The 72089-nt window shown below is 41.6% G+C and overlaps 1 protein-coding gene and 1 non-coding gene across 2 annotated transcripts; one reads left to right on the top strand and one right to left on the bottom strand.

Annotated features, from left to right (window-relative positions):
* Positions 1-19332: 19332 nt before the first annotated feature.
* LOC124777953 (putative inorganic phosphate cotransporter) lies at positions 19333-67766 on the top strand. Its single transcript, XM_047253514.1, has 6 exons — positions 19333-19410; positions 34799-34886; positions 37274-37497; positions 37582-37731; positions 58546-58678; positions 67495-67766. Exons 1-6 carry the CDS (start codon positions 19333-19335, stop codon positions 67764-67766), a joined length of 945 nt encoding a protein of 314 aa, XP_047109470.1.
* On the bottom strand, positions 28147-28221 carry Trnat-ugu. The gene has a single exon. It is a non-coding gene; the product is annotated as a tRNA-Thr (tRNA).
* Positions 67767-72089: the final 4323 nt, after the last annotated feature.

Below are 72089 nucleotides of genomic sequence, written 5' to 3'. Positions count from 1 at the left end.
GAAGAGCATTGGTCCACTGTACGAGCATCCAGGTGGCATGTTGACGGCTCCCGTCTAGACGTTTCCTTCTGTGAAGACACGTCAGAGCTACATATACGGTGGGTCTCCGACAATAAATGTCACTCTTCCGAAACCTTCTGCACACCGTTTACCTCGCTACAACACGTTCAATGGATGCTGCGAGGTCAGATGCTTGTTCCCACGCTGTATAAAAGCGGTACTGTCGTGCCCTTACAGCCAAATAAAGGTTCTTTTTTTCTGATGCTACACGTGTTCGGCCCCGCCCTGGTCTTCGGGATGCAGTTTCGGTCTCTACAAACCGTCACCACATCCGAAAAACAACAAAACGATTTACATCAAGCCATCGGGCCACATCAATTTGCAACTGTCCTGCTTCCATTCTTCCTATGGCCCTCCACCACAGAGAGCCTGGTAGGCGTCTGCCCTGAGCCATACCGCACCGTCTGTAGCTGTGTACACAGCGATTGTGCATGCGGGACTACCCGGCAAATATTATCCCGTTTGACAGGTGCGCTGACGTCTTCGCTGGCGTGGTTGGCACTTGACCACAATGCCATATTCGATGCAGGACACGGTCTTAAGGACATCTGTTTACAGTTTGTATGATTATATCGTGATATCGTGAATTACGCAGAAGACGCATAGTGATTTGCTGCTTTAATTTAGGACACCAGTGTACATACCTTTACAAGCGCCGGCGCTTATAGCTTTCAAGACCCGTAGCATCGTTGGATGACGTTTCTGAACTTGGGTTCCTACGTAAAACTTGATCTACTGAGTCCCCGCTACAACCTCTCGTAGTGCGTAATATGAGTTGTGAAACACCCTTTATATACGACCGTAATGAAAATGAAATTGAGATGGACAGTTCACGCAGCAGGGCAAGTGGATGTGATATGGAAATGGAAACCTGCGATCGACCCTAAAGTGGGTTTCAGCGTCACAGCACTTTTCTGAGCATGGCTCTACTGAAAGCGATAGGTAATTGCATTCCTCCGGTCTGCGAACTGACTTATACAGCTAATTATAAAGGAGGACGTACTGTTTAATGCGGACTCAGCAGCGTGCCGCAGCTTGACGTTTCTCACATTAAATATGAATGCCAGAGGCAAAAGAAGTGGCGAGTGACAGATAAAAGCTATGGGACTGGACCTGGATCGAACCCAAACTATTGTATTTCTAGTCTATCACTTAACGACTGAGCCACCAAATCATGAATATAGACCAAAACAGGTGTTAACTGCATTCCAATAGATAAAAGCACGAGACTACAACCTGTTAGAAGGCAATTATTTGGCATTAGAAAGGAACTACACGGGAGTAGAGTTCATAGAGGAGATAGAGAAGATCCAACGGAGAGCAGCGCGCTTCGTTACAGGATCATTTAGTAATCGTGAAAGCGTTACGGAGATGATAGATAAACTCCAGTGGAAGACTCTGCAAGAGAGACGCTCAGTAGCTCGGTGCGGATTTTTATTGAAGTTTCGAGAACATACCTCCACCGAGGAGTCAACCAGTATATTGCTCCCTCCTAAGTATATCTCGCGAAGGGGCCATGAGGATAAAATCAGAGAGATTAGAGCCCACGCAGAAGCATACCGACAATCTTTCTTTCCACGAACAATACGAGACTGGGATAGAAGGGGGAACCTATCGAGGTACTCAAGGTACCGTCCGCCACACACCGATAGGTGGCTTGCGGAGTATGGATGTAGATGTAGATGCTGATAGCTGAAGACCACAATATTGGCGGAAATCTTGAATAGCTTCCATCCAATCAATGATGTCAAATGACCGAAAGTAGAGATGACGATCTATGGTCCAATGCAGAAAGCTGGCCAAGTTAATTCGTCAACTGTGAGTGGCTAGACGTCTGTCATTTTGTCCAGAGTTGACCCGGATCGTACACAGCACTGAGTTGTAATCATCCTAATATAAACATGAATTGCTTTAAGAATATCATATGGAAAACTTCTCGTAGTTCCTACTGCTGAATATGCATTCGTGTTCTCAAGCATGGCCACATTGTAGTTTGTTGAACCAAGCTAAACAAGTTTCACGCTACACTGATTGCCATCTTTGCGCTATTGGCTCCCTGACAAGCACACTCCTACAACTATGAGGATATTTGCACACATTACAATTGAATATACCTGCCAGAGCGTACTAAGGATTTACTGATCTTCTCTAAATCCCTTTCGACACTGAACAGTGACTTTGGCGATCTCATAAACCAATTAAAGGAACTTGGCTGGGCAGAAACTAATGCAGACAGAAATCTGGACATACCTTGACCTTCTAATCAAGGGCGCACGTAGACACAACAATAGTCCATACGCTTTTGTTTTAGGACTCCCCGTGTTGGGCGTGAGGCACCTTCAGGCACTGCTGCTATGCGTCACCCACCTGCTGATCTTCAGCTTGCGCACCGACATGTCGATGGGGGTCGTTGTTATGGCCAACAACACTGGTGGAAACCCTAACATCAAGGTGGGTACCTGCTGGCCGAACTGCTGGGCCATCACAACACTCACCTAGTGCACACAATTGGTAATTCCTATAAATAGGACTGATACGTAGTTTTCGTATTACTCATGCCCTTTGTAATAAGCTTACGTAAGTTGAGTTTAGCGTTTGTGCTCAATGGTTCAACATCTTGACGGCACAGTAATGCCCCCATTCTGTATGTGGTAGGATTCTAGTCCAATTGGTTTATCATTCCACACACAACTGTATGATCTCTCTGAAAAGAGAGACTTGTCTCTGGTAACGCTTTCTATATATGTAGATTCAGTGAAACCAAATTCTGGCTCCCGACTAAACGCTGCCACATATTCACCTTATGGACCTCATTAAAAACATATGACTTAATAAACAGGCTGTAGGCCTTTCCAAGAGTCTGGCCTCAGAGTTCACTTGTGATAAGAGCTATGTGCCATGTGACTACTAATAAGTCATATCATATCTCTATATCACAATGTTTATTACATAAAGACAACTCATAATAGTACTTCACAATAATAGCAGACACTGGTCATACTTTCCCATTGTTGCCAACCTATTATTGGATGGACTACACAGCAACAAGAGTGTTGTAGGTCCATATGACCTACCACAACGTCGCTCTGAACCCACTTTTGTCGTCTCTCTAAAATCTATTTATAGACTTGCCCCTCCCTACCAGTCTACGAGAGGTGAGATCACAAAAACGAAATATAAATACATACTTTGTAGCAGAATGAAGCTGCTTGAAGGTCAGTGATATTTCAACTCATATTAGTCTTAATTCAAAGGAAATTTTCTCCTTATATTAAATTAATTGGAATGTATATTAATGTGGTGTTTGAGCCAGCTGTTCTTTAATCAAGCCATTCGGTCATATTAGCAATACTAAATGTTATATTTACGAAATTTAAAACGACTGAGAACTGATGTGTGAAATCTATCATCTTAAAGAAATTTTTTGTGCTGATTCCAAAATTAGTTTTAGATTTTGCGAGTCCACAATATTTCAGAAGTTATGGAGAATTTAATATTATGAATAATATTTTATTGAAACTAATCCAGCTGATGTCTTTCTGTAAAACATGATGTTTTGTCCTCCAGCATGAATGAACATTATTTTTGAAACAGTTGTTTAACTGAATTTTGTTATTGCACCACAACGTCCTTTGTTAATGTGTGGAGAAATTATTTTTTGTTTTGTAAAGTTATTCACTCCACTATACGCTGAACGGTACAGCAATCGTTTTCCTAGATTGTATAAAGAAATAGTCTCAGTTGGGAAGTTATTTTTATTACAAACAACATGTTTCATCTGATTAAGACTTCATCAGATTTTATTAAAACCTGCCAGGAGCATTTCAAATCACCAGCTTGGAAGATGGTGGGTCAGAACTGATAGTGAATAAACACTCTAGAAGATATTTCCGTTGGACTAGACCCACTTACAAATCGTGAACACCACCGAAAGAGCCAAACGTATGTCTTATAGACCTGAAAACTGGGTAAATAAATCTCGTGCAAGGCAACTACAATGGAACTATCCATTTCCAACGTTTTTATTTCCATTTTTCTGTTTATACGATGTATCTGTAGCTCTAGATTGCGCTTTGTTTCGGGGTTTCCATGATTTACAATTGTATCTAGTCCGACAGAAATATCCTTTAATGGTTCCTTCATCATCATTTGCTGACCAAGCGTCTTTCCAGCCGCTGACATGACATACTCTTGATAACTTTTCATAAAATCTTATCAAGACTTATCCAGGTGAAATGCGTTGTTTGTAATAAAAATAACTTTGCAACTGAAACTGTTTCTTTATAGATATTCTATTTCATACAGCACCACCAATTCACTTGATAACAGCCTAGAAGGCTGAAACTAGTTAAGTACAATTAAAATTAATGCAGCAAAAGTGGAAAACTCCAACATATTTTAATAAATACATTGTTTTGGTATCTGCTGTGAAGAAAATGTGTCTCATATTAGCACACAAAGATAAGGGTAAAATCCAATGTTATCAGCACGTCAAAATTAAACTGTTGATGACTATTGAAGCATCAGATTTAGTGAACACTTAAAAGCAATTACAAACTTCGTGAATGTTATTATTAATCTTCTAACACAAGTCGCTAAGAAAGTGAAAATGTGGAGTGATATCATCCAGATGAAATATGAAATTCATGCTAAATTTAAACAGAAGATCTCGTTCAATCGTCAATTATGTCTAGCACACCTACAACTAGGAAAAACGTTCACTCTATTGGAGTGTAATTTAATAATCAGAGTAGTTAACGAGTAAGTACATCTTGTGACTAAATAAATTAGGGAAATACATATAAACAAATTAACGATGCCATTGTTCATGCTCAGATGAAGGGAACTTGAGAATGTGAATGAGCAGCATACAATAACTTAACATTTTTTCCTACACATTGAGAGTTTGACAAATATTGAGTTTACAGAAGTAGAGTTGGATCTCCTGAATAAAGCATTAAAATTTAATCTACCTTACAAACTACAAAGTAGTATGACAAAAAATCTCATAGTTCATACAAAAATACCGTTAGATATGGCACATCTCCCAACTGTAGGCGAAAACAAAATTACTTCTAAAATCTCTGAAATGGTTTCAAAGCAAATAAAACACAGCGATGAAGACAGTTACCAGATTAGGGCTTTCGCGTTTTTTATTATCGCATATACGAAAAGATCCGCGAAATATCTGTTAATAATGCTGTGCTTTTCTTTTCTTTATCGTCATTACCCTTTAGCGGAATAAAATGTATATATGGAAGTCTTCTTGTTCTGTATCTGGCCTACAATTTAAGGAACGATTTTTCGTAACTGCAACTCATGCTAAGAATCAATATATCTTCCCTACTTCATAGTGATTAAAAGTTGAAATTACTTTGTTATGAGCACTGATGTTACAGTCCGTGTGATCGTTCAAAAACACAAGTTCGCAGTGGATTTTATTTCTCGTTAAAATGCTATTTCATACCACGACTAGCCCAAGAACATGAGACTCTCAGTAAAAAATACGTTGTCACTATAAAGTTTGCCAGATCAGAACGGAGCACAGCAAGATTCCTATCAGATTCTGAAGGTACATTAAATTATTTGCACTGTAAATTATATCCTATCAGCAGCCCGCGTCAATCTGCAACACATCATAAAATCTGCTAATCTTCACTGCCAGTCTGGGAGCTAAAAGAAATAATATTATTTTTACTATTATTTTACCGCTTCCTTGCGGTATGCTCGACTATATTGTAAGTCGTTTAAATACGCCGCGGCAGCGGCTCTTCGTTCTCCACGCAGCTCAGCACCACAGATAATATTTATATAACTGAAAAATGTCTCAACAGGATGGGATAATAGGCAAGCAAGCTTAACAATAAATAATACAAGTTATCATTTAAACACCTCTATTAAAACCTTTAAATATCTCAGTGATTACAGACCTTTGTGAATTCACACGTAATGGCGTACATTGCTTAGTCTCGACAAAAGAATGCTACACTAGCGTTCGCTACTACGACACAGGATATCTTACTCGTTCGACTCCCAGATGAAGAAGACAAAGAAATTGCTATTCGTCACGTATTATATACTAGTTACTTATTTTAATCTTTGTTCGACATTTATCGTCTGTGGCGGTTTCATTACTCGCCGACGCAGATATTCTCAAAAATAAATAATAAAAAAAATACATAATTTTATACAATAACACAATATGATACATATAATTTTCTCGTTACTACATAATATGTTGTTTTTGTTTCTTACTAGACGTTACAATGCCCCCTGGCAGCAATTGACTAACGTTAAGAATGTTCGGCAATATGCTGCCACTAACGTCTGTTTGGCTATTGTCTGTTACCTTGGTTGGAACATTCACTTTAAACTTTTTAGTTCTTTTACACTGTAGGTTTAATTACACTTTTTATACTGTTCTTACACTTTGCGAGGTGACCATAAACCTAGTCCCAGGGTCATTACATTTATTTGGCTCCCCCATTCGGGCTACGTGCGATCAGAAAACCTGGGAAAACTGCGCCGGAGCCATGGTCATCTCGTCTGGTTTGTTTTAATACCCAGTTTGATCACAAAAAGTTCAGATTCTATCCAATGTTCACATATAACAAAGGCTATTTGTGAGAGCATGTTAAACCTTTAGTCTCTTTGTTACCCATATAATATTTGTGTTTTGGATTGTAATGAAAGTCACTTATTACACATTTTTACAGTAGTATCATGAATCGTCCTTGCATTTACTCGCGACAATTGGTTTAAAATGTCTAGCATTCATGCGAGTATACTTCATTAACATGACGAAAACATATTATATCTATATATCACTGAACCAATGAATACTTTGGGTCCGTATTGAATAACTCAAGAAAAAAAACAAATGTTTGTCACATCATTTCGTGTCCACTAAACCCTATTCATGTTAGTGCATTAAACACATATTTGGTAGTTCATTTGAATGACAACACTGTTGTACGGAGCTGGCGGCGCGAAGCAATTGTTGAGTCGCGTCGTCTGGAACGCCGCGTGCCGACGGCCGCTGGGTTCGACGACCTGCTCTCAGTAACAGCGACGTCGTGCTGACGTGGCGCCCAAGCAGTCGCGAACCGCGGCGAACCATTCGCCGATGTCGGTGAGTGGCAGTGGTTTACCGCGACCGGCTGGCTGGCGGCACGGCACTCGTCTCGGCTTCTCCACATGGCTCCCCGTTGTAGCGCATGAAACAAACATTCCACAACGGTGTACTGCCTTTAAGGACACAGATTACTAGCTGTGGAAGAAGATGCAACTTGTTAAAAGCGATTATTGTTCAGTAAGCCGTCGCTTCACTGGTATGCACAGGATGGTTTGGCGTGATAACAGGTTTCTTGTGGCATTGTGACACTGGTATTCAAGGTTCGTCACACGCACATTGTACTACACATTTTCACTCACTCCACGGTTGGTACACTGCCAGAGCGTCTTTCAACACGTGAAAATGTTTCGTAACACACATACTACATGTCCCCGTCGAGCTAGGTTCGTTTAACTCGACTCCGAACGGATCAATAACTACTGTTTTTATACACTGTCTATTGTTCGTTGAGCACTGCACTAGGACAGTCTGTCACTCAACACTAGACTTATCGACGTATATATTGGTGCAGATACAACAGTCGTTTTCTGTCCCTGCTACGCACAATATTCCGTCCTTTCCTCCATTGTTTATGCACACAGTTTATTTTTTAATACCTTTTAACTGTTCTTCGCATACTCACTCTCATCTACATGGCGTCTATTTGTTTTTACCTTATCACAACACACTTTTCATATTGTTACTAGGCGTATATAGCCCTTTTGTGAAATTTTTTAATTTTCTTATCAGTGTAGCTTGCCTGGTTATCACCCATCTATCAAACAGATTTTACCATGTGCATGACAGCTTGACTTGGGCATATTGATCAATAAATACTTCATTTAGCACTAGCATTATTTTTAATGATTTTTCCTATATGACTACAGTGTAGGTTCCACATTGGTTGACTTAATTCGCGTATCGCGTAATGAATATTCAAGGGCGTGTACCAAGTACACAGGCTTCAATTGAAGCATTGTTATATACAAAGCGGATTTTCCACGGAACGGGCTTGTTTTTTGATTAGCTTATGCTCCAGTGTCGTTCTCATATCACTACTGGCAGCAAACATCACATAATTGTTGCATATTACAGAGTCCATGTTTGGCTAGTCAAGACTCTCTCTCTCAGGGTTCCTTATCCTAATACAATTACAACAGTTACCTTACTATATTAGATTGCATCATTAATTGCACTTACGTACTACACATAGAAAATGGTTCAAGAAATTAATCCTTTGTATAATGATTCAAGAAATTAATCCTCACTTTATCAACAAGAAGATTGTTCGTTGCTTAATGAGCCTATAATTTTTAAATGGCTCTAATTGCCTGTAAACAAAATCTTTCCTGTGTAAGCTATTGCCTACTTTCTGAATCCACTTCCTCCAAGTTTCATTACACACAAATTTCTTTCTTAATACTAACATACTTATATTCTAAAACACAATTAAAATCTTCTTACAACTATTACTCTTTATATGTGATATATCACTGGATAAATAACTTCACATCTTTACGTGGTTACAGTCTGGGGATGTGCTAACAAATAGCTACATTCGTGTGCCAACATCTTCCGAATCTCTTTAGCCACTACTTCCCTCCTCGACCAAGGGATGGAGTAAGTTGCGCGACAGTATGTTTTGTGGGGCATCACCTCTATGTGATAGTGGTACCCTTTGACTATTCCTGGTCGGTCGGTAAATACCATAGTGTATTCCGATAGCAGCTGCGTCAACTGTTGCTTTTGTTTATCGCTTAAACCTTCAGATTCCTGCACTTTGGTTTGAAATGCCTCAACATTTGTTTCAAAATTTCGATCCTCTAAATTCGGGTAATAGAGGTCTGTTGCATGTGACAAATCGTCAAGGTGTAGTACCCAAGGGTTCCTACCCTCGATATTGATTCGATTACAACACGGCACAAGTACCTCCTTCGATTTCATCATAGATAACTCAATCCTCCTACCCCTATTAACTATGCTTAATTTCCCCAAGGAGAGGTCGATCAATGCGTCCCTCTCACGGAGAAAATCTACTCCCAGAATGCAGGCCACCTTCAATCCTTTAACAACGAGGAACGAGCTCACTATGGCTTCGCCCTCCTTACAAATCTCCACCTGCACCTGGTACTTAACTGATTGGCTCTGTGCACCAATGGCTCCAGACACCTTACAATTATTAACCGGGAAAGTCGGAATGCTATGTCCTTTTCCCAGTGCCTTAAATAACTCCATACTCATTACACTTACTAAGGCACCTGTGTCGATGATTATATTCACTGCAACATCATTGATTTTCGCTTCGATAATAGCTTGCACATTTTCGTTATTATCTTTCTTACATTCGTGTGGTTCGTTCAGTAGATCTTTATCCATACTGACGCCATCGTTGTATCGCAGCATACGTATCCCAGGTATATTATTATTATCACTCGTGTTGCTCTCACTCCATCCCTCGGCCATCGATGGAGAGCATATCGAGGCCGATTCTAGTTTGTTGAATTAGTTACATGTGAAGTACTTGGAAGGCTATTGTCCGCGACCTCCACTATATGTACACTCTGATTTGTCGGCCGCCACGGCCGCGCAATAGGCGCGTTTTGCGGCGGTGGTCTATTGTTGTCATACCGGTCATTACCCTGTCGCTCTGGGCTTCTTCGCTGATTTTGCTGCCAATTTCGATTACTATCACTATAATTGCTCTGCCACTGACCTCGCGCATTTTTCCAGCGGTTGGTCCCTGACAATCCAGATTCGTACCGGTCGTCAAATCGACGCCTTTTGTTACAGGTTGTTTGTCCATACCCGTTCTGGCCTCTACCATTACTACCATTTTGCGAATGTTCTTGCCGCTTGTTACCACCCCCACCATTTCCATGGTTGTGGTTTTGTGCACTACTATTTCTGTCATGTTTACATCCTGACCCATTATTCCGCGAGTGATCACACGCTGATTTTGCGTCTTCCTGTATCAAGTCTATAGAATCTAGAACAGACAGGAAGTTTTCCATATCGCTTTCTGGTACGTGTATTACTTTCTCTTTGATATGAATGGGTAAATGTGATTTTAGTAGTCTTATTATGTCTCTTGGTGATATAGGCTCGTCCCAGTAGCGTGTTTTGTTTATATATTTTTCAAAATACCGTCTCAAATTCCCCAGACGAGGTGAGTACGGTTCGGGATTATATACTTCTTTTCTTAGCCGCTCTTGTATACAAGGCGACCAATATTTCGATAGAAATGCCCTTTCGAACTGTTCATATGTCATGCAGCTGTCTGCTACTTCTGTAGCCCACAACGCTGCGTCACCTTGAATGTACGACATTACGTATTGAATTTTCTGTGTTTCGTTCCACACACTGGGCAAGATATTTTTAAAGCTTTTTATGAATACTACTGGGTGTACTGATTTCCGTTCAGTAGTAAACGTTTGAAATTGTCTATTTTTGATTAAACTTTCTTCCACTAATATTTTTGAACTACATGGTTTTGCTCCTTGGACATATGCTGTGTGCTCCGAACCGAAGCTACAGCTCTTCGCATTATCGACTACAGATTCCCCATTGTTGTATCGCGTATAAGTTTGTGCGTTGCCAAAACCATGGGCTGTTGGCGACAGAGGTTCCTGTTCCAAATGTTTTCTGCTTTGTGCTAAACCCTTCTCCAGGTCGGATATCCGTTTGTTCATATTCACTTGCCACTGCGGAATATCCTCACTGAGTATTTGTTTGATGGTTTGCACGTCGTTCTGTACCTGACTATTCACTGCGGTACTGAACGATTCGGATCCTCTATTTGCTATGGCTGCTTGTACTTTGGAATTAATGTTCTTGTCAATCTCACACTCCTTCACTTCTAGCCATGAGTTGAATTCTGTTTCAATTTTAGTTGCTTGTTCGTTCCACTTCTGCTCTACAAGCTGCGTGGAATCTGTTTCTAGCTTTTCTACTCGATTGGCTAATACACCTATTTCATCTACCCTGTTAGTGTTTGCTACTTGCAGGTTGTTGACCTGTTCAGTCAGCTCCTGCACGGCCTTAGGTATCGACTCATAATTCTGTTTCATATCTGCAATCTCTTTTTTCATGTTTTCTAACGATTGCACAAGTTGCTGGTCCCGCTCAGCTTGCCGGCGATCTCGCTCAGCTTGCTGGGCAAGGAAACTTTCTGTTAACTGGCGATCTCGCTCAGCTTGCTGGGCAAGTAAATTTTCTGCTAGCCTACGATCTCGCTCAGCTTGCTGGCGGTCTCGCTCGACTTGCTGTTGCGCAAATTCTGCCTGGTAATTCAGCACGCGCTCTAATATAGCCTGAAGCGAATACCCACCAGGCAGATTACCACTCTCTGGTTCCTGCTTTTCTGGTGGTGGTACAACTTCTTTCTCTACATCCCCTTGAGGACTAATGGGCGGTGGCACCACTTCCTGTGCCCCTGCCCCCACATTCTCACATGTTATATCCTCAAAGAGAGTACTAGTACTACTTGAGGTACCCGGTTCCACATTTCCTGCACTAACTAATTGTTGTTCCTCAGTATCCATATTGCTCGGACGTTGACTACGCAACTTAACCATATTCATAAATTGCTTACTAAACCACAAAGTCTGACAGTTTTGCCCCTTGCACACAAAATACGTTAATTTATCTACACTAACTGCACACTAAAATTTACTATCTACCATCAACTTTGTCCTGTCACAAACACTAACATCAAACTACGCACAATATGCACACCACTAGCGGAATGAGATCACTTCACTGGAGCTCGACTTCTACAAACAGGACAACTACACTGTAGTCTTACCTTTAGTTTATCTTATCTCGGGGTTCGGCTGCCCCCGGATTACGTAGTCGTTACAGCTTCTCAGTACTATCAGGATCGTCTTCTCAGACTCGTTTGCAGTAGTACGGTTTGTCATGAAAGAGTATTTACACATTCATTAAAACATAGCATTGATCATGATATACATACATACATTTATCACTAAATACATATATATCTACACATACATAACAATCAACACTGAAAGAAAAATACATAAAATTTTATATTTGTGGCCACTGCAAATTCGGGCCCCGCGTTTTTGGGCGACAGTTTCGCGTTTTTTATTATCGCATATACGAAAAGATCCGCGAAATATCTGTTAATAATGCTGTGCTTTGCTTTTCTTTATCGTCATTACCCTTTAGCGGAATAAAATGTATATATGGAAGTCTTCTTGTTCTGTATCTGGCCTACAATTTAAGGAACGATTTTTCGTAACTGCAACTCATGCTAAGAATCAATATATCTTCCCTACTTCATAGTGATTAAAAGTTGAAATTACTTTGTTATGAGCACTGATGTTACAGTCCGTGTGATCGTTCAAAAACACAAGTTCGCAGTGGATTTTATTTCTCGTTAAAATGCTATTTCATACCACGACTAGCCCAAGAACATGAGACTCTCAGTAAAAAATACGTTGTCACTATAAAGTTTGCCAGATCAGAACGGAGCACAGCAAGATTCCTATCAGATTCTGAAGGTACATTAAATTATTTGCACTGTAAATTATATCCTATCAGCAGCCCGCGTCAATCTGCAACACATCATAAAATCTGCTGATCTTCACTGCCAGTCTGGGAGCTAAAAGAAATAATATTATTTTTACTATTATTTTACCGCTTCCTTGCGGTATGCTCGACTATATTGTAAGTCGTTTAAATACGCCGCGGCAGCGGCTCTTCGTTCTCCACGCAGCTCAGCACCACAGATAATATTTATATAACTGAAAAATGTCTCAACAGGATGGGATAATATGCAAGCAAGCTTAACAATAAATAATACAAGTTATCATTTAAACACCTCTATTAAAACCTTTAAATATCTCAGTGATTACAGACCTTTGTGAATTCACACGTAATGGCGTACATTGCTTAGTCTCGACAAAAGAATGCTACACTAGCGTTCGCTACTACGACACAGGATATCTTACTCGTTCGACTCCCAGATGAAGAAGACAAAGAAATTGCTATTCGTCACGTATTATATACTAGTTACTTATTTTAATCTTTGTTCGACATTTATCGTCTGTGGCGGTTTCATTACTCGCCGACGCAGATATTCTCAAAAATAAATAATAAAAAAAAATACATAATTTTATACAATAACACAATATGATACATATAATTTTCTCGTTACTACATAATATGTTGTTTTTGTTTCTTACTAGACGTTACAGGGCCAACCAAAATACAGTGTGACATATTAACAAGAAATTAAATAAACATGGTGCATTAGGCATAAAGGCAACACATTGGTAATAATATCAAAAGACGAATTTCACAATAAGGTTCATGAGTTTTTCGTAAAGAATGATATAGGTTAAAACATGAATCAACAAATTTAATGCACAAATGAAGAAAATCCTTAAACTTGCAATTATGTCTTCACAGATAAAGAGATAAAGGAATGCATAGTTCTGAACCTCTAAAATCCAACATTAAGAACACAAACAAAAATCCATAAAAAGGACATATCCATCCACCCTATTGCCAATGGTGTTGCCAGGCCCTCCCATTTTTGTGAAAAAAATTAAGTTGTTCAAACAACAAGTTATTTAAACAACATAGTTAACACTTGGTTCAAGAATCATAAAAGGAGCTTGTATACATGGAAGAAGACATTTCCAGGGGCAGATGTGGACTCTGACCACAATCTATTGGTTATGAACTGCAGATTAAAACTGAAGAAACTGCAAAAAGGTAGGAATTTGAGGAGATCGGACCTGGATAAAGTGAAAGAACCAGAGGTTTTAGAGAATTCAGGGAGAGCATTAGGGAACGAATGACAAGAACGGGGGAAATAAATGCAGTAGAAGAAGAATGGGTAGCTTTGAGAGATGAAATAGTGAAGGTAGCAGAGGATCAAGTAGGAAAAAAGACGAGGGCTAATAGAAACCCTTGGATAACAGAAGAAATATTGAATTTAATTGATCAAAGGAGGAGATATAAAACTGCAGTAAATGAACCAGGCAAAAAGGAATACAAACGTCTCAAAAATTAGATCGACAGGAAGTGCAAAATGGCTAAGCAGGGATGGCTAGAGGACAAATGTAAGGATGTAGAGGCTTATCTCACTAGGGGTAAGATAGATACTGCCTACAGGAAAATTAAAGAGACCTTGGGAGAAAAGAGAACCACTTGCATGAATATCAAGTTCTCAGCAAAGAAGGCAAAGCAGAAAGGTGGAAGGAGTATATAGAGGGTCTATACAAGGGCTATGCTCTTGAGGACAATATTATGGAAATGGAAGAGGATGTGGATGAAGATGAAATGGGATATATGATACTACGTGAAGAATTTGATAGAGCACTGAAAGACCTAGGTCGAAACAAGGCCCCAGGGGCAGACAACCTTCCCTTAGAACTATTGACAACATTGGGAGAGCCGGGCCTAACAAAACTCTACCTTCTGGTGCGCAAGATGTATGAGACAGGCGAAATATCCTCAGACTTTAAGAAGAATATAATAATTCCAATCCCAAAGAAAGCAGGTGTTGACAGATGTGAAAATTACCGTACTATCAGTTTAATAAGTCACGGCTGCAAAATACTAACGCGAATTCTTTACAGACAAATGGAAAAACTGGTAGAAGCCGACCTCAGGGAAGATCAGTTTGGATGCCGTAGAAATGTTGGAAAACGTGAGGCAATATTGACCCTACGTCTTATCTTAGAAAATAGATTAAGGAAAGGAAAACCTACGTTTCTAGCATTTGTAGACTTAGAGAAAGCTTCTAACAATGTTGAGCGGAATACTCTCTTTCAAATTCTGAAGGTGGCAGGGGTAAAATACAGGAAGCGAAAGGCTATTTCAATTTGTACGGAAACCAGATGGCAGTTATAAGAGTCGAGGGACATGAAAGGAAACAGTGGTTGGGAAGGGAGTGAGACAGGGTTGTAGGCTATCCCCGATGTTATTCAATCTGTATACTGAGCAAGTAGTAAAGGAAACAAAAGAATAATTCGGAGTAGGTATTATAATCCATGGAAAAGAAATAAAAACTTCAAGTTCGCCGATGACATTGTAATTCTGTCAGAGACAGCAAAGGACCTGGAAGAACAGCTGAACGCAATGGACAGTGTCTTGAAAGGAGGGTATAAGATGAACATCAACAAAAGCAAAACAGGCATAATGGAATGTAGTCGAATTAGATTAGGAAATGAGACGCTTAAAGTCGTAAATGAGTTTTGCTATTTGGGGAGCAAAATAACTGATGATGGTCGAAGTAGAGAGGATATAAAATGTAGATCGGCAATGGCAAGGAAAGCATTTCTGAAGAAGAGTAACTTGTTAACATCGAGCATAGATTTAAGTGTCAGGAAGTCGTTTCTGAAAATACTTGTATGGAGTGTAGCAATGTATGGAAGTGAAACATGGACGATAAATAGTTTAGACAAGAAGAGAATAGAATCTTTCGAAATGTTTTGCTACAGAAGAATGCTGAAGATTAGATGGGTAGATCACATAACTAATGAGGAGGTATTGAATAGAATTGGAGAGAAGAGAAATTTGTGGTGCAACTTGACTAGAAGGAGGGATCGGTTGGTAGGGCATTTTCTGAGGCATCAAGGGATCACTAGTTTAGTATTGGAGGGCAACGTGGAGGGTAAAAATCGTAGAGGGCGACCAAGAGATGAATACACTAAACAGATTCAGAAGGATGTAGGCTGCAGTAGGTACTGGGAGATGAGGAAGCTTGCACAAGATAGGGTATCATGGAGAGCTGCATCAAACCAGTTTCTTGACTGAAGACCACAACAGCAACAAACAACAAGCTCTACACATATCAAAAGAAATACACAATAAGAGCTGCACAGGGTACCCACGTGGTCTAGGGCACCCGCTCATAGTTCACGTGGCTCCCCCTGTTGGAGGTTTGAGCTGTCCCTTGGGTATGGGTGTGTGTGTTGTGCTTGACATAAGTTAGTTTAGGTTAGATTAAATAGCATGTAAGCCTATGGACTGATAACCTCAGCAGTCTGGTACTGTAGTCCTTACCACAACTTTCCAATTCTTCAACAACAAAAATACGCATAAATTAATTAACCAAATAAAAAAGTTGTTCTTGATAACAATAAACTGGTTTCTTCTTTAGTCAAATATTCCTATTAAAGAAAAATTAATATAATTGAAAATAATGTAATTGTGTACAAGTAACTAATTCCAGCTGAAAACCACAAGTTCATTTAACTATCATGAATCACTCTTTTATGTAACTATTTTTGGTTTCAAGATAATATATATCGTCAACCAGACAGTTCAGCCCTGGGTAGTTGCATGGCAGGGATCCTAGTTAACATTCATTAAACATATTAAAGCAAGAAATTTTGAGAAATTTAAGCACACAGCAGACAAAATCTTTTAGTACAAACATTATGTCCAAGAAACATAAATCCTACTACATGGTAAAGAAGAAGACATTGGCATCACCCATTCACAACTAAATAGTCTGCATGACAAAGTCAAATTCAGTCATGAAATTGAAATAAATAACTGTATTCACTTTCTACATTTCACAGTGAAAAAAGAAAATAACATTGTACAGATTTGGAACTCTTTGAAAATCAGCATTTACGTATCCACTAATCAATAATTAATCATGCCACACAGGACCCCATAAAAGACATATTTTCACTCAATGGGTCAGAGATAAATTTTTCAGCTTGAAGAAGATAAGTTGAACGAAGAATTAGCACTACTAGATAATGTATATGAAGTACATTATTTCAAAGTACAGATAATAAAAGTATAGGCAGAAAAAAATTAAACAAAGCCCAAAAGAAAATGAAATTACTTTAGAAATGGAGGAAGCTAAACAAAAAGCTAAGTTTGTTGTTCTGCAATTTTAAAAAAAATTTTCAAATGGAAAACAAAAGCTTTTAAAAATACAAATATCAAAGTTAGGTTCCGTACTGTAACAATATTGGTAATGTAAGACATTCCACCAGTACAACAGACCCTTTTAGATTCACATAATTTGATGTGATGGTTGCGACAGGGTATACATTGGACATATTGGTAGAAACTTTTATATATATTTGAGAGAGCACATAAAATGTAATGATGACAGTACAAGTGCCTTTGCACTACAACTCTGAAGCAACAAACATAGATTTAAAATTTTAGTGAGAAGCTCCAGATTTTACATTATGATAAGAACCAGAAGCAAATGAATATCTTAAGAAATCAAAATTTCCAGTCATTCATATGTCAACCTGATAACTTCTTAATCAGTAAACAGAACTCCAGAACAAAAAATTCCTGGATAATTTCCGTCTCATTCTGTGGTCAACATTCAGAGATCATCTATAAAATAAAATGAAATTTAAAATAAAATCTTACTTCACCATACTCTTTAATATTTATTCTTATTTCATTTTTGCCATTTTTCATATTACTTAATTCCTTAATATTTTTTAACTTTTATCATATACACACATAAATGTACAGTCTTCGTATTTGAAATCATTGTTCTAGTTATTCGAAACACACAATCGTACAGTCTTTGTATTTGAAATCATTGTTCCAGTTACTCCATGCTTGACATTACCATTTGATCAGTATAATGCCTTTGTAGATGACAAGTTGTCAAACCGAGAAGACAGCGTTTGTGGACTGAAATGAATAGAAAAAATTTAAAGACACTCTCATTTCAGTTATAAGGCATAGTTTTCTACTGCAGGTAAATGTATTTAAAACACATTCACAGTCACATTGTTAGATTTCTGTGCATGAAGGTAATATAATATTTTCCGTTTTATACAGAACCACAATATCACTTGAGAATGAACTAGGAGGATGAAACTGGTTGCGAACATAAAAAATTAGTGCAGCAAAAGCGGAAAACCCCAATTCTTTTAATAAATTTATTGCTGTGGCACAGGCTACGTAAAAACGTAAGGAAAAAAGTTTTCGAAGTAGCCAAATGAGTAGACACCTCATGAAACCTATTATCCTATTATTATCTCTAGTTGTTACAGTTTTTCAATTCGTGTTAATAGAACATGGGGTGATGAATTTAACTAATTACAACATTAGAAATATGTTTTTTTACAGATACCCTATAACGCAATTTCGGAAGGATTGTATGGCCTCGGCAGAATCAGCAAGAGCTCAACAATATTTTGCTGCTGTTATATATCTGTCTTACGTATAAAAAATTGAATTTACATGATGACAGTTTAGATTACTGTCAAAATAGTCTGTCGCTACTTGTCGCAATCGACCTTGCTTCAGTTTTCAAAAATCGATTATAAAATTCTATCAGAAAATGGAATGTAGTTCTCCGATAAATGTGTGGAATATAGTAGTTGGCAGCTGGAACATGTAGTGACTAGATGCGCTTTGTCCAAACCCATACTGCCAAATACAACTTACTGGGATAAAGGTTCTCCGGAATGTCTGGAAGAACACAGACAGTTGTTTCAGGTCATGACGCATGTCAAGTTACTCTTGCATCAATGCACTGCTACTTGGACCACCAGATGAAGCAAATGGATCCTTTTTTGAAAAGATGTTAAATAAAACGTGAGTAATATAGTCGAATTAAATTAAGCGATGCTGAGAAAACTGGGTTCGGAAATGATGTCTATAGATTACCTTAGTTCTCAAACAAGGGCTTGGTTGTATCAACTGTCCAGATGTGCTTCTCTCAATACTACAGTAAGTACCTCCTTCTGTCCCGCATGATACTTGATCACAGCTTAGGTCCCTTTCACACATTCAACTAAAATAAATTACAGAGATCTTAATGGTCCCATAGCGGTTTCGTCATTGGTGTATAGTCTTTAATACTGTCTCGCTCGTCTTGTTTACCCTCTCAGCTTGAAGGTATGCTGACGATTATCCCGTAACATCTAGTAAGTCAACACCATAAAACCATTCATCTTCCACTTATCACATGTAGGGATAATACTCAACGCTCAAAGACTTGTGAATGGCTTTGCTTATTTTACCCTAAGGACTACGGCTGGAGCCAATCTGAGACGAGCACCATCCTGAGCGCCTTCTACTGGGGCTATGTGGTGACGCTGGCGCCAGCCGGGTGGGCAGCAGACAGGTTCAATTCGAAGAATTTGTTGTCGGCCTCTCTCATCCTCTCCGGTATCCTCACCATGCTCACAGAGGTGGCTGCAGACACTGGCGGTGTGGTGCTCGTCTGTGCGTTCAGAGTAGTCATGGGCCTCTCTCAGGTACGTGGCTGTGACAACCTTACCAGGAACACATTATTCGTGTAGTACTTGTCCCGCTTTCAGCACACAGAATAAATAGATTAACACACTTCACACCTTCACATTTTGCAGCCAAACTGACTCTCACTCATGCCAACATGATAAGAGATCCATGTAACAATATGAGGCACAAAGCTAAGTTGTGGATTAAGACGTCCCTTAGCATCGTTGTGACACATAATATATATGTACAGACACATTTCATGTTGTAAATCTGGACATGGGCATGTGTGGCAGTTACAGTATGCCTGCAGCATGCACAGTATCAATATAGACAATAGATATACACGATGCAGAACTATTTTTCGTACAACAGGTCAAGCTAACCAGCGCTGCGTGAGATTGTTGCAGAAGCACGCTGTAGACGTCAGTAACACATAAGTGTGGTAGCAATCGTTGGGCATAGAGAAACACAAGTACCTCACGTCATAAGTCTAGGGAGCACGCAGAGTGCTTAGCATTCTACCCAAGTTGGTTTGCAGAAAAATTGTTCTTTGTGAATAGACGTGAAATGTGGGTACTACCATAAATTTGATCTTCGTCATGCACCCATTGTTACATGGATAATTACATCGCTCTCATGATTTATAGAAATATTTACAACAGAAACATTCCAATGAATAAACCTGAAATCCTTAATTAAAAAGTACGAAGTGGGTCCAATAAGCAAGTTTCCCTATTTTATAAAAAAATACGCTCAATTTATTATGTTGAAATAGTTTTATGGACTTTATACAATACTTCTGTTATTTTCTAGATAGTGAGATGTTTTTCAAAGCATTTTTGGTAACGTGACGGAAATTTTTCAAAGCCGGTGTTGTAACCAGGTTGGGTCCTGTGCTCCTGACCTACTCTTCACTGTCAATGTCACTTCATCATGGGTGTTGAAGCGCTTATCTTCAAGACGACCTTTGAGTTGAGATTGCATATGAAACTCATTTGAGGCAAAATCTGGCGAATATGGAGGATGTGGGAACACTTCCCATTTGAATCTTCCGAGCTCCACATAGGTCATTCGAGCTGCATGATGCAGACCATTGTAATGAAGGGAGAGAACTTTGTAAGACAAAAATCCACGGCGTTTTCTTTTGATGACAGCTCATAATTTCTCAAGACATTACAATACTTCTCAGTATAAATTGTGGTGTTGCGAAGCAGGTAGTAACAACCTCCGATAGCACCAAAAGAGGGCTAACATTACTCTTCCTGTGGAATGTACGACAATCGCCTTTTTGAGAACTTCGCCACCTTTCATCCACATCGTGCTCTGACATTTTGCCTCAGTTGTCGAAAGATGGACTCAGGTCTCACTGCCATGCGAATGCTCACACAGCTTTGTCCACAAATAAAGCTTAAGCCACGATGTGTGTCGACAGTGGGTTGTTGTTTTGCTGGGGAAAACCGAATAACAGAGCGCAGATCACAAGTGGACAGACTTTGTGGTGGTAACTCCATGCTAACTGTCGGCATACTGGCAAGATACTGCTATAATCGTGGTAAGCCAATGTGAGCGGTGGCAACACATTTCAGTCAAACTCGCCAGTTCCCGCATGTCTTGGGTTTTTTATTTCGCAGAGAAGTAAATTAGGGAAACTTGCTATTGGATGACCCTGTAAAACCTTTCAGAGACACACCTGAAACAGATGCATACATTATGTCCAACATGTTTTTGAGGAATATCTGTCTTAACTTCTATGTCTAAATTAATAAACTTCTTTACAGGTTCAGCAATGATGAATTTTCATTTCTTTTCTTTCGAAATCTAGACTCATAGCTTCATCTATGAGAATACTCAAGTTTTTAGATGCTATTACAGCTATGCAAATTATCTCAGGTAAGATTATAACTATTTTCAAATTGTTCGAACCCTTCTGGCCAGCTAATTATTCTTTATATACCCAAATACTAGAATATGTAAGCACACATTAATTGTACCAGTCTAAAATAAAGATTGGTGCTTTTCCTTAGGTGTTAAAGATTTTTGTGTCATATCTTCCAAGACCTGATTTGCATGTGAAATCATTTACTATGAATCAAACATTGTAAACCAAGCGCATACTACGAGTACATTTGGAAACAAGAAAAAGAAATAGTATTTGCTTTTGTGTCTTCCACGATTCAAATATGTACATTCTTAATGTTTTCTTAAAGTTGTTTCGGAGCCGTAATTGAGGGTTTGAACGAAGACTTAATCATTCTGGGCTCGAAGTTTTTTTTTATTTAATAAAGAAATTTCTTGACAAATGTTGATGGTGTTGAGACAGCAACCAGCCACAAATTTATTTTCAGTTCCTTTATTCGAAGGATACTGTTACCGGTTTCGAATCGTTGTGATTCATCTTCAGACGGTTTTCATGCTTTCATTACAACGTTTTTTACAGATTAATTGTTCTAGTATATTAATAATACATAATTATAAGCACGCCACACAGATGATCGCGTTACTGATTTTCATTGGATGTGACTTATGTGAAATGTCCGTTTCGAGTGGTGTTCATCATATTCGTCGAACAGATGTGAATACATGCCCACTGCATTCTTATCGTCGCATACGTAAATTTTTCTCGCTAAACACATTAGATTTGTCACACACCACGTGTTTTGATACAATACAAAGTGCTTACAAACATATGAGTGACAAAGATGCTATGATATATCGTAACATCATGAAGATGTCCCATGTTTGGAGAAAGATCATAAATTCACTTATGGAACTGAAACGCCTTTTACACTACTACAGAGAGACATTGATTTTGTGAGCTTTAGAGCGAATACTGTTAAATTAATTACAAAGATGATTTTTTTACTGCTGTATAAGTAAGACAGTACATTATTTATTTACATTTAGCATCATGAGAATTACCTGTTCGGAATTCTTCCCAAAATACTTGGTGTGCAATCCTAATGTGTCACGTATTATTTCTAAGTCGTCATCCAGCCACACTTATTTGTCCCTTTGTTGACAGCATCTTTAGAGGTATTTTCTCCATGATTTCATTTAGTTATCCCGCTATGTCTCGCTGAGGTCTTATTACTGCTTTTCCGAACCTCACGTTCCTGGTGTTGCTTTACGTTTCCTGTGCTGGGATCGAACGTAGTTTTCCAGTTTATTGATCACCTTCCATAGATTATGATAAACTTCTTCAGCATAACATTAATGCAAGGGCGCTGATGACCTAGCAGTTGAGCGCCCTCCGCCATAAATCATGATCATCGTTACACTGACTGACTCAAAGCATCTCCATCGTATTGCTGTTTCGTTAATATTTTCAGTTGAATGCATCGTGCTTGGGTCGAATCAATGCTGGTATTCCTAATTCGTTCAATATCTTGCCGGCACAACTGGTTCACATGGCTCTGAGCACTATGGGACTTAACATCTGTGGCCATCAGTCCCCTAGAACTTAGAAGTACTTAAACCTAACTAACGTAAGGACATCACATACATCCGTGCCCGAGGCAGGATTCGAACTTGCGACCGTAGCGGTCGCGCGGTTCCAAACTGAAGTGGCTAGAACCGCTCGGCCACAGAGGCGTCATAGAAGTCAACGCCTCGTTGTGCGTCTCCGCGTACAATTCAACTCCGTGATTCGGTATTGTCGTACGCACTCGACGCAGTATGTCTTCGGCCATATTGTCTTTGTATTTGTTCCACAAATGAAGTGAGTTCGATGAAAAAGACGTTGAATGATGACGGCAAAAAGTGATCGAATTTGATGCGCAGAAGACGAAATAACAGCATCAGCGGGTGTGTTACCCAAATGAATCTCATTTTCGAGCAAATGTAAACATTGACAGACTTGTCGATATATTGCGCACAACTCACCATTGACAGTTCTTAAAATTCCAAATGGACTCGGTTCGCGAATATTAACCAATAATAAACGCATATAAAAACATTCGGCATTGCTCGAATGAATCGAGTAAATGCGCCCCAAGGCATCGGTTGAATATACATTGACGTATCCAGTAAAGTGCTTCGTGTTTCCGACGTTGGAATTTTCTTGGTGATGCGTTCCATGTGAAATATCGCGGCGTCTCCGAGTAAAGCAGTGTTCTTGCAAATGGATCACTTGCGCATGTCGTGTAGAAGCTTATCAGCGCTGTCGCTAATGGTCGTTCAGCTCTCTTTGCTGACGTGAAATAAACTCGTTGTCCATTGTCCAGGTGCACACCTAAATGGCCCATAGCAGGATGAAGATCACGTATGGAGAATGAATAGATTCTCCAAGCCTCAATGCTGTGCCATATGTACCCATCTGAAATTGTGAAACTTCATCGTTGGCATCAGGAGCTGCTATACCAAATACAACCATGTCGCTTCTTTATTTGACGTGGTTTCAAACGTATTTGATGAACTTAGAATTGCAATACTCAACATAGCAGTGTGCTTTGAATGTTTTGGAAAGCAGCGACAAATACGGAACAATCCAGCTACTGCCAACTACAACGTCCTTATTTCTGACTTTGGGCATTATAGTTATGCTGTTATCCTCCACGTAGCCACTACGGTACAGGGGGTAACCGCCACTGCCTGTGATCGTGACAACCAATAAAGCACGTGGGTGACGTTTGGGGCATTTGTTTTCGATCAAGCACGTTGAATCCCAGTTGTCATCGCCACACTGTCCATGAATAGTATTCGTAGTCACTACCTCGTACAACTCTGGATCCCTTTTGGGGATCAGAAATTTCTGCTCAAATGATGGCGCCTAGTTCATCCGTTCCTATTTTCTCGACCAACCACAGGAGAATAAGTGCAGTCCTATTCTCTGTCACACCATAAATTACGTCCAATATCACACGTGTCCGAAGACATAATAGTGTTTCGTAATGAAATCCAATGGCCCTTGCGTTTCTGTTTGAATACTGGTGGTGTAATATCGTGGCGATCCCTAGATGAGTGACTAGGTAGTAGCAGCTGCGTGATTTCGATCCATTTTGCGTCGCAAGTGAAAATGATGAATAAATGTGGTCGACTGTATTGGCGCTTCTAACACACGTCGCTGACAATATGGTAAGTCGGCCAGCATTGTTTGCATTTCCAACTCCATTCATGATACCAAGGGGATGAATATATTCTTCGGTACGCAATTTTTGCTTATTTAAACTTTATATGTCAGACGTCCCCTTTCGATTTTGACACACACATCAACGGTAAACCGATGAAACAATCTGCGGCATTTCAATATATGAAGGGCTTATTTCAATAGTGGTACTAGTCCATTACCCACACTATTCTGCCTATAATACTTCTGAAATTAATGATCCAAACAAACAGAAAGAAAAGTTCATCTCTAGCAAGAAGCCATATGCTTGAATATTTCTGGTATCTCAACTGCAGATTTTTCAGAGTTCATTTAACTTTAGGACTCTGTATCTCAAAATGAACAAAAATGGACATGTACCACTATAGATATAAACCTTCATATGCTTGTTTTCGTTTCCACGAATCATCAAACGTGGGTGTAAAAAATCGTACAGGTGACCTTTTTGTTTGCTTTTTTAACTGTAAGCGAATAATGAATTTTTGTTGGGTATCGAATTTAAACATGAGTAATATCATTGCTATGTACTAGTTAGTGGATGAATCATGGATTCACCATCTTAACCAAAAAATAATATCCATCCTCTCCTCGGCAAAATATCGGTGGGTATTGTAATGAATCATACGAACAATGGATTTTGCAGATACGCTTAAGGTTATCACCATCATGTCGTTGAACCAATATGTCGTGAGACACCAAATTCTCTTCAAGGTCTGATCACTATTTTGTGATCATCCAAAGGAAACCTTTCTAGTCCAGCATTGAACAATTTGACCAATTTATTGTGTTCATGTAAGAGTTGTAATTGCGTAATAATGTTTCGCTTTACCGTAAGGCTGATGGAACAATCCTGACTGATTTCATCATAAGGATTTCTGAGGAAATGAATCTCAGGAAAATTTGATCGGCATTCACTGACGGCAATAATGCTCCTGCACGATGATGAATTTGTTCTTGTATCTGTTAATATGAAGAGAAATTATTAATTTATGAGCCTCGGTGAAACTTTGTGAATCGTTGATGTTTCTGTGATCTGTCTGTGTACTTGAACTGTAATTCAGTCGAAAAAGAACTTCCCTTAAAATTCCGGTAAAACCTCATTCTTCGATAATATTCACCCGAAATGATGTGATTTGGATTGAACTGTTGTACTTTTGTACTCTGATCAGCCAGAACTTATTGAAAACCTACGTACTATTGATATAAACCCTTCCAGGCGATAGAAGCATCACCTGGCGAGGAATGACTGCTAGTCAGACACACGCAAGATTTAGAATTTTTCCGTCTTCAGCAACTATACTCGTATATAAAAAAATAATAAGCAACCAGTTGCATATAAGAAACTTAATTTCTTTACTGATTTCGGGCACTTAGTGCCCTTCTTCAGCAGCCATAACCTTTTGGAGAAGGGCAGTAAGTGCCCGAAACCAGTCAATAAATTAATTTTTTTATGAGCAACTGGTTGCTTATTACGAGTATTTCATTGTTTACACGCGCCCAATGCATGTAGTATCAGTAAGCGTGCTGTCCATGTGTGGAATGGGCAGTTTGACCGAGGGCAGATTGTGTTCGCCCGGAGTCTCGGCACAAACATTTCGGAAACTGCAGGAATTGCCGGTGTTCGAGGAGTGCTGTGGTGAGTGTCTTCAACAAGTGGCGAAACCACATCCATGGGTCGTGGGGTTGGGCGACCGCCCCTCATTACTTATGTCGGACGTCCTAGGCTGGGCAGACTGGTAAAACAACACAGTAGGCTAACTGTTGCGGAACTAACATCAGACGTCAAGGCTTGTGCCAATAATAACACCACGACATCGGCAACTGCGACTGAAATGGCGATTTGTCTATCAGCACTGGACGTTGGCACAGTGGCAGTGCATTACATGAACTGATGTATCCCGATACCTTCTTCATCATGGTGATGGGAATGCGCAAATACGTCATCTTCCGGGGGAACAGCTCCTTGACATCTGTACTGTGGGACGGAGAAAAGCAGGTGGAGACTCCATTATGCTCTGGGGAACAATCATGTGGTCATCTAAGGGTCCAGTGGAGCTCATGGGAGCCACCATGTCGGCCAAGGAGTATCGCACCTTGTTAAAGACCACGTACGCCCCTTCATGACGATCATGTTTCCCGCAGCAGTGGAATTTTTCAACAGGATAATGCGTCATGTCACAAGACAAGGAGCGTGATGCCCATCCCCCACCCCCTCCCGCCCCGACCCCCTCAGCTCCCCAGATCCGACCCCGATCGAATACTTCGGCGATGTGACTGTATGTGGCGTCAGAGTTCATCGCCCCACTTCCCGAAATTTATTAAAATTAAGTGCTTTTTGGGTGCAAATGTGATGCCAGCTCCATCCAGCGACTTACCAAAGCCTCACTGCTTCCAAGCCCTTCTGCTGCACCGCTGTTACCCGTATCAAAGATGGACGTACTGGCTACTAGGTAGATGGTCGTAATGTTTCGGCTCATCAGTGTATATTCTGTAACTCATTCTTCGATGGAGGTTCTTGGCCAGAGAGCAATGACGCCAGTGGCTCTGGTGGCCGTGTCAATTCCGGTAATTTGAGCTTTCCGATCGTACAACATAATCTTGGTGGCTCATTCTGAAGTCTCAAAGAATTGCAATGTTGACAAACATTGTTACGCAGTTCACCAGTACCTCTACGTGTTATCGACTGTTGGATCGTACCTGAACGCCAAAGGCTCAATTCGAACTGTCACGTTTGGCCGTCTGCTTTGTCGACTTACAAAATTACTTAGTGTGTAAGCTCTAACTGAGGGAGTCAAACTCGACTGTATACTTTGTTCAGGAGTCATAATGGATCACGCTCGAGAGATTCGTATACGGTTGCCTCCAAGCACTGTCTACGCTGTTCGTCTGTCTCACTGAGTCGACAATCACGTAATTGATTCTCCTGTGTGGGCGACAATCGATATTTCAACGCCTCACTGGGGGCACTTTTTCCAGAGGAATAAAACACAGACTGAAACGAAATGTTTCCAGCACACCAGATTACCAAGAAGTGACATCAAAATAGTTTTTTTATTTTTTCATTTATGAAATCATGTGACAGCAGAACTGTCAAATCGACCGTCACTTTTCTTTCATAAGGACTTTCATACAAAAGGACCATCCCAATTTCCGACTTTTCCGTTGGATTTTCCACAAATTTTCTTTCATACAAACCTTGTCCCAACAATTATGAACACAACAAAAATATCAGCCACATCGCTCGAGTTGTTCTCAAGTGATGCTCTTTCATACACGCAGCAGTTGGTTTTTATTCACACAGATATGCTCAACCCAAAATGCAAAATGTCTTCATTCAAATGTTCACAACAATTCTGGTATTACCAAATGCAACAAAGGTATCATCTACACATCCAACTAAAGATAAAGAAACGTCATCATTATTTAGAGTAACGTGATTAATTTTATGTTCATGTGTCAAACTTTCTGCAGTTCTTACAAACCTCTTTCTAAAAGTAACACAATTAATAGAACATACCATTGCAAATTTGTATCCTAAGTTATCTTCAGTTACAAACTAACCTTTTTCTTTTATGAAATGATAATTAAATAGACACCCTAGCTGCAAGCAGGCGTTGATACACTTCATTGGGGACATGCTGAAAATGTGTGCCCCGACCGGGACTCGAACCCGGGATCTCCTGCTTACATGGCAGACGCTCTATCCATCTGAGCCACCGCGGGCACAGAGGATAGTGCGTCAGCAGGGACTTATCCCTTGTACGCTCCCCGTGAGATCCACATTCCCAACATGTTCACAACACTACATTCGTAGTGCGCCTAATAGATGTTTGCCCATCATACTCATTACTCGTGGCAGATTAATCTACCAAGTCCCGTATGAGTTCGGGCATAGCGTGTGCGTTCGCACAAGAAGGTCAAAGGCCGGGAACCCATATTTTTAACTATATATGACGGTTGTATCTGTTCCCGAAAGAACAGTTACCGTCGATGACCATGCAGCTTTGCTAGAAATGAAATGATAATTAAATAGACACCCTAGCTGCAAGCAGGCGTTGATAGACTTCATTGGGGACATGTTGAAAATGTGTGCCCCGACCGGGACTCGAACTATGGATCTCCTGCTTACATGGCAGACGCTCTATCCATCTGAGCCACCGCGGGCACAGAGGATAGTGCGTCTGCAGGGACTTACCTCTTGCACGCTCCCCGTTATATCCACATTCCCAACATGTCCACAACACTACATTCGTAGTGCGCCTAATAGATGTTTTCCCATCGTACGGGACTTGGTAGATTAATCTGCCATGAGTAATGAGTATGATGGGCCAACATCTATTAGGCGCACTACGAATGTAGTGTTGTGGACATGTTGGGAATGTGGATCTCACAGGGAGTGTGCAAGGTATAAGTCCCTGCAGACGCACTATCCTCTGTGCCCGCGGTGGCTCAGATGAATAGAGCGTCTGCCATGTAAGCAGGAGATCCTGTGTTCGAGTCCCGGTCGGGGCACACATTTTCAACATGTCCCCAATGAAGTGTATCAACGCCTGCTTGCAGCTAGGGTGTCTAATTATCATTTCATTTCTAGCAAAGCTGCATGGTCATCGACGGTAACTGTTCTTTCGGGAACAGATACTACTGTCATATATACTTCTTCTTTTAGTTACATAAGAAATTATAAATTTACTGCAATTGAGTAGAAAGAGCGGATGTGACAGAAAGAGATTGTTAGGAAAATGAGATCAAAGATATCTGATCATTTGGACTTCATTCAGTTACCTACCAAAAATCTGTAGAACATTCATACAGTTTTACTGGTCCACAGTAAAATCAAATGTGAGAAAAAATTAGAAAAATCCCATACATTACACTTCTTAAAATTATTCATATAAATTTCAATTTGTTGGTGCATCTGCAAGAATTCTGAAACTTGTGTTGTTAGAAAAAATTAAATGTCAGTTGAAATTCAATGTCATTACCTCAACTTCTTTGTCCAATAATTAATAAAAATTAAAAACATTCATACATTATTCCTTAATAATTATATTATATTGTATGATTCTTTACATAATAATATTTATATTACATGAAAGCTACCTCCATTCATTTAAACATTTAATTCATGTGTAGGCCTACTACCAAATCAAAATGCAACTTTTGTTGATGACCTAATTCAAAGATGTAGGACTTAAAGTTTGTGTGATACAGTGTGAGCATTTCACAGTAAATCATTTTATGTGATACATAATTATTTATATTAATACTACAAGAAGGAGGAATCATTATCTTTAGGGTCAATGACAATGACAAGAGATGAAACGGATATGCTACAGCTAGCCATTATCAGCCCTATCTGACACAGTTTACTATCTGACTGGGTCCAGATAGTAGGCCAAAATCTGGAGGTTACTAGATTTTCAATAAATTATGGAAAAGTCACAAAATCAACTTTATTTAATTCATATATAAGATACTTAACACAAAAAATTGGAATTAATTGACATAAAACATTGAGAAACAAATTAATTTAACAAAAGAATAAATTAGTATTCATACTATTAATGATACTGATAGTGTTTCTAGATACTCAAAGATAAATTATGGAAGCTCCATGAGATTTTGGCATTGAGTCGAGCTGCAAATGATTCGGCTGTTTTCAAGTAATACCTAATACCACTTGTAATCATGCTTGTTTCTTGCACATCACACTGACTATTATTATTTTTATTTACCAACTCGTGAAAGCAATCCCCAAAACGTGTCGTGAGTTTTGCGAGAGATAGTTGATTCAGTCTTGTCTTCTCTACTTTTTTCAGCTGGCATTCGAGACGACCTGCTACTGGTGGAAAATTCTTCGCAAAATTCCTATGAGATCTTCTGTTGAGTTCTTTCAGTCTCAACAATCTCCAAACAATCTGTGTCGAATCTTGGGTTTAAAAAGTTGGCAGTCGAGTAATTTGGATCTTCACTTAAGAAGCTGAAACGACTTTCTAATCCAGTTTCCAATAAGGCCCTGTTGTAACTCAGAGGCCCTTTCTGCTGTTTCTACCTTATCTTAATACTTATTTTATACCACAACATGTAATTTTACTTTGGATATGCAGGAGAGACGAGAACTTATTTTCTCAATTTCTTGAAGGACTTCAAAAGCTTTACCCACTTCTCCATCAAACAGCACTGATGTGACATCAAATTGCTAAGCTTATCATGAACAGCCACATGCAGACATTGCCGGTTTTTGTTTCCAGAAGCGTTGTACCATATAAAAGGTGGAAATCTGTCTCATGCTGATAAGTTGCACCAAATGATGCTTTGGTAAATTTAGTTCCTTCTGGACTTTTTTTTGTGAGCTAAGCTCGAATCATTGAAGCGTGTATGAGACATATACCATAAGCGATTATTCCTTCTACTTCAACCTGGACCTTGAATGGCTCAGTTATAATCATCTGCAGCAAATGGAACATCTAGATGAATTATACTCAATCTCAGGAACAGCTTTCTCCATGTTAGCGCCTGTGTCATTAATGAGTAAATGCGCTTGCTTTGGAAAATATCCCTGCAAACTGCGACGGAATTAAGTCTCTTTGTGATGCAAAAGGAGACAGCCAGAGTTGCAACCAGAGGGATGTTTATTAAGTCGGTGACCGGTTTCGGGATGCAGCGTTCTCAAATCAACCAATGTTTTCCTAGTAAAATGTCCATCAAAGAGGAAGTAAAGATAGTGAGCAGATATGCTTATGGTCGCAAATAACGTTCGTTAACCAATGTTAACTTTAACTAACGTTATTTGGGATTATAAGTTTATGTACACACCTCGGTCACTGCTATTTACACATTTTATTTGGCAAACCTTGGTTGGTTTGAGATCCAGTCACCGACTAAATAAACACCCATTTTAGTTGCAACTCTGTTGTCTTTTTTTGCATCACAATTTAAAAATGAGATTCTTCCCACTATACCCAGCACAATGGCGTTATGTAAGCTTCTTTGCTATATTTTCATCATCATGACAACTATGATAAGATCTCACTGCAAGAGCTCCGTGTTCCAGCTGAGTTGTAAAACTTGTTCTAGGACTGTTGTAAGTCCAGTCGTTTCTGATAGATAATGGCTCATTGTCTAGTGCAGTCAAATCTGCTATTAAATAAAAAAAAAATTTCCCTCATACGTCGTGTATGCCCCAAAGCAATTCGCTATTCAACTTTATTTTTTCTATGTTGAAGACGGATTTGTCTTTGGGGCAGCTGAAGATGATGGAGCTTCACGGGCGCCTATAACTTCATTAATATCCTGAGATTTATTTTGATGTTTCGTTGTCAAATGTGTTTTCATAGCTGAAGTACTAATCAGAGAAGAAATATGTCATTAGGGTTAAGGTACACTAGATATCTTCTACTAGTTTAAATGGCTTATTATAACTACATTTTGCAAAATCATCAATGTATCTCAAACAAGTTTAAATAAATATTCGATAAATGGGTAACTACTCAATGGTATCAGTAATCATATTTATGGACAAACATCTTGTTGATCAGTGTAATAAAACAAATCAAAACAAAAGAATAGAAAACAAACTAGGGTATTGGTACATATCAGCTTTTTTTAGTTCCACACTATGAAAAATTTCAATTTCGCCCAACAACAAACAATTAAACTTTTTAATGCCACTGTTTATATCAAAAACTACAGAGATCTCTTCTTTACTGATGATACTTTTTGTAATTTCAATTGCAAATGAACAAATTATTTTCAGATATAACATCAAATAACGAGGTTTTAAATTGTAAGACATTTCCTGGGGCAGATGTGGATTGTGACCACAATCTAATGGTTATGAACTGGAGATTGAAACTGAAGAAACTGCAAAAAGGTGGGAATTAAGGAGATGGGACCTGGACAAACTGACTAAACCAGAGGTTGTACAGAGTTTCAGGGAGAGCATAAGGGAACAATTGACAGGAATGGGGGAAAGAGATACAGTAGAAGAAGAATGGGTAGCTCTGAGGGATGAAGTAGTGAAGGCAGCAGACGATCAAGTAGGTAAAAAGACGAGGGCTAATAGAAATCCTTGGGTAACAGAAGAAATATTGAATTTAATTGATGAAAGGAGAAAATATAAAAATGAAGTAAATGAAGCAGCCAAAAAGGAAAACAAACGTCTCAAAAATGACATCGACAGGAAGTGCAAAATGGCTAAGCAGGGATGGCTAGAGGACAAATGTAAGGATGTAGAGGCTTGTCTCACTAGGGGTAAGATAGATATGGCCTACAGGAAAATTAAAGAGACCTTTGGAGAGAAGAGAACCACTTGTATGAATATCAAGAGCTATGATGGCAACCCAGTTCTAAGCAAAGAAGGGAAGGCAGAAAGGTGGAAGGAGTATATAGAGGGTTTATACAAGGGCGATGTACTTGAGGACAATATTATGGAAATGGAAGAGGATGTAGATGAAGACGAAATGGGAGATAAGATACTGCGTGAAGAGTTTGACAGAGAACTGAAAGACCTGAGTCGAAACAAGGCCCCGGGAGTAGACAACATTCCATTAGAACTACTGATGGCCTTAGGAGAGCCAGGTCTAACAAAAAACTACCATCTGGTGAGCACGATGTATGAGACAGGCGAAATACCCTCAGACTTCAAGAAGAATATAATAATTCCAATCCCAAAGAAAGCAGGTGTTGACAGATGTGAAAATTACCGAACTATCAGTTTAATAAGTCACAGCTGCAAAATACTAACGCGAATTCTTTATAAACGAATGGAAAAACTGGTAGAAGCCGACCTCGGGGAAGATCAGTTTGGGTTCCGTAGAAATGTTGGAACACGTGAGGCAATACTGACCTTACGACTTATCTTAGAAGAAAGATTAAGAAAAGGCAAACCTACGTTTCTAGCATTTGTAGACTTAGAGAAATCTTTTGACAATGGTAACTGGAATACTCTCTTTCAAATTCTGAAGGTGGCAGGGGTAAAATACATGGAGCGAAAGGCTATTTACAATTTGTACAGAAACCAGATGGCAGTTATAATAGTCGAGGGACATGAAAGGGAAGCAGTGGTTGGGAAATGAGTGAGACATTGTTGTAGCCTCTCCCCGATGTAAAGGAAACAAAAGAAAAATTCGGGGTAGGTATTAAAATTCATGGTCAAGAAGTAAAAACTTTGAGATTCGCCGATGACATTGTAATTCTGTCAGAGAGAGCAAAGGACTTGGAAGAGCAGTTGAACGGAATGGACAGTGTCTTGAAAGGAGGATATAAGATGAACATCAACAAAAGCAAAACGAGGATAATGGAGTGTAGTCGAATTAAGTCGGGTGATGCTGAGGGAATTAGATTAGGAAATGAGACACTTAAAGTAGTAAAGGAGTTTTGCTATTTAGGGAGTAAAATAACTGATGATGGTCAAACTAGAGAGGATATAAAATGTAGACTGGCAATGGTAAGGAAAGCGTTTCTCAAGAAGAGAAATTTGTTAACATCAAGTATAGATTTAAGTATCCGGAAGTCGTTTCTGAAAGTATTTGTATGCAGTGTAGCCATGTATGGAAGTGAAACATGGACGATAACTAGTTTGGACAAGAAGAGAATAGAAGCTTTCGAAATGTGGTGCTACAGAAGAATGCTGAAGATAAGGTGGGTAGATCACGTAACTAATGAGGAGGTATTGAATAAGATTGGGGAGAAGAGAAGTTTGTGGCACAACTTGACTAGAAGAAGGGATCGGTTGGTAGGACATGTTTTGAGGCATCAAGGGATCACAAATTTAGCATTGGAGGGCACCGTGGAGGGTAAAAATTGTAGAGGGAGACCAAGAGATGAATACACTAAGCAGATTCAGAAGGATGTAGGTTGCAGTAGGTACTGGCAGATGAAGAAGCTTGCACAGGATAGAGTAGCATGGAGAGCTGCATCAAACCAGTCTCAGGACTGAAGACCACAACAACAACAACGAGAAGTTAAATAGGTCACATTTCGCAAGAAATCGAATAGTTAAGTCACACAATCAATGTGTCAATCTTACGCTTCACTCATGAATGATGATGCCCAGTTTCAGCGGAATCTGCCCGATCGTCCGCTCCTGACCTCTGTGAGCTCGTTCACACTACTCTTTACGACATGCTCTGTGGAAATGTTCAGCCGAATATCGGACCGATGAGTAGCCAGCCATTCAGCTATCTGGACATTTGGTATCCAGTCAAACAGCTATCCGTTTCATCTCTGGTAATGACAGTACCGCTGCCTTGTTTTCTTTCCTAAATTTTGGATTACCATAAGTTTCCTTGCTATTTTAGGGTTTCGTATTCCCATGCACACATTCCTTGCTGGCAAAATGGATCCCACCCAAAGAAAATGCTGTTTTGGGAACTGCTGTTTACTCAGGTGACTTATGTTCAGTACAGCCTTCTAGTTTGCTTGTAATGGCTTTATGTGTATATAGTTTCAATGCAACTGAAAGATGTATGGATAGTTCTGAGAAACCTCTTATTAGTTCAGAGAAAACTTTGAGAAACATTCCACTATTATGCAGTTGCAAAATTATAGTGTTATATTTTCTTGAATGTCTCAAGCATTGTATTCTTAATCTCGGGAAGCATGGTATGCTTTGCGAATAAGAAACTGTTGAGAATCAAAACTGGATGAAGATAGCAGAGGTTGACAATACCAGTTACTTTATTTTCACACGACCAGTTTCGGACCGTTATAAGCCCATCCTCAAGAAACGTACCGGAAGTGGAAAAAAACGGGAGATAATTTTCACACGCCGCAACACACATAAAAAAGAAAAATCAATTTTTTTCTAAAAAGTTTTCAAAACTTTTAAAAAATATTTCGAAACCGCCGTCAGGTTAGGTGCTATGAAACCTATGTCAATGCGCAAGTGGCACCAGACACACTGGGTAGGAAATATATGAGGGCATTTCCAAAAGTGAAGATACAATGGCTCTCAGTCCTTAAATAGAACATTTATTTAGAAAATGTCAGTAACATCTTATTAACTGAATTATTTGTTATCTCTCGACATAATCATCCCCGTTATCCAAACATTTGTTAAGTCGGTGCACAAGCTTTTGTATCCCACAGTCATAGAAGGTTGCCGCCTGTTGTCAGAACCACATTTCAACTTCATCTTTGATCTCTTCATCATCGTGGAATGATTTTCCATCAAGATGTGACTTCAGGTAACGGAAGATATGGAAGACGGTGGGCGCTTGGTCTGGGCTGTATGACGGATGGTCCAATACATTCCATTTGAATTGTTTGAGTTGTGCTTTGGTTACAAGTGCAGTGTGAGGCCGAGCATTGTCATGAAGCAAGCGGACTCCACTTGTCAGCAATTCCCTGCGTTTGTTTTGAATTGCCCTTCGAAGACGTTTCAAAGTCTGGCAATATGGAGCAGCATTAATTGTCGTTCCAGGAGCCATAAATACCAACAGAGGAATGCTTGTCTGTCCCAAAAAACAGAAGCCATGATTTTCTTTGCTGAAGTCGACGTTTTGTATTTCTTGGCTTTTGGTGAATTCGAATGGCGCCATTGCATTGATTGTTGCTTGGATTCAGGTGAATGGTGATAAACCCACGTCTCGTCACCTGTCACAATGTGATCAAGGAACTCATCACCTGCTTCAGCACAGTTTGTGAGGAAGTCGAGTGCAAAGCCCATCTTTTTCTTTTTGTGTTCTTCCGTTAACAGTTTTGGAACCCAGGGCGCACACAATTTCCTGTACCCTAACTTGACAGTCACAACGTCATAAAGAGTTGTCATTGACACGTCCAGTATGATCTGATGCAATTCTTTCAATGTGAGACGTCTATTCGCACGAATTGCTTCCTATGTTCACCGAAGAAGGGCATCAGATATCACAGATGGCCGACCTGTTCTTCATTCGTCATAAACATCGGTCCTACCTTCAGAGAAATGACGACACCATTTCGTTACATTTCGTCGATTCATAATGTTCCCATAAACAGAAACAATTTCTTTGTGAATATTCGCTGGTCGCTGACTGTTTGCATGAAGAAAACGTATGACGGAGAGCACTTCGCATTTGGCGGGATTCTGAATCGGCGCAGCCATTTTAAACACGACCTACTCCAAACAGAAGCAACGTTCAACTGCCGAACGACCGTGAGAAGATAGCTAACGGTTCAAGGTTAACACCAGTGTTGCCAACTTGCTCGGCAAAACTCTTCTGTTCCTCTGGCGTACGGTGTATCTTTACTTTCCGAAATACCCTCGTATACAAATGACATCACGATACTTACGCTGTGATGAGGTCCCCGAGCCCTGCGTGTACCACGTGCGGTGTGCTGCCTATGAGTGCAGAACAGGGAGTAGCGGACGTGAACGAGGAGGCAAATTGGTAAACCAGAGTGGCAAAAGTGCTCGCATCTATTGACAGAGAGAAGAACATGGGGCCACTAGCCCGGCTGTTCACAATTGAATCGCTGTTTCCAGTACGACACCTGAGGATGGACTTATATGGCTAACAGTCCCAGAACGGTCGTGTGAAAATAAAGTAATCTGCAACTGAAGTGGTATTTTCAACCTCTGCTATAATGCTCAGTTGCTGATGTTCTGCCAATAGGATTGTTTGTGGTTGAAAATAATATAACTTTGCAACCACTTGGTTACAACGGCATCATTATTTGAATAAATATTAATCTGTTTAATTTATTTAGTTTTGTTCATGGAACTTTGAGAAACGATCGGCTTTCCTCTTTAAAAATGAAGCTATAACGACATTGTTTTCTCAATGTTACTGTAGGCGATCAGCTGGGCACAGTAATAGCAATGATGACATCAGGGGCATTAGCTGAGAGCGCCGTTGGGTGGCCATTTATCTTCTATTTCTTTGGTGGACTTTCCATCCTTTGGGGAGTGATCTTATTCTGGTTTGGATGGAATACCCCATCTGAACACAAGCACATATCTGGAGCGGAACTTACTTATATTGAAGAATCTTGCAAGGATGTCTCACGTGAACAAAAGGTAAGATACAAGTTGTTTCCTAAAAAAAACGTATTTTTGTTGTAGATGTTCTTACTGAGACGGTTTTACGTATGTTGTTTACAGAAGTTTCCAACGCCGTGGGTATCGATTTTCACATCACTACCCGTATTTGCTCTCATAGTTGCCACTATAACACAGAACTGGGGATTCGACACGCTCTTCACAGAATCACCAACGTATTTCAGTAATTTTCTTGGATTTGACATTGCATCTGTAAGTAAAGCGGCTTACGTCATTAACTGCATTTGGGTGTAAAATGTGTGGCTGAGGTTATTAACTGAGAAAATAATTGTAGAGTGCTTTCCTCCACTCTGATCCATTGCAGATATCAATATGCTGACGTGCTTTCGACTTTGCTGGTAACTTTATAAATGAGTCTGGAAAAATTATAGATGTTGTGTCGATTATCGAAACTGTTACAGATAATCAAAGAATGAATCATTGTGAAGCCAATCCGGCCCTTCAGCGTTTGGCAGCCCATATCACAGATGTTCGTCTAACGATGCAGTGACATAAACATGTCCTAGATATAAACAAATTTGCACGCCTTTTTGAGAGATAAAGCCAGTTTGAGAAATTTCAAAAAGTTATAATTTCTAGTTCTAGGGTAGTTTATATGTTTGTGGATGTATCGCACGGTAATTACGCAAAGTCCTCAGCATTCCAGTCGAATATCAGAGTTTCCCAGAGTCATACTCCAAGTACCCAGAGATGATAAATATGTTATACTGTTTCTACGTCTACAACTACATATATACTCCGCTGACCACCAAGCGGTGTGTGGTGGAGGGCACAATTCACGCCAAAGTCATATTCCACTTCCCACCGGTTCCACTCACGTATCGCTCGAAGAAAAAACGACTGTCTGAACGCCTCAGTACGAGCTCTAATTTCTCTTATCTTTTAGTGGTCATCATTGCGCGACTTGAAAATTGGTGGTAATAATATATGCTTTACATCCTCGGCGAAGATCGGATTCCGGAATTTAGTGAGCAGCCCCTTCCGTTTAACGCGCCGGCTATCTGCAAATGAATCCCACTTCAAACTTCCTATGAGATTTGTGACGCTCTCGCGATAGCTAAATGTACCAGTCACTAATCTTGCTGCTCTTCTTTCGACCTTCTCAAGCTCTTGAACGAGACCCAACTGGTAAGGGTCCCATTCAGTTGAACAATACTCTAAGACTGGATAAACTAACGTATTGTAAGTAATTTCCTTTGTTGAAGGACTGCATCGCTTCAGGATTCTACCAATAAACCGCAATCTAGAGTTCACCTTGACCGTTACTTGTGTTAGCTGATCATTCCATTTGAGATCATTTCGAACACTCACACCACATACTTGACGGATGTCACCGCTTCAAAGACTGGGCATTTATTTTGTACTCGTATATTAATGGGAATTTTCGCCTTGTTATACCCAGTAGGTTACACTTTTAATATGGAGAGATAACTGCCAGTCATTACACCACGCATTTATTTTCTGCAAATCCTCATTGGTTTGTTTACAACTTCCTTGTGATACTTCTTTCCTGTAGACTAAAGCATCATCGGTAATCAGTCTGATGCCGCTGTCATTAACATCAACCAAATCGAAAAAAGCAGCGGACCCATTACGCTGCCCTGGGGTACACCTGAAGTTACAGTTGTTTCTGTTGAAGTCACCCCATTCAGGACGACATACTGCTGGTTGGTTGGTTGGTTGGTTGTTTGGGGAAGGAGACCAGACAGCGTGGTCATCGGTCTCATCGGATTAGCGAAGGATGGGGAAGGACGTCGGCCGTGCCCTTTCAGAGGAACCATCCCGGCATTTGCCTGGAGTGATTTAGGGAAATCACGGAAAACCCAAATCAGGATGGCCGGACGCGGGATTGAACCGTCGTCCTCCCGAATGCGAGTCCAGTGTCTAACCACTGCGCCACCTCGCTCGAACTGCTCTCTGTCTGTTAGAAAACTTTCTATCCAACCGTAAATGTCATCGGATATACCGTAAGCGTGCACTTTTTAGAGCAAGTTACAGTGCGGAACGCCTTTCGAAAGTCGAGAAATATGGCATCAACCTGGGAGCCGGTATCTAGAGTCTGTTGTATATCATACACAAAGAGGGCCATCTGTGCCTCGCATGACTGCTGTTTCCTAAAACCGTACAGATGAGCTTCTTAGACCCTAGAGAGGTCATTATGTCTGAACACAAAATACGTTCGATGATTCTACAACAAATCGATGTCAGTGAAATTGGGCGGTAATTAAGTGCATCCGATTTTCTACACCTTTTATAAATTGCTATGACCTGGGTCTTCTTCCAGTCCCGTGGAACTTTGCGCTGTTCCAATGATCTCTGACAGATAATGGATAAGAATGGTGCTATATTTGTAGCACAGTCAACATATAATCATACGGGGATACCGTCAGGACCAGATGCCTTCCTGGCGTCTAAGGATCTTAACTGTTTTACAATTCCAGATACTCTAACCACTATGTCAGCCATCCTTGTGTTTGTTCGAAAATACTTCTCTAGCACTTGGGGGAACATACCTTTAAATTCCAACCAAAGATGCTCAATATCTGTGTGTCCCGCGGTGAATGCTTGGAGCTGACTATGAAGTTATTCATTAATGACAAATTTATTTGCTTTCCAAAACAAGAAAACTCTACGCACGTTTCTATGATTTTTTTTTTTTAACTTCCACTGACATAGAAGCCTTAACGACATTATGGTCGCTAATACCTTCTTCTAGATTAACTTCGTCAAAAAGATCAGGTCTGTTTGTCGTCAAGATATCTAATACGTTCCCTCTCGAGTTGGTTTTCCAACCAACTGCTCAAGTTTGTATGTTGAGAACGCTCCTAGAATAACTTTACACGAGTTTTTGCTTCTGTTCCCTGTGATAAACGTGTAATTTTCCCAGTCAATGGATGCCAAATTAAAGTCTCCACCTATAACTAATAGATAATTCGGATATTTATTTCCTATGTTCTCAAGACTTACCCTGAAACGTTCTGCGACGTTTGTTGCGGATGCTGGTGGTCTATAAAATCATCCTAATTCACAGTGCGACCCAGTATCGATCTCAACTGCGTTTAAACAGCTTTTAACTGCAATGAACACACCTCCTCCCATAGCATCAGTCCTATCCTTCCTAAACATTATCCAATCCGAGTTCAAAATTTCACTGCTATTTATGTCTGGTTTCAACCAGCTTTCGGTACCTAATACAATGTTGGCATTGCTACTGTTTATTTCGGAGAGTAGCTACAGACACTTAGACAATTTACTAACATGAGATTTAGCGTATTTAAATTCTTTGGAATGAGCTGTTTAGGTTAACTAACAATTTTTACAGTTGGCACACCCACATCAGTGTCATGAATTGGTAATTTTTCAGGCCAAGGGTTTGTTTCCCGTAGGGAGAAACCTCAATTAAGAAAACCTCCATGTGCACGCCACAAGTACTGTGTTACCCATGTAGCTGCTTCCTGTGTGTAGTGCACCCATCTATCGAGGGGCGTCCTACAACCTCCCACTTTATAGTCGATAAATGTACAACCATTTTCGTCACAGAGTCGACGTAGCCTCTGATTTAGATTCTCCACTCGACTCCAAACCAGAGGACATCAGTCCACCCTGGGTATGATGCTGCAGATCGTCAGCTTGGCTTCCACTCCTCGAGAGATGGAGGGCGCCTTCGCCAATGTAGACATCCGTCGAAAGGACCCAAGGATCTCCTCGGATCCCCAACGACAGGCATCGTTGGTGCCGACATGTGCAACAATCTGCAACAGGCTACTCCCCGCACTCTCCATATCCGCTGGAGGAGCCTCTTCCACATCCCAGACAAGGCGCCCCAGCAAGCACACCGAGTGAACGTTGGACGTCTTCCCCGTCCTAGCCGCTATGTTCCTGAGGGGCTCCATGACCTGCCTGACATTGAAGCTCCCAATAACTAACAAACCCCTACCCCTCGTGCCTGTCCGGACCTTGCTGAAGGAGCGGCCACTATCCTGACAGAAGGTGCATTCTGAGCCAGCTCAGCCTCTCCCCCCCCCCTCCCCCACAGCATCAGATAGCACACTCAATCTATTAGCAAAGTGCTTGGGATTTGGCAGGCGCCTGCGTCCCCCATGCAGCCTTCGCCTGGAAGCTCGATACCTCAACACAGTCCGCACCTGAGGTCGGTTCAGTGACAGAGAGCTGTCACATCCCCCCCCCCCCCCCTGCACGCCTAGTACAGCAGAGGCTGCCCCAGGCACCCCATCCCCACCGCACCTTAAGGTGGCACTCTGGAGCTTGTTGACTGTGGCCAACAAAGCTTCCAGCTGCGTTTGGACTGTGGCCAACTCCTTCTGCATCCTCATGCAAAAGACACAGTCCCTATCCATCTAGCTAATAACTTATTTACTATAAGAAACTTAAGGTAACTAACTGCCACACAAGGTTAACAGCTACACTCTAGCTGGCAGAAAGGACACTCAACAGTGAAAAATAATAAAAATGTATGGTAGAAGCTAGATCTGATGCTTATTTTCCTGCTAGAGGCTATCTAGTGAATACTAAAGAATGAGAGAGTGTCCTACAGTAAAATGCTATGGGCTATGTAGTGAATATTATTAACGAATTAAACAGTAACCTACGGTAAGTTAAAGCTATTGATTATCCCACGTATTTATAAATTAAACAAGCGTTTACGTACACGTGAATATGAACTAATAAAACTATAAAAACTGCTACCTGAAATGTACCGAGTCTAAATGACACTGACACTGACAGATGCAGGTACAAAACAAAACTTTTAGCTAGCAGTAAGAGTTCAGAATGTAAAGCACAAATACGAAATCTAATTTACATAAATCGATGGGCTTAGAGTACTTGCGATCACTAATGCCCACAGCAAGTGGCGAGGTGAGTTTTAGTTTACTGCTCACTAAACCGTATGTACGATGGGCTCAGAAGTTGTATTGTAACACTGATTTACTCAGATATTGTAGTTTTATTTTTTAACGCTAATTTACTAAGTATTTTACGTTTGCTTAACTGTTAACGGTCGCAGGTTGCGCTGGTCAAACGTATACAAGTGAGGCTAGAACTCACTGTCAGTATCACGTTTCCTAAAAAAACGTATAAAAATTTCTACCTTCAATGTATCGAGTATAAATGACACTAATAAACGTGAATACTGAGTATTGTACACTAACGTAAACTGATTAAGCCTCATATTTGTAATGTAAACAAAAGTTTACATACACGCGAAAAATGACCTAATAAAACGTATAAAAACAGCTACCTTCAATGTATCGAGTCTAAATGACACTATTAAACATAAATACTGCGTATTGTGCACTGACGTAATTGGTAATCCCGCTTCATTAACTTCAGTTAAGAATGTAAACAAACTTTTGCGTACACGCGAAACTGCCCTAAACAGAAACTTCGCTTATCTTATTTAGACGCAAATAAAAACTGAAACCTGCAATTTATCACGTCTATCTGACACTAATGCACGTAAATACTATAGAATATACGGCAAGAACGATTAATTAGCTAAAGTTTGTCAGAATTGCGTCAGTTGTGTTAAACGGCTCGAAAGGAGATGTACTCTGAGACGGATAGCGATACGCACCCACACTAATGGCGGTAGTATCGCGGTCACGAGGTATAGAAGGGCAATGGGTTGGCGGAGCTGTCATTTGTATTCAGGTGATTCATGTGAAAAGGTCTTCGTGGTGATTACGGCCGCAAGAAGGGATTGTTATTTATAGCTAGACGCGTGAGACATTCCATTTCGGAAAACGTTAAGGAATTTAATTTTCTGAGATCCGCATTGCATTCCAGGCATTACCTGTCACCACAGACAACGCGGTGGGTGTTTACCTTCACTTAAGGACCGAGAGCAGCGGTGTTTGCGTAGATTTGTTAGTGCTAACAAACAGGCAATTCTGCTTGAAATAACGGTAGATATCAATATGGGACTTACGACGAATGTATCCTTTAGGACAGTGCAGCGAAATTTGGCGGTAATGGGCCATGGGAGAAGACGACCGACGCGTATGCCTTTCATACGGTTCAAATGGCTATGAGCACTATGGGATTTAACATCTGAGGTCATCAGTCCCCTAGACTTAGAACTACTTAAGGGAAAGGGGGGGGGGGGGCGGGGTAGGGCGTCAAACGGGCCGACATGGAGCAGGAGAGGCACCACAGGACATTTTAATTTCCACTGTCTATACTTTTACAAATAAACTCATAAAACTTTGTCAGCATGACCAGCAAGGATTCAGAATTCACACTCACAGCAGTGGAAGTTCGAAAACATAGCGAAGTAATTTTTTTACGTGTAAAATTTCATCATTTTTTTCACTAACTAATGGCAGCATTTGTTGCTATAGGTACACTTTTCTTCATAAGTAAGAGAGATGGTTTGATGAATTTTGCATATCATACAAACCATACTTAAAGGTGTATGAAACTCTAGAATTTTCCACATCTATTAAAACTGTGGTAAAAATAGATGTAATTAAATACAAAATTTGTGTTTTTTCTAAACATGAAGTTTAAAATACAACAGCTCATTCGTCTTTTCATAAATTAAATAAAGTATAGAGTTTCATGCACCTGTAAGTATGATATGTATGCTGTGCAAAATTCATCGAAGAATCTCTCTTACTTATGAAGAAAAGTGTACCTATAGCAACAAATGCAGCTATTAGTAAGTGAAAAAATGATGAAAATTTCACACGAAAAAAAATTGTTTTGTTATGTTTTCGAACTTCCACTGCAATGAGTGTGAATCGTGAATCCGTCCTGGTGATGCTGACAAAGATTTATGAATTTATTTGTAAATGTATAGACACTGGAAATTAAAATCTCCTGTGATGCCGCTCCTGCTCCAAGTCGGCAGTAGGGGGACAAGGGGCGTGTCACCTCACTCTCCATTGTTGCCAAATTTATTCAAGATGGTGGCGATGACGTCATCCAATATTGCGGCATGTAGACTTGGCAACAGTGCCTGACGTCATCCAAGATGGCGGATTTTGGCGGGAAAATAGTCCAATTGCGCTTTGTCCACTAACCTAAGCCTCCAGAAGAAAAAAAAAATGGCAGGAAGTTTGAATTCCAACAGGATAATGCATGTAAAGACCATACTTGTGTTTATTATTATTATTGATTATCATTAATTAACATTCATTATCATTCATCATCAATCATTATCATTTATTAACATTAATTATCATTGTCATTCATTATCATTCATTGTCATTCATTATAATTCATTGTCATTCATTATCATTCATTATCATTCATTATCATTTATTATTATTTATTATCGTTTATTATTATTTATTATTATTTACCTGCCTCCACTAGAAAATTCCCTCCAAATTCAAATTCCTACACGATAATGGCTGCAAAACCTTACTTTTGTTCATTATCATTCATTAACATTCATTATCATTCATTGTCATTCATTATCATGTATTATAATTCATTATTATTCATTATCATTTATTAACTTTCATTATCATTCATTATCATTGATTATCATTTATTATCATTCATTATCATTTATTATTATAGGCCTACCTCCACTAGAAAATTGCGCCAAATTCAAATTCCAACACGATATTCTCTCGAAAACTGTACTTCTATGTATTATTATCACTTATTATTTATTCAAGATGTCCGATTTTCTCGGTGGGAAAGCCATTCTCCTTACATCCATAACAGAAATCTATCACAAGTTCTAATCCCCAACACCATAATTGATCACATGTACGAGCTTTCTCCGTTACTTATCTTTTTTCTCACTGGTAGCCTATCATAATCGCATCAAATAATAAACTGCACTTATAGTAACGTAATTCACGTCCTTTGATTTTCCAGGGGGGAAGGGACTGAAGACTTTATTTCAAGCAGTACAGTCATCACTTGTTCTCCAACACAGTCGGCACACACATCTTTGATATCGCAATGCAGTCACCACGACGTCTGCGGTCCAACTGAATTAGTTCAAATCCTCGCCACCCCTGGCCAGCATGTTGAGACACTGTCTACACCTGTCACGTGAGGCGGCCGGCCACTAGCGAGAGGGGCGAGCCCAGCAATCGCTCCCACGTCGTAAACATGTTTTCGCTGGACACGTTGGAACTTGTCGAGTTTGACGTCACTGCGGCCCCTTGTCCGCTCACCACATGCATTTGTCGCCTCCACACGTTTCCCGCCAAAATTGACTCCCTCAGAGCTGAATCACACAACGGTCGGTCGTTTCCCTGCAACACTTCCGCACCACGTTCAAACCTGTCGATGCCGACCTCACACAGCCATTCGCCACGTGTCTCTGTGCGAGCGAGAACGCAGTGCTACACTTTTGGCGGCAAAGTTTGCTCGACAGTGGAATCCGCTATGACTATATAAGAGCACGTTTGGACCGCACTAGAACGCCCGCTAATTGACTCACTCTCGCGCGCGCATAATAACTCTACAATCGCTGCGCCACTCCCCCTCTTACGTCACACACCCTCCATGCACGCAGCGGATATAGCCTTCTGTAAATACCTGGAAAATGACTCTTTATTTCAGACATTACGGTCATGCAGGTGTATTCCAAATGACTTCTCCATGCTCACACAGTGAAACTCCAGACCGCAGCTGAGGCCGCTCCCTGGCCGGCTGATGTCAAGCGATTTACGGTGCCCGTCCAGCCCCCACAGCCAGCGCGAGCACTTAACACCGGACACGATGTTTCCTGTCGACCGTGAGCCGTACAAAGGATACGTTTGGCGCCAGAGTTTGACTGACAGTGGAATCCACCATGACAATATAACAGTGCGTTTGCTCGTTGCGAGAACGCTCGCTAATTCACTCTCACCACCCCACTATATTAAATAATTCCATTTACAATTTCATATACATATTCAAACGTGTTCAACTGCCTAATATCATCTACTTTTCAAGAACCAGAACGCCACCTCCGCCTCCTCCTAGGAACCAGCGCCAAGTTCGAAATCTGCCAGTAAACAAAGCTCACTTTCGCTTCCGCCACCAACCTAAGAAAATTGCTTCAAACTAAGCCACCAGCACTCAACCTCTGCCTACTCGTTTCTGGTAAACGGAATGATTTTTCTACCGAGTTGGAAACTTCCTTGACGTCACAGCGCGCGATCGACCACGTGGTTCTGTCAGACAAAGAACGCTCTCACTAAGTTAACTGATCACCTGATTCTCATTATTCAGCCCACATGCCTCGATTATCTAATCCAGGATCTTGGCGAAAACACACGTCCGTACACATGAGCCATCGCACGCACCTAGCTTAGTACCTCCGCAAGTTAATGTAACTAATTCCACATGACTATTTAATTAGTCTGATCAATTAATTAACCTTTATGATGCGGAAAACTGACACGTCCACCTAGACTTGGAATCAATTTTCGCCACTGCCACACCCACCTGGACTTGAAATGAAATAGTTTAAGTCCCTACCGACCAGCACGTCCTTTTACCGACCCATGTTCATTGGCTAACATGTACTAATGCTTGCTTCCGTTTACTAACGTGCACTAACATGTACTAACTCACATTAACTTATATCACATTCAATCTATACAAATAAGCCAAGCTTCAATTCTGATGGTCAGTTCGTGTTTCGCTACCAAACACAAGAAAATTGTGGCAAACAAAGCCACTAACCTAAGTCACCTGTGATGACTCAAAATCGTCTGCTTTGCTCTCTCACTCACCACGAGCGCGAGACCGCCCACATCACAGTCTGGACCTTTATACTAGCGTCGGACATATCCATGTATAGATACTCTAGCTAAACTATGAACCTAATACTGTTGTTCAATCCACACGGTCTAGCACATGGCCAGAGCACACCCCCAGTAGCTAAGCTGAGAACATTGCTCGCTCCATCTTTAGTTAACCGCTGAGAGATGGAGATATGCTGCAATCACATCCCTCGCGCTCTCGTAGCTACTCACCTCAGCAATTCGATCTAACAAACCATTCCAAGTAGAAAAAATAACAACCAACTCGAACTCTCTCATATTCTATATCGTCCCACAAATACTTAACGTACATTTTATTTACGCATCGAGTATACCTATCACTCTCATACAAAAAACACTCATCCTGATATACCTGGTGTCATGTTGCACAGTCGGCAGAAACGCAAACAGCTCCTAATTTCAGTGCACAATATCAAACTGCTCCTAAATAATGCAGTACACGTAACTGTAAACACCATCAGTACTCGTAATCTGTCCAAATAACGCACAGCAAAGTAACTCAATAGATGCGCGCAATCAACCTATCACACATTAAGTCACACGTCCGACAGCTCTCAATTCGCTCAAAGGCCTCTGTTCGACCCTTCAAACATGACTTGATGACAGCCCCATTCACACCGAACACCTGAGAAATTCATATCACCTACACGCGGAACATGACTATCCAAGCCAGGCCACGCGGGACGTCTGTCACCGTCCTAACTCAGTGCGGTCCAACACACATGTTAAGGCCGCATTCCATTGCTCGCCGGCCTATATGCGACACATTTCCACCTTCACGTCTGTTGTCAGAATAGCCGAGAGCGAGTTCACACACACACCGTCCGCACACATCCCAGCGCTTCTCTCCCCTCTCAATCTAACACGATCATTGGAAAATAAAAAAAAAAAAAAAAAATAAGAGCCCAGTCAACCTCTCCGAAATTGTATAGTGCCCCCAAAAATAGTTAACGCTCGCTTTCGTGTTTTCTAAGCTTATTTGTAAATTCAAATTCTTACCCTAACAGAACTTGTTCACCAAAATACACTGCTGGCCACCGTAAATGCAACACCAAGAAAGACAAGAGGTAGCACAACAAAATTTATTTTGTAGATAACATGTTGACCAAGTATCAAATGATTACGTTTACAGACAGTAGCCGCCATTGTTGGAGATCACCGCTGCCACACGTCTCGGCATTGAGTCAAAGAGACGTTGGGTGTGTTCCTGGGGTACAGCAGCCCAAGCAGCTTCCACACGTTGCCAAAGATCATCTGGTGTGGCAGCTGGGGATGTAATCTGGGTCGCTCGTTGAGCAACCATGGACCACATGTTTTCTATCGGCGAAAGATCCGGAGAGCGAGCAGGCCAGGGAAACAATTCAATCTGGTTATTGACGAAGAACCTTTGGACAATGCGTGCCACGTGTGGTCGCGCATTATCCTGTTGAAATATGGCTGTAGCCGAGCCCTGAAGGTAAGGAAGGACAACTGGCTCCCAGCACCTCGGATATGTAGCGCCGGCTATTTAAAGTACCGGCACTGCGTACTAGAGGCATGCGAGAGTAATCTCCAATACCGCCCCATACCATAATACCCGGTGCAAGACCAGTGTGGCGGTGCATAATGCAGCTGTCCAGCATCCTCTCTCCACGGTGTCTCCACACTCGAATCCGACCATCGTGGTGCTGCAGACAGAAGCGTGCCTCGTCAGTAAAGACAACGTCATTCCATTCTGCCTTCCACATCCGTCTGCCATCACACCATTGGCGACCGAGTCGTCTGTGGTTCTGCGTCAATGGTAGACGAAGCAATGGACGTCTTGAGGACAGACCACTCTGCTGTAAACGGCGTCGAATGGTACGCGCAGACACTGGATGATGCGTTACAGACGGAATGTGCTGTGCTATGGTTCGGGATGTCACTGAGCGATCCGTCACTGCCATGCACACAATTTGCCTATCAGCACATGCAGTGGTGCACCGAGGTGAATGCGATCGACCACGTCGGTCCGTCGTACCCTCCTGCATCCAACGGTCACATATCCGCATTACCGTTGTTTGGTTTCGTCCAACACGACTAGCGATTTCTCTGTATGATAATCCACCATCTCGGTAAGCCACTATCCTTCCTCTGTCGAACTCGGATACTTGATCAAACGATGTTCGCTGTTGTCTACGAGGCATAACTGATCGTCTTGTGAAACAACCACAAGGTAAACACACGTGCCGAACGTACACTCGTCGAAATCGCCAAGCGTTAAATGGCGCTATGAGGTGGCGCCACAGGCGCGCGTGATGTGCGTCTGCGCTGAAATTCTAATCAGTTGCATATCTCATCGCTGCAAACCCATGGTGTAAATTTCTCTTGATTCGGATGCTTCCTTCAGGGTGTTGCATTTACGGTGGCCAGCAGTGTAATACTGAATGCGCTCCTCCTACCTTTCCAGCTCTCAACATACGCAAATGTTCCCAACCCTCCTATATCCCAGCACAACCGATTAATCATTCTTATTCCTTCTTATCGAATTTACTGGTCTAATTTCCGAAGGACTCGTTATCAAAGTACCATCCTGCTTTTCTTTCTGATGCTTCCTGTCCATACTTTTACAGAGATCGCTAAATTACCTCCACATCCCCCCTCAATCTACACACACACACACACACACACACACACACACAGACGGTCATCGTCTCTCCTCATCCCATAACATAAGCATTAGTAACTTTACAATCCATTATATACAAACCCTACACAATGTAAACCACATTAACTTTACAATACCCACTACATGTCCCAATTCTCTCAATTCCTAAGGAAGCACTATGAACCTGCTCTTTCTTTCTACACACGCCACACTCAGCGGTAATCAGCCCTTCTGCATCAACGGACGGAAGTCCCTCTCAGAACTGTTCCACAAATTCGGCGATCGCTTCCCCTCAACACAAATGCGTTACTCTCTCTTCTTCTTCCTTGCCTTCTCGCTTTTTTTCTACAAACTTATCCAGACTCATAGACTACAAGAACACACCTTTTTTTTTCTAAGTACAGCATCCTTTAAACCACTCAATAACTAGAAACAAACAGACCAAAATATTATATTCGCACTCTCGAATACCGAAGTCGTTGATCTCATTATACTTATACAGTTAAATCTTACGATCGCGGTCTCATTTGATTGGCATTCCACAATGAGCTAAGTATCGGAAATACACTCTCTTGACCGCTGTTGCTCTGGAAATATCTCTACCGTCCTTACGACTTCCTCTCTACTCGTCACATAACATAATCAATATTAACTTTAGAGTGCAGTAGATACAAACGCTACACAATGTAAACCACATTAACTTCACAATACAGTATATACACATTTGACACAAAACAGTGCACTTATCCAGTATATCTCTACAGCATGCGAAAAAAATATTCTACCCCTACAGCGTCTATATACAGCAATGCTCCCCAATCCCAGGAAAGTGCCCGTCAACCTGTTCTCTCTACAGACCCAACACTCAGAGCTAATCTTCCCTCTTACATCAGCGGACCTAAGTCACCCTCAGAACTGTTTTTTACAAATTCGGTATCGTCCCCTCCTCAGCACAAACGCCTTACTGTCTCTCCTTCGTTATCTGTTCGCTTTTCTTCAGACATCCTCAGACTCATAGACTGCATGTCCATAATATTACACCATTTTAGCTGTACTTCTCAATATCATGCACTAGGCTACACCCTACGGATCACTAGTTCATCATAATTCCCAAGATATAGACTTCAAATTAATTCTCTACAAACGCCGAACTTTATCTATGTGCAGCATGCTGTAAACCACTGACTAACTAGAAACAAACATACGCAAAATGATATTTCCACTCTCAAATACCGGTCTCAGTCATGTAACATTTTCGAGATCTTGGCTATAATTTACATGTCAACTAAGGTCTGTCCCAGGTCTAGACAACAGGCAAGCATGTATACAACACACCACAATCGATCTTCACTCAGTTAAATAAAGGAATAAAATGTGCAGAAGTAGTCAACGGAACAATCTACATCCCATCTAATAACACTCCAACCCAACGGTCATTGCATGCATTATCCTGTTGGAATTCAAACTTCCCGCCATTTTTTTTTTCTTCTGGAGGCTTAGGTTAGTGGAAGTAGCGCAATTGGGCTATTTTCCCACCAAAATTCAAACTTCCCTCAATTTTTTTCTGAAGGTTAGGTTAGTGGACGTAGCACAATTGGCCTATTTTCCCGCCAAAATTCGCCGTCTTGGATGTCGTCATGCACTGTTGCCAAGTCTACATGCCGCCATATTGGATGACGTCATCGCCGCCATCTTGAATAAATTTGGCAACAATGGAGAGTGGGGTGATGCGCCCCTTGTCCCCCTACTGTTGGCCCGTCCGACGTCCTACCCCCCTTAAACCTAACTAACCTAAGGACATCACACACACCAATGCCGAGGCAGGATTCGAACCTGCGACCGTAGCAGCCGCGCGGTTCCGGACTTAAGCGACTAGAACCGCTCGGCCACAGCGGCCGACTGCGTGTGCCTTTGCTAACAGTATGACGTCACCTGCAGCGACTCTCCTGGACTCGTGACCGTGTCGGTTGGATCCTAGACGACTGGAGAACCGTGGCCTAGGCAGATGAGTCTCGATTTCAGTTGGTCAGAAATTATGGTTGTGTTCGAGTGTGGCGCAGACCCCATGAAGCCATGGACTCAAGTTGTCGTCCAGCACTGTGTAAGCTGGTGGTGGTTCCATAATGGTGTAGGCTGTGTTTACTTGGAATGGACTGGACCTTCTAGCCCAACTGATACGATCATTGACTGGAAATGGTTATGTTCGGCTACTTGGAGACCAATTGCAGCCGTTCATGGACTTCATATTCGCAATCAATTTGTAGAACATTCTGGACAATTCGAGCGAATGATATGGCCGTGCTCATGTAATAAAACCTGATGGAGGCGACACTGCAGGTTTCAGTAAATTGCTTCTAGCAGGTGTTGCTGATGAAACTGTATCGTCCACATCTTGATTCGATGAAGTTGTGGTGGTGGTGTTCACTGAAAGCTGCTCGCCCGGTGGGATTTAAGTTGGGAGAGCTGTGTGTGGCTTTTCTGAAGGCTCTCCGTCTGTAACGTATGCGGGCTTCACTCTCTCTACATTGTTGTAGTTTTACTGTCTTGAAGTACTAAAAGTGTGCGAGCTGAGGTGTAATACGCGATAGGGTCCAGTGTAGGGTGGAACAGCGTCAACACGTAAGCATATGTGCAACAACTGTAGAGGTCCTTGTGTAAAACTGTTTACTTGATGGCGTGACGGAATGAACTGTTGCATTGAGCACCGCAGTGTTTATGCGAATTCTTGCAAGACGCGGGCGGAGAGTGTCGTCCCTTCTTGGTTCTTTATTAGGTCGGCGGGACGCGAATTTGTTGTTCATACACTAAATGACTCGGGACTAAGTAAATATCTATTTTCACGAACTTCCAGAATGCTGGAATAGCTGTGAGGCAGCGATTTCTGTCAATCGGTACAACGAAAAACCAGTCCAAAGTTGCAATTTCATTTTTTTTTATTCTCTCAGTGACTAATTTGTGACTGGGACCCGTTTTCAAATCGCATACAGGTAGCTCTGTATCTGTATGCGCTGTACTGTTCGTTTGCACATTCTTAGCATGGTTTTTGCATTTTCGAAAATACCATTTTTGACTATGTTGCGATGGATCGAAAATGGGTCCTGGTTCTAAACTAGTCAATGAGTGAATAAAAAAAAATGAAATTTGCAGCTTTGGACTGGTTTTTCGTTGTACCTGTATCTGTTTTTACAGTTGTCTTTAACTCCAGTAATAAACAGGTTTTGTGTCGGTCCAGGTACTTTCTTGGCCCATGAGTGCTGCTTAGAGTGTTCGATACAGTCGTTTCACGATCCTGTTACTCGCTGGATGGTAGCTAGTACTTTTTAGTTAGGAGATGTCAGATAACTTTATGAGCTCGGTAAATAGTGAGCAGTCAAACTGACAAACGTGATCTGTAGTTACTGTTACCAGAACACCGAATCTGCCGATACATGTGCAGACGAAGACGAATTCTTTCGTGTGTCCTTGAGTGATGCATACCCTTCGTCCTTCCCCTCTGCCCCCGCCCCCCCCCCCCCCTCTTCCTCTCTGTTTTCCCTTTCTCAATTTTGTCTCACTCTTTTAGCACCAGTAGTGTCAATGTCAAATTGCGGTTTGTTGCTTTATGTAACAACGCCATAAACCGGCGTGTCCGGCACTATTCCTCTTGTAGCGCACATATAGTCATTAAGTGCCACAGGGAAAGAGTGGAAAATTGCGTCGGCCTCCTCTATTAATACGGATAATGGTAACTTATCATGTGCTGCCAAACCACACTTTGTGTTGATGTCATATCGTGCGTAATGGTTCTGAGAACAGCTTCTGACACACCTGCCGTCACGCTTCTGTTTCCGATGGTCTCTTCTTTCAGGATTAGTTGCATACGTTGTCCCTTAGGTACTGACTGGCGCTTCATTACTATGTCTCTAAAATTTTGGTACGACTGCTCCGAGGTGCGCTGCAGTACTGTGTCTCGTACCACTTTAACCAATTAGTCATCAATGTTGGCGATGATTGGGTTCAATTTGTCTTCGTTGTTACACACGCCACTTTGTTGGAAGATGACGAAGTATTCTGTCGGATGAGCTGCGAGAAAGTCGGCAGCCGTACTGAAGCTGTTGTAGTTGGTGACGTTGCATCTGGACTGTCCAGTAGCGACGAAATTGTTGGAAAAACCGCTGAAGTGTGATTATGTGGATGTTGGGTTTTTTCTTGTTTACAGGAAAGCTAGTATGGTTGTGAGTGTTGCTTCTCCATTTTCCAGGCGGCGTGGTAGTTACACGGTGCGGAAGAACTAATTTTTACAAAATAGGGTCACCACTGTAGTACTACTCACTTTTACCTTACTATAAGTGACAGATAATCAGTAACAACTAATGACTTTTATTGAAACTTACAGGACACATGAGAGATACATTGACTCACAAAATGCTTGTTTTTGCAATGCTCTTCTACATCTACATCTACGTGGATACTCTGCAAATCACGTTCAAGTGCCTGGCAGAGGGTTCATCGAACCACCTTCACAATTCTCTATTATTCCAATCTCGTATAGCGCGCGGAAAGAATGAACACCTATATCTGGCGGCCGGTGTGGCCGTGCGGTTCTAGGCGCTTCAGTCTGGAACCGCGTGACCGCTACGGTCACAGGTTCGAATCCTGCCTCGGGTATGGATGTGTGTGATGTACTTAGGTTAGTTAGGTTTAAGTAGTTCTAAAATCTAGGGGACAAATGACCATAGATGTTAAGTCCCATAGTGCTCTGAGCCATTTGGACCATTTTTTGGACACCTATATCTTTCCGTACGAGCTCTGATTTCCCTTATTTTATCTTTGTGATCATTCCTCCCTATGTAAGTCCGTGTCAACAAAATATTTTCGCATTCGGAGGAGAAAGTTGGTGATTGGAATTTCTTGAGAAGATTCCGTTCAATGGTTCAAATGGCTCTGAGCACTATGGGACTCAACATCTGAGGTCATCGGTCCCCTAGAACTTAGAACTACTTAAACCTAACTAACCTAAGGACATCACACACGTCCATGCCCGAGGCAGGATTCGAACCTGCGACCGTAGCGGTCGTACGGTTCCAGACTGAAGTGCCTAGAACCGCTCGGCCACACGGCCGGCGAAGTTCCGTCGCAACGAAAAACGCCTTTCTTTTAATGATGTCCATCTCAAATCTTGTATCATTTTTGTGACACTCTCTCCCATATTTCGCGATAATACAAAACGTGCTGCCTTTCTTTGAACTTTTTCTTTTGCAGGTAACACACACTCTAAATCATTCTAGTCGACCTCTCACACTATAGATGTGCATGAACAACAAGTCGCTACACTTACACAAGGGGTCTAGGCAGTTACAGACGTCACGCTGCAGACTGGATTTTCTGCTGCTGTTGCCAAATGGTCTGAATTTTCTTTGATGTTGAGTGTACATGTTTCTCAACACTTTTGCGACTGTTTATAAACCGTTTACTAACTGGCGGATAAAGGGAAATAGTTATTCTTGTGGGGCAGCCGGAACCGTACAAGTCCATTTTGAAAAATGAAGAAACCGCAGATGGTGGATTTAGCAACTGATCTACGGTTTCTTAATTTTTTTAAAAAAGAAGGGAAATACGAAGTTATGTTTCTGAACAAATCCATCAGATATAAAATTAATTACAGATAAACAATGTCTGGTGAATTATGTAATACTGGTACGAGTTTGAGGTCTCTAACCCTGGTAGTAGTCATTCTACGGTCTGATCGCTTTGGGAGAAAGATGAAACTTTTCTCTGGTGACTTGCGATCGGTACACAATATTAGTGTTTGTACTGGGATGTGCTAAACACATCCTCAACAAAAAGCTTATAGAGTAAACTTTTGATAGGCATACAATTATTATCGTTTCAAGCTAAACAAAATTGTTGTAATGTATTGTAGCTTTTGGACGCGACTCCAATTTTTTTTGAAAGAGAAGTACTTCAATAATAATGCAGTTACGTTCGTGAACAGTACTTCACCTCCGTCTACCAATGAAGCACTCTCTCATGAGAGTATAACATATTATTCACAGATCAGGATTACATTCTTTCCTTCGCAACAGTGTCTGAGAGTTCATACATTGATCACAACCCTTGGATGAAAGCTCCGAGGAAGAACAAGGCTTCCAGGGGCGGCATCCAGCATAGTCTCAATGAGCAACGGATGGTAATTTTAGAACTTCTTTCAATATTTTCACGGATATAACCTGCAGATCAAGATGTCGAAGATATGTGGATCCATGATAAACACAGGATTAGTTATGTGGGATGTAGAGCCACTTACATTACGGGTTTATCCAGTATGCAAGAGGCGTTCGGGGCCAGGTCTAAAACATTGATGAGGATGAGGACTACGTCATCCCTCACAGGTGAGCAACAGGAACGAACAGCAGAGGTAACGTGTAAGCACCCTCTAAGATAAGTTGTCTACCGTGGTGAGATAAATCTCGCCACAATGAGTACATTAAGTACTGACGTGTGAATTTCCTTAGACATTGGTTCAGAAACTGATGTAACCTTACCTCTGAAGTGAATAGTTCGGCCAACAGGGATCACACGTGCGCATTCATTGTACAGATGCGTCAGCAGTTCCGTGCCTATGTGGTTCCCCTTGCTAACAGGTCAGCGATGTTGCTACTGCTGGCTCTTGCCTCAAGGTACTACTCTAGAGAGTGACGAGCCACAAATATTCTTGACTAATTTCTCGGACGCTGCTTGGAACTATTGGTGGGTACTTCTACATTTAGCTACAGTAGACTGGTTCACGGACGACAGATGAAATATGCCTTTCACTGCGAATTGTTTAGTCTCTAGACACTGCTTACACGAACTAAGGACCAATGCAAATAAAAAAAAAATGAAAGAGTGTCGAATGTAAACTAGAGTTTTATAAACGCAAGACAGAGCTGATTCCCATTCATTTATAGAGATCGTACAAGATGACTGAGTGGCTTGACATCTCTTTGAGGCTCCATAAACGTTAAACACCAACAATGGACTGCATTACTTTGTGCTTTGCGACAATTTTTCCGCGTTCTTCAACACTCATCAGTGCCGAAAATATGGGTTATCTGCTACAGTAATAATAATACACTACTGGCCATTAAAATTCCAACACCACGAAGATGTCGTGCTACAGACGCGAAATTTAACCGACAGGAAGAAGATGCTGTGATATACGAGTGATTAGCTTTTCAGAGCATTCACTCAAGGTTGACGCCGGTGGCGACACCTACAACGTGCTGACATGAGGAAAGTTTCCAACCGATTTCTCATACACAAACAGCAGTGACCGGCGTTTCCTGGTGAAACGTTGTTGTGATTCCTCGTGTAAGGAGGCGAAATGCGTACCATCACGCTTCCGACTTTGATGAAGGTCGGATTGTAGCCTATCGCGATTGCGGTTTATCATATCGCACCATTGCCGCTCGCGTTGGTCGAGATCAAATGACTGTTAGCAGAATATGGAATCGGTGGGTTCAGGAGGGTAATACGGAACGCCGTGCTGGATCCCAATGGCCTCGTATCACTAGCAGTCGAGATGACAGGCATTTTAGCCGCATGGCTGTAACAGATCGTGCAGCCACGTCTCGATCCCTCAGTCAACAGATGGGGACGTTTGCAAGGCGACAACCATCTGCACGAACAGTTCGACGACGTTTGCAGCATCATGGACTATCAGCTCAGAGACCATGGCTGCGGTTACCCTTGACGCTGCATCACAGACAGGAGCGCCTGCTATGGTGTACTCAACGACGAACCTGGTTTCGGACGAACCCAGGTTCTGTATACAGCGTCATGATGGTCACATCCGTGTTTGGCGACATCGCGGTGAACGCACATTGCAAGCGTGTATTTGTCGTCGCCATACTGACGTATCACCCGGCGTGATGGTATGGGGTGCCATTGGTTACACGTCTCGGTCACCTCTTGTTCTCATTGACTGCACTTTGGACAGTGGACGTTACATTTCAGATGTGCTACGACCCAGGGCTCGACCCTTCATTCGATCCCTGCGAAACCCTACATTTCAGCAGGATAATGCACGACCGCATGTTGCAGGTCCTGTACGGGCCTTTCTGGATACAGAAAATGTTCGACTGCTGCCCTGGCCAGCGCATTCTTCAGATCTCTCACCAATTGAAAACATCTGGTCAATGGTGGCCGAGCAACTGGCTCGTCACAATACCCCAGTCACTACTCTTGATGATCTGTGATATCTAAGCTCTGTTTGGCTCAATGCCCAGGCGTCTCAAGGGCCTTATTACGCCCAGAGGTCGTTGTTCTGCGTACTGATTTCTCAGGATCTATACACCCAAATTGTGTGTAAATGTAATCTAATGTCAGTTCTAGTATAATATATTTGTCCAATGAAAACCCGTTTATCATCTGCATTTCTTCTTGGTGTAACAAATTTAATGGCCAGTAGTGTAATAATAATAATAATAATAATAAAGTATGTCCTTTCTTTCAGTGTGATATGTTGCGGAAGTACACAGTCCTTAAGGTTTTGTATGGCGCTATCAACAGGTTTTGACTTATGAGGTACTCTGTGCAATGCAAAAAGAATTTTCCCGTTCTGCAGCTGAAATTTTATGATATGTGTTCTCGCAGAACGGGTTACTTTCTGCACTGCCGTACATCGCTAACATTGTCCTGAGTGTTGCCTGCAGCTGGATCGTCAACAGTGTAGAGAAGAAGCAAATCCTCAGCAGGGGGGCCTTAAGAAAGGTGATCAACTCCATTGGTAAGAAAGTATATGCAGATAACTATGTATTGCTGTCCGCACAAGAAGTCATTAATTTACAGGAAACAGAAATTATCAACAAACTCGAAAAGTTTATTTATTTATTAACCCGCTCTGATTAGGACCATCAGGCCCTGTCTTACATCGGAGCAGGGTTTCACATATGCAGTACCTTTTTTACATCATAGTTACCTAAGATGTAACAATTACAGTTACGACAAATAGTATGAAAATGTTCCAGTAACTTAGATGTATGCAGTCAGGTGGTCGTCGACAACCACCGATATTTCGAATAGAGCACACCCTGCCATTTTCAAGCCATAACTCTACCAAGCAAGCGATGCGTAGGGGAATCTTGACACTTTTTGTCGGGTTGTGAGTAATGTTGGTGCTTCGACATGTTGTATAGTAAAGCACATTGTTACTCCGTTGAGCTCTATAGCAGGTCGGTGGAGCATCACATTAAGAACTCGATTGATCTCTTACGTCGATTAGAGAAAATGTGATTAAATGAATGTGATATTATAGTAAGTTTGGACGTGGTCTCTCTCTCTCTTCACTCGCATTCCTCTCTGTGATTCGCTACGGGGGACTGAGGTTAGCTTCGACATGTGTTGAGTTCCATTCCACTCACTTTTTGTTGAATGACCAGTAATGTGAGCCTACAAATGGAAAGCTTGTTGTCTCCTATTATTGCCAATTTCTTTATAGAGGAACGTGTCTTGGAGTCGAAACTTTGAAACCTGCTCTTTTTTTAAGATATTGGACGATACTCTCGTTGTTTGGTCTCATAACAGTGAGAATTTCAACGACTTTTTAGCACACCTTAATTCTATCCGGCAGAATATTTATTTGGCGATCGAGGTGGAATAGAATGACTGCTTTCCCTTCTTTGACGTGTTGATCAGGAGTAAGGCTGATTGTACGTTAGTTCATTCCCTAAATAGGAAGCCTACTCACACTGACTTGTATCTACAGCCTCACAGCTGACACTATCCGGCTCAGCGTGAAGGGGTTCAAAATGGTTCAAATGGCTCTAAGCACTACGGCACTTAATATCTGAGGTCATCCGTCCCCTACACTTAGAACTTCCTAAACCTAACTAACCTAAGGACATCACACACATCTATGACCGAGACAGGATTCGAACCTGCGACCGTAGCAACAGCGCGGTTCCGGACTGAAGCGCCCAGAACCGCTCGGCCACAGAGGTCGTAGCATGAAGGGGTGCTTCGTACCTTGGTTCACAGGGATCATGCCATCTCGGACCCCGAGCATTGTCAGCTGAGTTAGCCCATCTTAAGGTCACCTGTCGTCAGAATGGTTTGAGTGAAAGACAGATCAGACGTATGTTGCGATGTCGACCAACTGTTCACCGGGTGAGTGATGATAATACCGAGGTGGCACCGAAGTCTACAGCCTTTTTGCCTTAAGCAAGAGTATTTCGAACAGGACTTGTCGTATTTTCGGAAATTATGGTGTGAAATGTGTTATTCGACCACCATCTAAAACCAGAGTCCTTTTAGGTTCCGCAAAGAATGTTCTTGCTTTACGTAATACTGGTGTCTACCGTATTCCATGGCGTTTTGGCATGTCATGTATTGGTCAGAGTATCAGAACTATGGAGAACCGGTATACTGAACATAAGCGGCACACACCCTTGTTGTTGTTGTTGTCTTCAGTCCTGAGTCTGGTTTGATGCAGCTCTCCATGCTACTCTATCATGTGCAAGCTTCTTCATCTCCCAGTACTTACTGCAACCTATATCCTTCTGAATCTCCTTAGTGTATTCATCTCTTGGTCTCCCACTACGATTTTTACCCTCCACGCTGCCCTACAACGCTAAATTTGTGATCCCTTGATGCCTCAGAACATGTCCTACTATCAGGTCCCTTCTTCTTGTCAAGTTGTGCCACAAACTTCTCTTCTCCCCAATTCTATTCAATACCTCCTCATTAGTTATGTGGTCTACCTATCTAATCTTCAGCATTCTTCTGTAGCACCACATTTCTAAAGCTTCTATTCTCTTTTTGTCTAAACTATTTATCGTCCATGTTTCACTTCCAAACATGGCTACGCTCCATACAAATACTTTCATAAACGACTTCCTGGCACTTAAATCTATACTCGATGTTAAAAAATTTCTCTTCTTCAGAAACGCTTTCCTTGCCATTGCCAGTCTACATTTTATATCCTCTCTACTTCGACCATCATCAGTTATTTTGCTCCCCAAATAGCAAAACTCCTTTACTACTTTAAGTGTCTCATTTCCTAATCTAATTCCCTCAGTATCACCCGATTTAATTCGACTACATTGCATTATCCTCGTTTTGCTTTTGTTGATGTTCATCTTATATCTTCCTTTCAGGACACTGTCCATTCCGTTCAACTGCTCTTCCAAGTCCTTTGCTGTCTCTGACGGAATTACAATGTCATCGGTGAACTTCAACGTTTTTATTTCTTCTCCATGGACTTTAATACCTACTCCGAATTTTTGTTACTCTTACAACAGCCAAAACAATCCGCTCTTGCAGAACACTGTCGTGACACATTTCATCCTAAGGAACAACACTGAGATTCTGGCACGCACTTCCAGCTGTTAGGAAAGTGTTTTTAGGGATGCAGTTGAAATCAAATTAGCATGTAACCTTATAAATGGAGGTGGTAGTTTTTCTTTCAATTCTATTGGAACCCTGTCCTCTCCGTTGCCAAAAAGAGTGAGGGCCTGAGTTAATGCTATCTCACCCGTTGCTGGTTAATTTCACTATCGATAACTTCTAACGTCGGTAATCTTTGGATTTTGTAATGCCGCTAGTGTTTACAGCATGTGCGTGTGCGTTATCTATATGGAGACCGAGGCTTTAAATTCCCTTGCACAAAGCTTATTTGCTGCAGTTATGCCTTGAAAATGGTAAAGTGCGCTCCAGTCGAAATACTGGCGGTTGTCGACGACGTCAGCCGGCTGCATTCCCCTAAAGTTATTTGAACACTGTATACACCGGGGGTAACTCTGAAACATATTAAAATGATTTGTGTGTCTGCAGTGACAGTATGAGAAAAAGTTGGTTCTACCTAACGCACACACAGATGATGTTATAAGGAAAGGTGTAAAAAATAAATGAAATGGTAGCTAAGGAAACATTTCAAAATACATTAGGAGTTGCAACACCAGAAAGCATAGCAAATAATGAAAATTTTTCTTAATGCGTGTATGCAGTACAGTAAGATGAATACATGATTCAATTTGTAGGTGATATTTAGGGTAGAAAGGGTGCGCAACTTAATACTCGGAACTGCCTTAACAGCTACGTCTCCAACCCAGCTGGACATCACGTCGAAGTGAGCTTGGGAGACAAATATGGGTAAGGTACTGCTTGCTGCTGCAATCAGTGGCTGGCGAGTGGTGGTGAGCCCACGACCAAATGATTTCAATGGGCGGGAAATCTGGAACAATTCTTAGCTCGGGAAACAGTTGAATAGACTCTGCAGGTCTGGCCTTAACATTTTTTGGATTTTACCTCCAACCAGGGGTTATCGCCAAGTGTGCCCAGTGGTATTCAGACACCATCGCGTCAGGTGCTAGACCTGTATGACGATGACGCGAGCAATCTATGAAAGTTAGGTCTCCATAAAACTTCCAGAAACGGTACGTCTGTCGTGATGCTGCGCAATGAAGTTGGGTTCTTCTTAAGACATGGCGCCATCAATGCCAGCGCACATTTCACTGCTGTCGAATCAAGGAAAACTACAACAATGGTGACCTTGCTGTCAGTCTGTGGTGTTCCAAAGGTCGTCGCGCTGTCAGTGAGGATATTCGCCGTGGGCGCCTTGTTGCTTACTGGAGTGGCTGTAGCTGATGGCTGGGTTTGGCCCTGGTCTGGTGACTGACAAGACGTGCAAGTGGGAAGGTGCTACGTCGCGCCAACAATTGGGTCTGTAGAAGGCAGATAATGGCGCGTCCTCTCAGAGTGAGCCTTAGGGACTGGGTGAAGAAGGGTGCTCAGATGTCTCAATAAGCTCCCGCTGGACAAGGCTGGCATCAACCTTTCATCATCCATGCAGTCTCCCCAGGAACCTGGTTTTATTGCACCGCCAGGTAACTGACTTCAGATCTTGAGCATGGTTGTGGCTGGGGAGGTGTAGCTGGGCGAGGACATCATCAAGTGCACTGCCTGAGGTTATGGATGAATAAGTATTTTACCCAGTAACCCCCCCCGTCAGGAGGGACCAGGGTTGGCGACCACGGCCATAGTTTGAGATGCTGGGCCACATTACTCAACGTGGGAGTCACGCGCAGTGTCCACGTGGTCACCCTTTCAACTGTGCGGCGATTACCCTTAAAACTGTCTCTTATGTACTCAATCGTCAGGTTACTGGAATAAAAGGTGGTCTCGATAGAGATATCATTGCAGTAGAGACTCATGTTGAAGACCTTGGCAGTTACTGATCACACACAATGAGAACTTGAATAGTGTGGTTGGTAAACACCATACGAGCAAGTGGTAAACGCTGGAATATCTGTTAGAGTTGTCGGTTCATGAGGTGGCGTGAACCAAAACCCAGATCCTTTGCTTTTGCGCAGTGTTCATAATTAATTTGCGTTATCCACATTTAATGGCTGTCTAATATATATTATTAACTCTTCAGGTGCAGAATTTGTCTCTGGCCAGGGAGTCATGTGGTAACTGCTGGGGTAGTTGTCTGAGGTATTGGTCTACATGTGGTGCACTGCTCTCATATCCAGGAAAAACAGAACACCTTGAATAACTGTAGATAGGACGTTCACATTCACAGGACATGTACATCAGTACATTATACAGAAATGATTCTCATTTCAGTCACCTTGGTCAGCATGTGTCCTGTTGCACAGTAGGGTTAGCGTCCGCCATGGGCCCTGGCAACTTGTTCCATGCATCAAGGCACCGACGCCTATAAGGAGCGTATAGCATCCTATGGTATAACCATCCATGCTGCATTCACCTGCTTCGAAAGTTGATCTGTGGTGGTTCGCATCTGGGTCACAGCACTGCACCTACAATTTCACCATATCCCACAGATTTTCGCTTGAGCTGGCGGTCCAGGGCAAAAGGCTGACATCCTGTGACACCAAGAAGGCACGAGTTCGTGCAGCAGCATCCTGTAATACATTGTGTTACTGAAAAATGGTGTCTGGGTGTTGTGGACAAAGGGTATGGCTATGGGTCGCAGGATGTCTTTCAAGTACGTCACACTGATCATAGTGCCCTAGACATGCACTAACTGCGATTTGTGGTTGTACCAATGGCACAGCACACCATAAGATCTTGGCACTGTATGTCTTGGGGGAATGCAGTCGCTGTGATACCTCTCTCCCTTTCTGAGGCAAACCAAAATGCGGCCATCATTTTCAAATAACCAGAACCTGTATTCGTCCAAAACCACTGTCTGATACCATACCTGTCTTCAGTGACGTCGTTCCATACACCGTTGTCGTCTAGCATGTTTCTACACAATCGTCAGAGGTAGGTGGAGAAATGAACGAATCGCACGTACCCCATGCCGTAATAAACGGCGACGGACTGTCACAACTGATAGTGTACGATGTGTTCCACTGTTGCACCAGAGCCAAGGAGGACGCGGATCTGTCCTGCAATGCCATTCGCATGACGTGTCGATCATCTCAGGGGTTGGTGTGGGTGATATGACCTGACCCATCTCATCATGTTCTAGAGCCTTCCGTGAATCATTCTGCACACACCCGTTGTACTGCCGAAACATTCAACCCACACGAGCAGCAACTTCCCAGATGGATATACCACATTCTCTCACGCCAATAATGCATGCTCTTTCAAATTCACTGATTTGACGGTACGGTTCGCGCATTCGTCTGCAGCGCATCCTTCATGTCTCTTCAAGGTACATTGATTCATTACCTTCGTTTTATAGCGACAAGTAGAGCCGTAGGCACAATTTACCGATAGGTGCTGATGGCCGCGATCTTGATGTTGAACCTAAACCCGCGGGACGACATTGTTCAAATACTATTCATTTCTGCAGAGCGTACTAATGTAAATGTCTAGTGAATATGTAAGTCCTGTCTCTAGGCTTTCAAGGTGTTCCGTTTTCTCTGAACGTGTGTGTAGTGTCTGAGTTTTCTATGAGAAATGCAGTGAGCACCTTTGCAGTCCACATGGCAGTTACCATAGAACTGCCTGAGACTTCCCTATGACTGATTTCCGCGTAACGAGCATTCTCAGTCACTATGAGATGTGCACTGGAGGATCTGAATCAAAATGTGCTTGGCGGCTACTTGTCAAATGTGGTGGGACCAAACACTGACACGAGTAGTAATAGACTCAGTTCCAAGTTAGGCCCGTCCGGGGCTTCGCGTCTTGGCTAGAACCTGTGGTTAAGTTAGGCATAGCTGTGTAAAACTAGTGACCCTGAGGGTGCCTGCGCTCGACAGTGAGTAGGCCTGACCAACTGTGGACTCAGCTTCCCACAGGCTACAGATTCAGTCACGTTGGGCACAGTACAGATACCGAAGCTGAGTGATCGCCTACATGACGCCCCGTCATCATCGGCACTCGTGCGTGTTGTTCTAAAAGCCTCTGCGTGGTAACACGCACTCCTCAATCCACAGTCTGAACCCCAAGGAGTGAGATTAGTTTTTCCGAGCCCTGACCTACCGTTCGTGGTGGAACTAGATAAGTGGAGTCATTTCATACTGATACTATCAGAAGCAACAAATACGGGCTATCTACTGTATGACAGTCAGCTGACTCATAGCTGACTTTTTGATGATGAAGTGCCATTTCCTAAGGGGATGCAGTTGAATGTCTGAAAGGATACTTGTCTTGCTTGCAAAACAAAGTACGAGTACCTGAAGTGTCTGTATGTCCTACAGGGCCAAGTGTACAAGATGTCTATCTTCACGGTCGCTGGTTGCGTGGGGTCGCTGAGATCCTGCATGACACTGAGCATGGTCCACCTGAATCCATAATTTCCATTTTTGCATGACAATCGCAGCATCGCAACTACACGAGAAGCAATATCGCATAACGATAAACCGATTTTATGCTAATTCCGACATAAGCCATGTTCTCGTAAACAACCAACATGTAAATGGAGTTAGAAACCTGATATGTAATCTTTACTTATTTTTAGGGTGTAGATGACGTTATTCCTACCTACTTCACGCAGTAGCGCTGAGACGTTATCATTTACACATCCAAGCATGCAGTATGCTTTCTGTACATTTTAAATATGTTGTGCGCCTTCTCCATGATGCTGCAGTTGTAATGCCCAGTGGGTAAACGCAAATCAGTGGTTGAGAGCACTGCACTGGAAGGATAGTGTAAATAGGGTAACGCGACGTTTTTTATTCGATACTTCAGTTTTGGGACGGATTTTAGAATCACATAAAGGAATGGATGCTATAGACCGCCATAAGCAGTTTTTGCCATTTTCTGCAGTTCCTGTTGTTGCTGGACATGAGATTGTCTTTTGCATAGCTTTTGTAAATATTTCTTATTATACTCATTTAAGTGTTAGACAATATATTTAAGCTCCTTGGAATATATTGTTAATTTTTCAGTTACAGAATTTTATTGTGAGTAAAATGATATATAACTTTAGAGTTATTAATGTAACATTCTGCCAGCTAAGCCATACTTCGTCGATCATGAACCATCTTGCACCTTGAAACAGATTGCCTTTTACCATGGAATATGCAGTACTTGCAAATGAACTGAACATTTTTAATACCTTAATGATTTTACCTGTCTTGAAAATGGAAATTGGTTATGGTTTCCAATAGCTTCTATTTCAAAATTTACCTACTTTTAAGCTGTATCTCGTATTTGGTAACACTCAAACTTAATTTGATTTAATTGAGTGATTATTGGTGTGTAGCAGAGTAATAATACAACAGATAGAGTATTAAATGCAGAACTGAATAAATTTTCTCGAGTGTTGTGCTTTTAAAATTCCACCGATTATTTGTTCATAGCCATGTAGTACCTTGGAATATATTTTCACATTTGGAAAAACCTTAATTTTCCGAAGTAATTTTTGTAATTTCAGAAAAAAGACTGGAGCGCGTACAAAGTGAATGCTTTCTTTTGAAATTGAATAAGAAAACATAATAAACTTCTATTATAGGGTTGGCTAGAAGCAAAAGTCAGAAATGTGACCCACAGTAGAACATACTCCCCTATGAATTCGTTTTATGTGAGATGTTATGAGTTTGCTGTAAACAAAAATGCGAAATAAAGTTTAAAACATTGACACCTCCAAATGTAGAGGTAGATGACACAAGTAAAACAATAAAAATATTAAGTGAATTATTTAAAAACATCAACAGGTGATTCAAGATAATGCTCAATAAATATAGTGTTCGAATCTCAAATAGAGCCGGCCGCGGTGGTCGAGCGGCTCTAGGTGCTCAGTCCGGAACCGCGCCGCTGCTACAGGTTCGAATCCTGCCTCGGGCATGGATGTGTGTGATGTCCTTAGCTTAGTTAGTTTTAAGTATTTCTATTTCTAGGGGACTGATAACCTCAGATGTTAAGTCCCATAGTGCTCAGAGCCATTTGAACCTTTTTTTTTAATCTCAAATTGAAACAGTTCCAATTTTCCAATATCCGTGAAATATTGTATTGTATTATTTCACCGACCAGGAAGTCAGCACTAACGTAAATCAAGAACTCTACTTCGAGAAGTTACATCTCATGTAAACCACTTATTGCTTTCCGTAAGAGCCACCGCTTATTTCTTTAATAAGGTCACATTTATCTTTTCTGAAATTGTAAAATAGTATTCGGTGTATGTTCCAGGTTACTGGTTTCCAGCCGTGACTTTAGTAGCCCTCGGCTTCATCCCAGTGGGGGACCCAACAGCAGCTGTGATCTTGCTGACTGTCACCATCGGTGTCAATGGTGTCGCTGTCATGGGTTTCACGATGAACCTTATCGACATCGCACCGAACTTCTCTGGCCTCATGATGGGTGTTACTGACTGTATCGGGACACTGACGTCCATCGCTGCACCACTCTACGTGGGTGCTATAGTCAAGGAGAACGTAAGTACAAAGGGCCTCCCAGAGTAAAATTCAATTTCGGCTCCATTTCGGAATCAGTTTCTCAGTTCAAATATTTTTAACCCTATAATCAACAATATAGTCCACGGGCAACCCCGGTTTCCATCAGCTATTGTAGGAGTGCTAGGAGTCCCAACGTATTTAAAATGACATTGTACTATCAGTCATCCGTTAGCTTGGCACAGTTGGCAGCTGCTCTCTTATTGGTAGTGGGGCATATCGTCACAAGATGGCAATTATACGGCAGGTTGCAAGAGAACTGAGAGATGCTGGATGCCACGTGCATTTTTTCTGGTTTGACCGCGAGCGAGGGGTAACTTTCATGCAATCTTTCTCAGTTAACTTTTATAGAGCATATATAGACGAAAGGAGAAAATATAAAAATGCAGTAAATGAAGCAGGCAAAAAGGAATACAAATGAGATTGACAGGAAGTGCAAAATGGCTAAGAAGGGATGGTTAGAGGACATATGTAAGGATGTAGAAGCTTATCTCACTAGAGGTAAGATAGATACTGCCTACAGGAAAATTAAAAACACATTTGGAGAAAAAACAACCACTTGCATGAATATCAAGAACTCAGATGGAAACCCAGATCTAAGCAAAGAAGGGAAAGCAGAAAGGTGGAAGGAGTATATAGAGGGCTATACAAGGGCGATGTTCTTGGGGACAATATTATAGAAATGGTAGAGAATGTAGATGAAGATGAAGTGGGAGATATGATACTGCCTGAATAGTTTGACAGAGCACTGAAAGACCTGAGTCGAAACAAGGCCCCGGGAGTAGACAACATTCCATTAGAACTACTGACAGCCTTAGGAGAGCCAGGTCTAACAAAACTCTACCATCTGGTGAGCAAGATGTATGAGACAGGCGAAATACCCTCAGACTTCAAGAAGAATATAATAATTCCAATCCCAAAGAAAGCAGGTATTGACAGATGTGAAAATTACCGAACTATCAGTTTAAAAATTCACAGCTGCAAAATACTAACGCGAATTCTTCACAGACGAATGAAAAATCTGGTAGAAGCCGACCTCGGGGAAGATCAGTTTGGATTCTGTAGAATTGTTGGAACAGGTGAGGCAATGCAGACCCTACGACTTATCTTCGAAAATAGATTAAGGTGGTGGTGGTTAGTGTTTAACGTCCCGTCGACAACGAGGTCATTAGAGACGGAGCGCAAGCTCGGGTTAGGGAAGGATTGGGAAGGAAATCGGCCGTGCCCTTTCAAAGGAACCATCCGGGCATTTGCCTGAAACGATTTAGGGAAATCACGGAAAACCTAAATCAGGATGGCTGGAGACGGGATTGAACCGTCCTCCTCCCGAATGCGAGTCCAGTGTGCTAACCACTGCGCCACCTCGCTCGGTATAGATTAAGGAAAGGCAAACCTACGTTTCTAGCATTTGTAGACTTAGAGAAAGCTTTTGACAATGTTGACTGGAATACGCTCTTTCAAATTCTGAAGGTGGCAGGGGTAAAATACAGGGACCGAAAGGCTATTTACAATTTGTACAGAAACCAGACGGCAGTTATAAGAGTCGAAGGGTATGAAAGGGAAGCAGTGGTTGGGAAGGGAGTGAGACAGGGTTGTACCCTATCTCCGATGTTATTCAATCTGTATACTGTGCAAGCAGTAAAGGAAACAAAAGAAATTTCGGAGTAGGTATTAAAATCGATGGAGAAGAAATAAAAACTCTGAGGTTCGCCGATGACACTGTAATTCTGTCAGAGACAGCAAAGGACCTGGAAGGGCAGCTGAAGGGAATGGACATGGTCTTGTAAGGAGGATATAAGATGAACATCACAAAAAGCAAAGCGAGAATCATGGAATTTAGTCGAATTAAATTGGGTGATGCTGCGGGAATTAGATTAGGAAATGAGACGCTTAAAGTAGTAGATGAGTTTTGCTATTTGGGGAGCAAAATAACTGATGATGGTCAAAGTAGAGAGGATATAAAATGTAGACTGGCAATGGCAAGGAAAGCGTTTCTGAAGGAGAGAAATTCGTTAACATCGAGTATAGATTTAAGTGTCAGGAAGTCGTTTTGAAAGTATTTGTATGGAGTGTAGCCATGTAAGGAAGTGAAACATGGACGATAAATAGTTTGGACAAGAAGAAAATAGAAGCTTTCGGAATGTGGTGCTACAGAAGAATGCTGAAGATTAGGTGGGTAGATCATATAACTAATGAGGAGGTATTGGATAGAATTGGAGAGAAGATAAATTTGTGGCACAACTTGACTAGTAGAAGTGATCGGTTGGTTGGAATATCCTGAGGCATCAAGGGATCACCAGTTCAGTAATGGAGGACAGCATGGAGGGTAAAAACCGCATAGGAAGACCAAGAGATGAGATTCAAAGGATGTAGGTTGCAGTAGGTACTGGGAGATGAAGAACCTTGCACAGGATAAAGTAGCATGGAGAGCTGCATCAAACCAGTCTCTGGACTTAAGACCACAACAACAACATGTAGATACTTTTACTGTGATTTGTATGTAGGTAAAGTAATATTTTAGCAGTGCCCTGTTAGACAAATCATTTATGTGTATAGAGAACAAAAGCGATCGCATCACACTTCGCTGGGGCAATCCTGACGATATTCTTGTCTGTGATGAACACTCGCCGCCGAGGAGAACGTTATGTTTTATACTATTGAAGAAGTCTTCGAGCCACTCACATATATGTGAACTTATTCCATGTGCTCTTACCTTTGTTTACAGCCTGCAATGGGGCACCGTATCACATGCTCTCCGGAATATGGAATCTGCCTGTTGTCCTTCATCCATAGTACTCAGTAAATCATGTAAGAGAAGAGCAAGCTGGGTTTCGCACGAGCGATGATTTCTAAAACCACGCTGATTCGTGCACATAAGCTTCTCACTCTCAAGAAGGTTAATTATATTTGAACTGGGAACATGTTCAAGGATTCTGCAGCAAACAGAAGTTAGGTATATAGGTCTGTAACTTTTCAGGTTCGTTCCTTCTTATATGCTGGAGTGGCCTGCGCTTTTTCCCAGTCGCTTGCGACTTCGCACTGGGCGATAAATGCAAGCTAGGTAAGGGGCCAGTGACGTGGAGTACTCTTTGTAAAATAGAATTTGGATTCTATTCAGACTTTTGTTTTCAAACCCTTCAGTCGTTTCTCTACGCCAGGTATGCTTATCACAATGTCGTCCATATGGAGTCTGTACGATGGTCAAGAGACGGAATCTTTATACGCTTCTCCTGTGTGAGCGATTTCTTGAACGTGAAATTTAAAACTTCATCTTACGTTCTGCCATCTTCAACTGTCGCGCCAGACTGGGCACAATGGACTGAATGGAAGTCTCAGACCCAATTAGCGATTTTACGTAGGACAAAAATTTTCTCTGGTGCTCTGCCAGATCTTTTGCTAAGGTGTGACGGTGGTAGCTGTTGTATGCTTAGCGCATAGATCAGGTCGTGGCATAGGTCAAAAGTACACTACTGGCCATTAAAATTGCTACACCACGAAGATGACGTGCTACAGACGGGAAATTTAACCAACAGGAAGAAGATGCTGTGATATGCAAATGATTAGCTTTTCAGAGCATTCACACAAGTTTGGCGCCGGTGGCGATACCTACAACGTGCTGACATGAGGAAAGTTCCCAACCGATTTCTCAGCAGTTGACCGGCGTTGCCTGGTGAAACGTTGTTGTGATGCCTCGTGTAAGGAGGAGAAATGCGTAACATCACGCTTCCGACTTTGATAAAGGTCGGATTGTAGTCTATCGCGATTGCTGTTTATCGTATCGTAACATTGCTGGTCGCGTTGGTCGAGATCGAATGGCTGTTAGCAGAATATGGAATCTGTGGGTTCAGGAGCGTAATACGGAACGCCGTGCTGGATCCCAACGGCCTCGTATCACTAGCAGTCGAGATGACAGGCATCTTATCCGCATGGTTGTAACTGATCGTGCAGCCACGTCTCGATCCCTGAGTCAACAGATGGGGACGTTTGCAGGACAACAACCATCTGTACGAACAGTTCGACGACGTTTGCAACAGCATGGACTATCAGCTCGGAGACCATGGCTGCGGTTACCCTTGACGCTGCATCACAGACAGGAGTGCCTGCGATGGTGTTCTCAACGACGAACCTGGGTGCACGAATGGCAAAAAGTCATTTTTTTGGATGAATCCAGGTTCTGTTTACAGCATCGTGATGGTCGCATCCGTGTTTGGCGACATCGCGGTGAACGCACATTGGAAGCGTGTATTCGTCATCGCCATACTGGCGTATCACCCGGCGTGATGGTATGGGGTGCCATTGGGTACACGTCTCGGTCACCTGTTGTTCGCCCTG

Source organism: Schistocerca piceifrons, chromosome 1 (genome assembly GCF_021461385.2).
Source record: "Schistocerca piceifrons isolate TAMUIC-IGC-003096 chromosome 1, iqSchPice1.1, whole genome shotgun sequence".
Classification (NCBI taxonomy): Eukaryota; Metazoa; Arthropoda; class Insecta; order Orthoptera; family Acrididae; genus Schistocerca; species Schistocerca piceifrons.
The sequence above is the reverse complement of the archived record's forward strand: the minus strand, read 5'-3'. Positions and strand labels throughout refer to the sequence as shown.

Coding starts and splice junctions, on each gene's coding strand:
- LOC124777953 (XM_047253514.1), top strand. CDS start 19,333: ATGCTCACAGAGGTGGCTGCAGACACTGGCGGTGTGGTGCTCGTCTGT. Junction 19,411..34,798: donor TAGTCATGGGCCTCTCTCAG/GTACGTGGCTGT, acceptor TTGCTATTTTAG/GGTTTCGTATTCCCATGCAC. Junction 37,498..37,581: donor ATGTCTCACGTGAACAAAAG/GTAAGATACAAG, acceptor TGTTGTTTACAG/AAGTTTCCAACGCCGTGGGT.